General features: G+C 35.7%; 5 protein-coding genes across 6 annotated transcripts; 1 reads left to right on the top strand and 4 right to left on the bottom strand.

The window, feature by feature from the left end:
- The first annotated feature begins 3,886 nt into the window (after positions 1-3,886).
- On the top strand, positions 3,887-7,047 carry LOC117911312 (cysteine protease RD19A). Its single transcript, XM_034825632.1, has 4 exons — positions 3,887-4,407; positions 4,623-4,742; positions 6,101-6,347; positions 6,557-7,047. The coding sequence occupies exons 1-4, from the start codon at positions 3,910-3,912 to the stop codon at positions 6,832-6,834; spliced, it is 1,143 nt and encodes a 380-aa protein (XP_034681523.1). The 5' UTR covers positions 3,887-3,909; the 3' UTR covers positions 6,835-7,047.
- A 1,018-nt stretch (positions 7,048-8,065) lies between these two features.
- Positions 8,066-22,783, bottom strand: LOC117911086 (V-type proton ATPase subunit a3). Its single transcript, XM_034825269.1, has 18 exons — positions 22,506-22,783; positions 21,963-22,007; positions 20,618-20,740; positions 20,437-20,544; positions 19,488-19,598; positions 19,217-19,390; positions 17,351-17,488; positions 14,945-15,052; positions 14,666-14,773; positions 14,436-14,584; positions 12,517-12,670; positions 11,220-11,380; positions 10,916-11,122; positions 10,321-10,504; positions 10,133-10,216; positions 9,853-10,046; positions 9,316-9,375; positions 8,066-8,648 (listed from the first exon to the last, which is right to left on the bottom strand). Exons 1-18 carry the CDS (start codon positions 22,659-22,661, stop codon positions 8,444-8,446), a joined length of 2,469 nt encoding a protein of 822 aa, XP_034681160.1. The 5' UTR covers positions 22,662-22,783; the 3' UTR covers positions 8,066-8,443.
- Positions 22,784-23,804: 1,021 nt separating this feature from the next.
- Positions 23,805-31,178, bottom strand: LOC117908717 (DNA replication licensing factor MCM4). Its single transcript, XM_034822404.1, has 18 exons — positions 30,941-31,178; positions 29,993-30,664; positions 29,750-29,878; positions 29,526-29,607; positions 27,938-28,070; positions 27,781-27,852; positions 27,571-27,696; positions 27,371-27,484; positions 27,038-27,250; positions 26,834-26,932; positions 26,270-26,430; positions 26,078-26,174; positions 25,826-25,987; positions 25,237-25,317; positions 25,073-25,151; positions 24,303-24,439; positions 24,170-24,223; positions 23,805-24,078 (listed from the first exon to the last, which is right to left on the bottom strand). The coding sequence occupies exons 1-18, from the start codon at positions 31,161-31,163 to the stop codon at positions 24,004-24,006; spliced, it is 2,709 nt and encodes a 902-aa protein (XP_034678295.1). The 5' UTR covers positions 31,164-31,178; the 3' UTR covers positions 23,805-24,003.
- A 3,570-nt stretch (positions 31,179-34,748) lies between these two features.
- LOC117911548 (protein SHORT INTERNODES) lies at positions 34,749-36,299 on the bottom strand. Of its 2 annotated transcripts, XM_034825954.1 has the most exons (3): positions 35,855-36,299; positions 35,283-35,597; positions 34,749-34,832 (listed from the first exon to the last, which is right to left on the bottom strand). In XM_034825954.1, the coding sequence occupies exons 1-3, from the start codon at positions 36,102-36,104 to the stop codon at positions 34,813-34,815; spliced, it is 585 nt and encodes a 194-aa protein (XP_034681845.1). In that variant the 5' UTR covers positions 36,105-36,299; the 3' UTR covers positions 34,749-34,812. The 2 variants fall into 2 exon arrangements, with proteins under 2 accessions (XP_034681845.1, XP_034681844.1); XM_034825953.1 differs by lacking the exon at positions 34,749-34,832 and having other exon boundaries at positions 35,100-35,597.
- A 1,598-nt stretch (positions 36,300-37,897) lies between these two features.
- On the bottom strand, positions 37,898-48,882 carry LOC117911855. Its single transcript, XM_034826277.1, has 12 exons — positions 48,802-48,882; positions 48,003-48,085; positions 47,018-47,123; positions 46,828-46,926; positions 46,647-46,712; positions 46,363-46,479; positions 42,278-42,352; positions 41,650-41,752; positions 39,659-39,706; positions 39,251-39,372; positions 39,071-39,173; positions 37,898-38,321 (listed from the first exon to the last, which is right to left on the bottom strand). Exons 1-11 carry the CDS (start codon positions 48,871-48,873, stop codon positions 39,081-39,083), a joined length of 984 nt encoding a protein of 327 aa, XP_034682168.1. The 5' UTR covers positions 48,874-48,882; the 3' UTR covers positions 37,898-38,321; positions 39,071-39,080.
- Positions 48,883-56,653: the final 7,771 nt, after the last annotated feature.

Raw genomic sequence — 56,653 nt, forward strand, 5'->3', positions numbered from 1 at the left:
GCTTTTGAGATTGGAAATTAGATTTGGAAGTCGGATTCTGAAGAATTAAACTTTAACGATTAGAATAAATAAATAAATATGGAATAATAATGCTAATTAATGAAAATAACATTTTAAACGAATAGAAAATGAGTAGTGGAATTTTTGAAATTGAAAATTAAATTAGGACGTTGGATTTTGAAGAATTGGACCTTTAAATAAATAAATAAATATAGGATAATAATTCTAATTAACGAAAATAACATTTAGACGAATAATGGAATTTTTAGGATTGAACATTAAATTAGGATGTTGGATTTTTGAAGGATTGAACTTTAAATGAATAAATAAATGTGGGATAATAATTCTAATTTATGAAAATAACATTTAAACGAATTGTAGGATTTTTAGGATTGAAAAATTAAATTAGGACATGAGATTTTTGAAGGATTAGACTTTAGATAAATAGATAAGTATGAGATAATAATTCTAATTGATGAAAATAAGATTTAAACGAATTGTAGAATTTTTAAGATTGAAAAATTAAATTAGGACATGAGATTTTTGAAGGATTAGACTTTAAATAAATAGATAAGTATGGAATAATAATTCTAATTGATGAAGATAACATTTAAACGAATTATAAAATTTTTAGGATTGAAAAATTAAATTAGGACATGGGATTTTTGAAGGATTAGACTTTAAATAAATAAATAAGTATGGGATAATAATTCTAATTAATGAAAGTAGAATTTTTAGGATTGAAAAATTAAATTAGGACATGGAATTTTTGAAAAATTGCTTAAGGACCTAGGTTTTGAAAATAGGATTTAAAGTTTAGAATGTAGTAAATTCATCGAGACCAACATAAGTTAATTATATAAAAATTTTCATATATGGTGATTGGACATAACTAAAGAAAGGAAGATAAAATACGAATTATTTTAAGTTTTGAAAAGGATATTCAACCTTAAGGATTTGTCTTTTAATTATCTTTAAGTTGAGCTAACTAAATTGGTAAAAATAAAATAAGATAAAAAATAAAAAGGAATGAATAAATTAATAAATTACTAAGATTAGAGGTTTAAAACTTATTTAAAAATGAAGTAGTCAAATGGGCTAACTCAACATGGACTTGGGCCATAAGGGTGGCTAGCATGGGGAGCATGAGGCCCCCCACCAACATGCTTGGGCCTGGGCTCTTACTCAAGCCCAATATCCTTACCATGGGTAAGCCCAAGACACTCATCTTCATCACAAACTTGGGCCTGGTGCTCCAACTCAAACCCTTATCCAATGCCATCGTGGGCAAGCCCAAAACCCATCTCCATCACAAACTTGAGCCTGGTGCTCCAACTCAAGCCCAAATCCATTTCCATCATGGGCAAGCCCAAGGCGCCCATTCCCCTCACAGCCCACTTATTTGAGAAGACATGGTTCTCCATCAACATGCTTGGGCTGGGCTCTAACTCAAGCCCAAGCTCGTCGCCATGAGCAGGCCCAAGCCTCCATCTCCATCACAGCCTGCCTGAACTCATCCACGTTCTCTTCATTCGAATTCACCAGAAACGACAACGGAGCTTCAATGACTTGGCCACCGGCGCGGCGGACATAGGCGTGGGTGGACTTCTTGACGGCGCCGTAGGTGCAGTGGAGCATGACGTCGCCGTCGCCCCTCTGACATCGGCCTTCCGCGAAGGTCCAAGCGGCTTGCTGGAGGGCGACCACGGCGGCAGTGGCAGCGTTGCCAACGAGGGAGATTTCATCGTCGTGGTTGGCATTGACAGGTCCTTGAACGAAGAATGGTTGGCTGGAGATGGTTGAGGTAATGGTGGTCGGACTGGCTGGGAAGTAGGGGCTACCGATGGTGTTGATGAACGACAACCATGGAGGGGGCTTGCATGCATGGTTCCCATGCATGTAGGTGGGTGGCTTTAGAGTTTCTATGGTGATGAACAAGGCGTGGGCATGGTGGGCAGCCGAGTATGCAAGGTTCCACACATGTGAGTATGAAATGGGTATGGAGGTTAGAGAGAGAAAAGGTGATGGGAAAGATAGTGGGTGAGTTGGGTATAAGGAGGTGGGCATGAGATATGGATACGTACGCATGGTGATGGACGGAAGAGGTGGGTGACGAGGTGGTGAGGTGCAAGATGGGCATGATGGGTATGATGGAATGGTTGTGGTGTAGAGGGAGAAAGGTAGAGGAGGGTGTGTGGGGGTGACGGCCATGCATAGAACGCGGAATGGTGATGAAATGGAGCGGTTTTGAGGGATCCAGTGAGCATGAGGCAGGACGAATGATGCATGGAGCTGGACATATTGGAGCATGATAGATAGAAAGGCTAAAACAAAGCTCCATTGCTCTCAAAACAACCCAAAAATATGAAAGAGATGGCAGTAATCAACCCATAAATATGAACCATGAAACTAAACGTATGATCAGATGATCTACTGAAACTATTGAGACAAAAATAAGGAGATTATATACATAAAGTGGGTCCAGAGAATCATGGTAACCGTACATATCTCTTCTCCTCCTTCGAGCTCCCCTTTCTTTTTGGATCCCCCACCTCTACTCCTGTCCAGCTCCCTTCTTCCCCTCTCTCTCTTTTTCAAAAATCTCTGTTTCTTTCTTCCTTCACAAGCCACTACTTGCTTTCCTGTTCATCCCTTAGCAAGCATGGCGTTTTTCAACCACCAACATGGCTGCCATTCTCCCTTTGCTACACGTCCAATGTAGCTTCCTCCTAGCAGAAAAGGGGCCCCCCTTATTTAAAAAAGAAATGAAAAAAAAAAAACTCTCCCCCGGGTCCCCCACAAAAGGGGTCTACATGATGATATTTAAAATGCTTATCCAAAAAAAATATATAATTTTTTTTTAAAATGATCTAAATCTTTAAATTTTTAAAAGTGATTAACTTTTTTAATTATTCACAAACAAACTCTAAATTGAGATAGGCATAAAAGGGGAAAAGATTAAAATATTTTTTGTAATTTATCCATTACATAATCACTCGTTTATTAATTTAAAAACAACTCTTGGACCATTCTAAATACAAGTCTTTATTATTAGCTACAACTACGCCTGTGGACGGAATCTCTAAATCATTTTCAATAATTTATGCTATCATTATATTTGTGGGCTCATGATTGGAACCACCCAAATATTATCTCAACAGTTCTTGAGATGTGCGACTCACGCTCTTTCAACGAGCGTGGATCTGTTCCATGACCAGAGGAAAGAGGAGGCCATTGACGTCGACCGCTGGCTCAGCCTCACCCGCCTTCCTCCGCTGCCATGAGCGACAATAGCGCTCCACTTTCTGTTCCGCTTTTCTCTTTTCATCTTCCCTGCCTCGTCGTTTTCTCACGGTTCCTTGAATTCAAATTATTCAATATTTCTTGCTATATCCCTAACTAATAATACGTATCATTAAGAAAAGAAAAGAACTTTTTATTTATATTTAAGTTAAATTATGAAAACCATCCCGGATTTCTATTAAAAATAATTCTATCAGAAATCCAATAGGCCTTTAAAAAAAGTTTGGAAATGGGGAATGATTTTGATACAAATTATTGTAGTATTTGTGGTTAAATGAAATGTTAATTTAAAAATTTTGTGAATTAACAAAAAGAGAATCTCCTTTGAGTAAATGCCAAAGGGAGAATGGCAAAGCCCCTAAAAGCGAAGGAGTTACGATTCGGTAGAAACAATGCCAAAGCTGTGACTTTAACCGATGAAAATAACTTCCCGGAGTCCAAACCCAGCAAGCAAACTACCATTCCTTCAACGCATCACTCTCTGCCACGTGTTCTATCTTCATTGGCTCCCCCCTTACCCTCTCTTCCAAGCAACCAATCAGTTATGAGACCTGCGGATACAAAAGAGAACGACCAGCCCCACCCATCATTCGCACCCCTCATCTCATGGCTCGCTCTTTCTCTCTCCTCTTCTTTCTCCTCTTCTCTCTGTTCTTCGTCGCTTTGACTTCATCGGAGCTTCACTCCGGCGGATCCGATGACGATATCATCATCCGACAGGTAGTGCCGGAGCTCGGCGACGTTGAGGGCAGCGAGGGCGGCGAGGAGGAGAATCTTTTGACCGCCGATCACCATCATTTCTCGATCTTCAAGAGGAGGTTTGGGAAATCGTACGCCTCGCAGGAGGAGCACGATTACAGGTTCAAGGTCTTCAAGGCAAACCTGCGCCGGGCGCGGAGGCACCAGCAGCTCGATCCATCGGCGACTCACGGCGTGACTCAGTTCTCTGATTTGACGCCTGCGGAGTTTCGCGGGACTTACTTAGGGTTGAGGCCTCTCAAGCTTCCTCATGATGCTCAAAAGGCTCCGATCCTTCCAACCAATGATCTTCCAGAGGATTTTGATTGGAGAGATCATGGTGCAGTTACAGCTGTCAAAAATCAGGTGTTCTTTTTCTGTGAAAGCGCTTTATTGAAAACTTTTTCTCTTCAAAATAAATTCTATTTTTTTTATATTAATTTCTGTGTCTGTAATTTTTGGAATTTGAATTTGAAGTTGGATAATTTTTTCGGTGAACTGTCGATCAGTAACCATTGGCTTTTACCCTTGATTAATATGCAGTATCAAGTTAGATTTATTGTTGTTTGTCCTGTCATTAGGGTTCGTGTGGGTCTTGCTGGTCTTTCAGTACTACTGGAGCGCTGGAAGGTGCTAACTTCCTTGCAACTGGGAACCTTGTTAGCCTTAGCGAGCAACAGCTTGTGGAGTGTGATCACGAGGTTTGATATTTCGCTCCTTCTACTATATTTAGAAGTTTACGCTTCAGGACATTTGTTAGTAGATGCAAGTATTTGTTTGTAACAGCGATAGTAGAATTTCATAATTTTGATTTGATTAGTTTTGCTATGAACTGAACAAAATATTTGGGTTGGTATTCTACATCTTGCTTTAGATGATGGGAAAAACTTGCACTAGTTGGGCAAGGGGTTGGGGTGGGGATGTGGGAGGTTCGGAGTACGCATTGCAGCCGGGACCAAAACTTCTAAAAGGAAATTATGATGGTGTGCTTTAGCTGTGAGAATAATGTTAGAAAGTTAATTAGCAAAATGCACATCAACATAATGGCAAGTTTCTAATAGTTTATTTTCCAAGAAACAGATATTGTGAGACACCTATCTCTGAGGCTGGAAGTTACTTTGAGGTTGAATCATGATTTGATTTTATTATTAAGGGTGGGGATTGGTTGTGAATGAGTAATACTTCTATATATGTTGCTATTTTTATATTTGTAATAGTGTTCCAACCTGGATTTTGTTAACTTATGAGTTAATTAGAAAGAACTACGAAGTTTTGATGAGCTTATATCTTTAGGAGACGAGTATAACATAGTATTGATGGAGTTTGAATTTAGGAACGTTGTGATGGTTAGGTACAGGATTGTTATGTGTATTAATGGAGCTTATATTTCTTTTTTTTGGCTGTATATTTTTCTGGGGCTAGTACCATAACCTTCTGTTGCTTCTGAGCTAATGGACATGGAAGGTGAACCATGGTAAAAATGAAAGATATTCTAAAGTTATAAGTATATTATTATTGTAAAACCATGATTGAACTCTATGATCTTATATGAGGTTCCAGTGTTCTCTCTCATGGAAATGTATTATGTTTTGAGCACTTGACCTTAGAAACGAACATGTTGTGGGTGCTTATTTTATGACCAATCTTTGGTCATAAGGTCTGGAAATCAGGCATAGCCCAATGACTTTGACTGTTGGCAAGAGTTTACCTATTCCCTGTGAGATCTTCTGTTTTTGGGACATAATTTACACTAACTGCAAGTAATACTTTTGACACATGTTCCATTGCAAAGTTTGAAATGAATTAGGCATTGTGGAGTATCTTTGACGTCTGGCAACATATACCTAATCTCTTGAGCTTCTTTGTATTGTTGTAATTTGTGGACTGAACATTTTGATACATAAGTTCTGTCTGCGGAGGATATCATGGGAACGTATGACATAAATTTCACTCTCATCTAGGTTTCCATTTTTGGATGAAAAATTCATGTATGGAAATGGGTTGGGATGCAATTTGTTGGATTAGCGTTCATTATCTAAATAGTCTTTCTTATGCGCAGTGTGATCCAGAGGAAATGGGTTCATGTGACTCTGGATGCAATGGTGGGCTGATGAACACTGCTTTTGAGTACACACTCAAAGCTGGTGGTCTCATGAAAGAGGAGGACTATCCTTATACTGGCACTGATCGTGGGAGCTGCAAATTTGACAAGACCAAAATTGCAGCATCAGTTTCCAACTTCAGTGTTATCTCCCTTGATGAAGATCAGATTGCTGCCAATCTTGTGAAAAATGGTCCACTTGCAGGTAAATGAATTTAATTTCATGCTGCTGTTTGTTTTCCTTCACTTCATTTTTTTCTTCCTTTTTTTGAGGAATTATTGTGGTGTTTTCAAAATGTGCTTTCCGATTAACCTTTTGAGGAAGAACTCAGGTTGCTATACAACACATTGAAAAAAAAAAATCTTCAAGGCAAAGCTAGTTGACTAATTTGTTTTTGCTTGGGTTGGATGCAGTGGCCATCAATGCAGTGTTCATGCAGACATATGTTGGGGGAGTGTCATGCCCGTACATATGCTCAAAGAGGTTGGACCATGGAGTGTTACTGGTGGGGTATGGTTCAGCAGGCTATGCTCCCATCCGGATGAAGGACAAGCCTTACTGGATTATAAAGAACTCATGGGGTGAGAACTGGGGAGAGAATGGATTCTACAAAATCTGCAGGGGTCGCAATGTGTGTGGTGTGGACTCCATGGTCTCAACCGTGGCTGCTGTGCATACCACCTCAAATTAGGTGAAAGGTAGGGTTTGAACTCTGAACTGTATTTTAATTGTTGAATCAGACGGTGATTATTGTATATAAGCTCAAGGAGCGTGGGCATAATTCCATATCATCCTTCCCAAGTACTCTAAGACAGGAACTTAAATTTGTTTTTGGCTTTGCCAGAACAATGAAATGTTATTATCTTATCTTATATTTAACTGTAAGTTGGATTATGCTTGATTAGTTGGATTGGTTTTTTTGAGAATTTGGAATTGATTAATGCTTCCTTTCAATAACTTGAATTGGTTTGACGGGTGGTTAGTCTACCATGTATATGCAAAGATAGCAGTGATATCTGGCCAAATCGAGTCGGTATCTGTCATTCCCCGAGTAAACAGGGTTAGGTCAAGGGCTGTGAATGGCAATCATTCCAAGATTTATAGATTTTGAGCTGTGGACCCCTGAGAGCAGGTTGAAGCCAAATCCAACCCCACCGTTCTTTCATTTACCCCAAAACTGAAGCCCAAGCTTGGACCATGTTTTAATTTTATTTACATTTTCCAGCTCAATTAGGCCCTAAAGGAAATGTTCCTGGCCCAAGCAATCATATGGCCATCACAAAATGGGCCTGGACCAGATACAATCCTGGCCTATCACCCACTTGAGAAATCCAATTCTCAAACCAAGCTCATTCCAAGCTTAAAGTTGATTTCCTCTCTCACCCCAGTTGAGGTCCAAACTCCAAAGTCCAAGTACAAGGCCAGTGAAAATTCGTGCTTAAGTAAGGATGCCTGGATGAGTGCGGGTTCATCCAGCTCAACCTTGATCTAAACCCGTGTTTAGCCAAATCAGTTTGGCCTATATGAATTGGGCTTCACTTTGTCCCATTCAAATTTAGGACGCTTCTGACCTATCTTAACTTAAGCCCTTTTTGGCCCATAGAAATTTGAGTTTAAGAAATGAGCGGCCAAAACTTTTTATCTTGACCATCAAAAATAATTATATCATGTAATTTTTTTAACAAAAATAAATACTTTATGGTATATTTTCTATTTTTTTTTTCCCCAAAGTTCAACCCGTCATTACGAAAGGAGGTTTAACTGAAATGGGTCGCAAACTCAAATGAAACCCAATCCACCAAAATTGTAGGCCTAGTGGTATCTTGCTGCATAAGTAGGAGCACCATGCTCGATAAACAATGCCCTATTTTCAGTCACTGATGCCCTCCTGCTTGTCCCACAAAGTTTGCATAGCGCACCAATAAACCGAAGTGTTTTTAACACTCAAAATAGTTTGTACAGCATTTGACATCAGGTCCAAGGATTTTTTTTCACCTTTTAAATTATCAAATAATTCAAGATTATTACACAAGGGAGAAGCCACCAAGCCACTGGCTTACCATGGAACTGCTCTTATTCCTTCCAAAACATAACGAAATAAACAATAATTGGAAGGGGAAGGGGCACAGTGCATGGTGGTGGTAACTACTCCCTCATCTCCATGCAACACCAGCTACTATCAATTCCCTTCTCTACTCAAATACCCTGTTGTCCAAATCAAAAGAATCAGCATAGATCCATCCCTATGCCCATACAACTCCACGCCTCTTAAAAATATAAGTAAACTTGGACCCACCAAATCAATCATCTTCCTCACTGAGCAATGCGAATGAGAAAGGACAAAACTTATAACCATCTCCCTCGTAGAACTTGTTCTGGAACTCCACCCAGTGAAGTCGCAACGCATGTAAGAATGCACTCAGAGTTTCCATCACAAGCAACACACCAATAGTGGCGCAAATGAACACGATGATGCCAACTATAAGGATTATTACATTGTTGAACCTGCAATCATGTTTAAATTAAGTCATGATCTGTCCATTTCCATTAGATATCCAGGCATCTGCTTAGCTGCATAATTCACACCACTTAAAGTCCTAGAGTCCAACTTCATTAGGTGCAGACAAAAACCCAACCCAATCCATCCCAAAGCATAATTCTTATCCTAGAGTCCAATTCCTATCCTGTAGAGTAAGAGAACCGGGAATGGTACTATTGAACATACTGCTGATGAGATGATGTCAACTCAGAAGGTGGATAAGAATCAGTAGACCAGTAGCAGCGGAGTTGGGATCCCACCCAAGGGAACGAAGGCAGAAGCTGGCTCTACTATTGCTGGCCAAGATCTTCTTTCCTGAACTAATAGCTCTAATGTCTCAGAGGTAGGCTCCTTACTACGTCTTTATTTTGGGGTGTCTAACTTAGTTGATAGAGCATTGGGCTTTTAATCTAATGGTTGCAGGTTCGATGGGGAGCAGAGAATAACCTCACCCAATAGAGTCCAATTCCTATCCTGTAGAGTGGCTACAGGCACATGAAGAGGAAAGAGAGATGTTATCAAAAAAAGATGAATTGACTATGCAGCTAAAACCAGAATACCCCTCACTGGAAATGTGCTTAAGGCTCATCAATAATTCAGAGCAAAGTGGTAGCATAAAAAATATTAACTTACCCCCAAGCGAGGAGGAGGACCTTCTCATAGAATACACTTGATAACTCAGAGTGAGCAAGACTGTACAAAGTTAAAGAGCAAAAGACAGGATTAGCTCTACTGACGAAATCAGACAAACAGCATATATAAAAGGGACACTGACCACAGAGATAAAGAAATTAAATGAAGCTTAACATGTAGCAAATTATAAAATGGGGTGAGTTGGGTCGATTCAAGAAGATCACTTAGCTAAGTGGAAAAAGAAAATTCCAAAATAGAGGCCACATGTGGGAGAAGGAACTTTCATATGGATGACTATTCTTAATATACATGTATATGCAAATGGGAGGTCCAACATCTAGAGCATAACTTCAATGTCAGATAAATCATTCCCAGATGCAAAGCTTCAACATCTTCAAAATAAACCAAGCTTTGAAGTTTCAACTGATTTCCACACTTGCCAACATAAAAACTCAGGATATATATTATGGGAGATACATACATATATATAACCTCACAATCACGATGGAACAGAAATTCAAATTTCTAGCTATGTACCTGAGGGCCCATAATCGAAGGTATGATGCGGTATTGGAGACTGCTCCAAGTACAAATTCAATCGTATGTATAAGTTGATGTACAAAAACTTCACCGAATTCAAATTCTTCATGATCATGGGAATCATGACTTGTATCCAACTGGAAGGAATCCTCTGTGCTCTGAAGTGGTACGTACAGCTGGCTTTGGTGCCTCTGAAGAAACAAAACAGTCAGAACTGGTGGAAACAAAATTAATGTTTGAAACATATCAAGGGAAGGATTTAGCAAGCAGAAACTACTTCTTCATGTTGCTTCTTCATAAGAAAAGGCTTTGGAAGCAGCATCCATGGTACAGCAACAAGAGCCAGCAATAATAGCACGATCTGGTAACAGAACAGATAAAATGAGTAAGTGGAGTGGTTACATCTTATATGCATAGAAAAGAAACCAAAAATGAAAAGACCATTCAATAGAAGCAAGAGTCCACCTGACCAGTTTTCTGACCAATGAAAAGCTGGTTTTCTCCCAGATCATCAGTGGGACTCAAGAACATGTATATCATTACGTGATATAAATCAGCTTGTGAACCAGTGCACCACTTCACAATGATGAGGACAGAAAGGTAACCAAACAAACTGTTTAAAAATATCATCTGGGGAACAAATTGGAACCTGGAACATACATATGATTAACAGCCTATATTAGACAAACAATTTAATGCATGCCAAAAGGATTCTAATAATACATCTGCAGAAAGAAGTTAAGAATGCATATAAACATGTGTAAGTATACATGTTTATAAACATCGGTTTAAATATATTAGTAACTATAATGCACCTCTTACCCTCCCAAATGGGCATTATCTCAATGACAGGTATTCTTGCTTAGGAATAGGAGGTCCCAGTTTTGAGTCCTGGGCTTACCAGATACACAGTTCGGGGGAGCATCCACACATGGTTTTCTGGCTTGTGGATCTTTTGTGTTATAAAAAAATGACTAACTACTATTTTCTATGATAGCTTTGCAATGGCTTGAAAAATGCTCTAATAAAATTTTAAAAAAAATTATTATATCTGACTCACCATATATTTAGGCTATTCTGAAAGAATTTGGCATTGAAATAGCTCAATATGATTCCAAGATTCATTTGGGCCACCCCTATAAGGATTGACATTTTCATCTTCAAAGAGTTAAGGAATGGCAGTTCGCTGCGGGAACCATGCCATACAGGGTCCACACCAAATGGGTAAGTGCGACGCACCTTAATTAAGCCCGCTGTTGAAGCATCCCTGCAAAAGAGTATGAAGAATACTAAGAATGGAATTTAAGAGGATGTATAATAGGCAAAAAAATCCAATATGATGTAACTAGGCTTTTGTCAAATACCTGCAAGAAAGATCACGGCATGCATAGGCCGAGGGACCAAATAGTTCAAACGGGACTGAGAAGAACTCATTATAAATCAAACCAGTATAAATTGAGAAGAGTGCCATCATCAGTATAACATAACGGCCACCAAAGGTCATTTCTGTGATGTCTCCGAGCTTCTGATTGGATAGTTTAATAGAATGGTGAGAAATTAGTTTCTGATATTAAAGATAAGAGAACTTCAAAGGAAATCATGCTGAGAAAAAAAATGACAACTAATAGGAGAGAATTTGAAATACAATGACCAAGATTTTAACAAATAATGGGAAAAAAAACTTGTAAGGAATTTTTTGGATGGAAAATTCATCAAACAATAAAATATAGAATCATGATAAATGAATTTGCATACTGAGGCAAAAATTTCAGCCAACAGTACAATCATATCAGCTACACAGGAAAAAGGATTTAAGGCAATTCATCTGACCAAATCCAATGGCAACATATTTCATGCTCTTTCCTTTTTTAATCAATAATTCCTTAAAAACCTATGGGACAATATTATATATCCCAAACAACTATCTAAACTTGACTCATGGCGATTGTTAACAAAATATTCAAATAACCGTGTCTAAAATACTAACATTAGTGTCCCAAAAATGTTTCAAAGAAGTTCCCAAACTGGATGAATATAAGTTTTCATGTCCATTGACCAATGGGAAAGACTTTGATTGATGTACAAGCCTAACTCATTCAGCAGGTTCAGAATCAATGATAATGTTCACAAAAAGTCAGCTGCATACAGAGAGAGAGAGAGAGAGAGAGAGAGAGAGAGAGAGAGAGAGAGAGAGATCTTCTCAAAGAAGGACAATGACAGCTTTGTCAAAGGCAACAACAACAATTATAGTGATCATAAAAGCATGTAAAACAACCAAGCATTGATGTAAGGTTACAAAGGCTTCCTCTTTAGGAACCTAGACTCCTCTTTACTAAGCAGGTCTGCAACAAATTTTCAACTTCAACAAACACAAATAAAGGTCATAAAATCAACAGGTTTCCATAATGCCAACCAGGGCAATAAATAACATACAGAGATTAGCATTTAGCTCCCTTCCATTGTAAATTTTGTTTTTTTTGATAAGTACCATTGTAAATTATTTTAAGTATACAGTGAAATGCTTCAAGGAGTGTCCTACAGAATGAAGCAATAAATCAAGATAGAGATATATTTAGCTGCAATAGATGTGATTCAAGGAGTTGTTCTGCATTGAAAATCTGAATGTTAATGAGAAATTCAACTAACTCATGCGCTGGTTACCTGATTGGAGAGTTTCTTTTCCCTGATTATAAAAAACAATGTAGCGAGTAACAAGCATAATCCATGTCCCCAATCACCAAACATGACAGCGAAAAGAAATGGAAATGTAACAATAGTGAATACACCAGGATTTGCCTCTTGATACTTGGCCACCCTGCAATTAAATGGAATCACATAATTTTAATATGGGGCAAACAATTCTGTTAATTTGATATCATCAGCAAAATGAAAATCAAATAGGTTAAAGTAAAATATATTTATATAAAGACAGGAGAAGTTCGTGCACATGGACACAGACACAAAGTCTGCTCTTACTAGAAACAAGATATTAGGTGAATATGCCTATCAAAAAGATTTGACTTGGCAAATCAAGGTCAAACATCTACAACTCAATTGGATTGGGGTTTGCGTTTCAAGAGTTTGAAGATTGATGGGGTTTCTCTTTGTTTTTAGAGTTCTATTGTTGGGAGTTTTTCCTTGGTATTTGTGTAGGAAGGACCTCTCATCCTTCCCTTGGTTTTTTTCTCTTTCTATTGTCTCTTTTTTCTCTCCTGTATTTGTTCTTTTATTAATATAATCTTCTTCGTTTCTGATCAAAAAAAAAAAAAAAATCAAGGTCAAACAGTTAAGTTACATAAGAATGCACAGAACTGGATGTGACACATTCTGGAAATTTTGTCATTCAGAATTCTGACCTACATTTAAAATTAACATTGCAAGACATACATTAAAATAAACAATAAAAAAAAATCAGACTTTCATGTAAATTTGCAGGAGCTCTTTTCGTCAGTTAGAACAATGATGATCCATTTGATGCCAACTTCACTTCAGTCTCATCTGGTCAGTGATAGAAAAGTCTCATTTATCGCTAATACACTAAGGTTAATTTGGAATCACCATGCTTCTCCTTCACCATGCTCCATGGCTAATTTTGTAGACACTTGTCTATATTCCACACCTCATACTCCACAGGGTTAACTGAGTCAGGTGTTTCAGATACAATACTTAACCATGCACCATGTCTAGTACTCTTATTGGCTAGCAAACGAGAGTCGACAACTAATTTTTAATATACTACTGATCAACTGAAACTCAATCTCCTTTATGTTCAGTGTTGCATGCCCCAAGTATAAAGGCATTTCTTAGTAAAAAGGATTTTCCCAAAGGATGGGCCCAGATGGAAACTCTAGAAGCAGATTATGTTTTGGTGCCTTTTGTATACTTCTGATGTACATTGGGTGCACTCTTCTTTGCTAGGTTTTGTTTAATATGCTGTCCATTTGCCTATTAAAAAGAAAAAAAGAATTTTATAAAGGCCTATACAAACCACATCTATCTCCGATGTGGAGTTAAATTGCATTGATTTCTGTCATAAAATGCTGGTTTATGTGATATTATGACATATTTTTGTCAGGTAAAAAATTCAATTTTTTTTCCTTTTTTTTTTTTCAGTTCAAAAGATGTCATCTTGACAAGTACAACTAACACGTATTCTGGTCACACATTGATTATTTTAGACAACAAATAGGCTTATAAGGACCTTCTCCATGCCAGCTTAACCTGTTATGTACACTACAATCAGTCTTGTATGCCATTTACGTGGTTAATTGGAAAATTAAAAACTAATATAATTCCTCAGAAGGCTCCCCAGCCTGCTCCATCGCCTTCTCTATTCTAATACCATATTGGCGTAGCAGTTTAAAAACAGGTTATGATTAGGCTGCCCAGTCCCCAAACCCACTCTGATTGTCATCCTTAAATGTAATGGAAAAACAGGATCATGGAGACAATCCCAAAGGGTTAGGACAGGGTTTGCTTGGTAGTAGTACTCCTGATATTCTCATGCACATGCATTATTAATGCATAATTGTTACCTTCACTAATAAAGAAGCAGTAAAAACAATCTGAGTGGAACTAACCCATATGCATCAACAATTTCCTGAAAAGCAGAAGTAAATTTGTTTGTGCGGAAATAAGTTGGTGGCGACTCTATCGTATGCAAAACCTGGAAAATGGCTCCAACTTGTGAGTTGGAGTCAAATGTTGCCCGCTGCAATGCATCCTGAATCTGCACAAATCAGGTCCAGAATATGTTCATGTTGGATCACAACCATCCCATCAAAACATCCATGCAATGAAGGCAAACTACCTGTTTTGTTGCAAAAGTGGGACTCCACCCCTCTGCTACAAGACATTTTTTTGTTACATCAATGCTAAGCATGTTTAGAGTATGGTAGATGGATTTCTCCTTCCTCACCTTAAAGGTTAAAAAGAACCATATCAATGACTGAACATAATTTCAATAAATCGCAATCCTGCATCTATGAATTTAAGATGAAGTATTTGACTTTTAGATAAGCACAGAAATACATTTGTCCATGCTACATCAACTACAAAATTAAAATTCCATCAAGTAAAATAGACCAACCAAAAGGTTCCACTGCTCAAATTGATCGCCTATGGTCTGTAACAAATTGCCACGGTGCAACAGTCCAACATCTATTGTGGTCTTTAGCTCTGACAGTCTTCCTGAAACCTAAAATTTGAAGTGGATACAGATATCATTTCAAATCATAAAGGTCGAAATGTTACACAAGAAACACAGAAAGATACAAGGAATGTAATAAGGCAATCTCCAAAGAACTGCAATGTAATATGAAAAGAGACAAATATTGATGAATAATACAAGGAAAAAGGAGTTTGTAGTGTAGCATGAATGAAATTGATGTGGCATGCCTGATTGACAAGAAAAGAGATGTCATTGCACATAATTCAACTATTTTGACTGAAGAAAAGAGATCTCAATGCACAGAATAGATACCTGAGAAAAGAGAATGAACTCATGATAGTAAGAATATCATGAGAATGCACAAAGAGAAAGCAACATATTCTTAATCATAGGCAAGCTTGCCTATGCATGATACTTTTCAAGGGAATATGATGTGCATTTGAATTCCACTATTCCAGTAAAGACCATCCTTTCTTACTCATCCTTGAGTAAAAAAAAACCAGGAAAACCCATGAACCACAAATTAATTTATGTCCTTGTGCCCATATCAATAAAATGTCATAATATCTACATGGGTGTTCAGTAGTACAGCTTCACCTTTCTAGGCTGATACTTGATAGTAGCGACCAACTGCCATCAGATGATCATCCTGAATTTAAATGAGGTGAGGATCATGCGAAGACCATATCATGTGGTACATGCTATGATTTTTACCATAATACTGCATCATTATTGTAGGTTTGAAAGTGTCAGGACCACCTGCTATGAAATGATTGTCCTGAATTTTCTGAGAATGATGCTATGGGAAGAGTACATCACTCCAAAAGTCAAACAGATAATTAAGTGGGTGTTTGGTAAAACTTAACAATTATTGCTTAATGACTTAAGTTAACTTTAGATTAAATTGTTTTTAAGCTGTTAATTTAAAACTTGTTACTTATTTTTTATTTTAAGTATTAAGTTGTTTGGTAAAATTAACTTAAAATTTATTTTAAGTTATTGACTTGACATATTTACCCCATTAGTTGTAATTAATGTTTATAATTAAAAATTTTAACTAATATTTATTTTCATTAATTTTAAGCAATAAATTTGTTTATTAAACATCTATACTTAAAAATATTATAGATTTGTAAGATAAGCTTAAAATATTTACTAGAAAAAGTGAATTATGAATTTGGAGTCATAGATGTGGGCAAATAAGACAAAAAAAAAAAAAAAAAAAAAAAATTGGGATTAAGAATAAGTTAACTATTTTGAATTAATACTTAAAATCATTTTTAACTTTTAAGTTGTGATATTAAGTTATTTTACCAAATGTGTTTAATCTACTTAATAACTTAAAATTAAGTTATTAAGTCACTTTAAGTCATTAAGTTGATCTACCAATAACCCTCTAACCCACAGTCAAACCAGCTCACTCGCTCCTTATTTTTAATCATCCCCCAGTTAGTTAGAACTTAGAAGTGTCTCTACAGCAATTATTATTGACTAAATGAGCAATATTAACTCCAACCAGCACTAACAGCCACTGCATAAAAATGGTGGAAATTCGTCTACAACTGGACCATCGAGTCCTTTAATCTTCTAGCAAGACTAAGTTTTAAACCTAACTAGAAATAAAACCACTTTTAGTGTAAACTGGTCCTTTGTCAGTTGATTTACTATTCTTGTTGATCTGAAGTTAGAATATCAAATTAAAGGAATAATTCTCAATGTCATACACAGATATGTAATCTACATAACCTCTCAGAGTTTACAGTAGGCTTATTAAACAGGTGATCCTGAAGCAACCACAATTCAGAGCTTGGATGCATACTGCATAAATGCCTGATCACCTTATAGGGTGGACCATTGCCCAACTATCATCACATGAATATAATGTTAACCATCCAAAACTACCTGATTTGAGAGAAAGCTGAAATTTTATGTAAATATTCGAAAATTTTCTAATTAAATAAGATGGTCAGAGAACTTGCGGTGTTGGGGCTATAGCCCATAGTACAGGAGGTGTTTGATCAATCAAAGAGCTGAAATTGAAGACTGGAATCCTCATTCAATGATAAAAGGGCTAATTTATATCATTAATATTCATCTATGAATTTGAATCACACGAGGAAACATACTTATCATAGTAAGTGCATCATCTAACTAGACAAAAGAATCAACAAGGTTCTTAAGAAAAGCACAAACATAAAAAATTGACACCCCAAAGCAAATAAAAAGCAAAATTAATGAGCAATCAAGTTGCAGTATGGTCAAAGCTTCCCAAAAGAAATCATAGAGATGATGGTCAGAAAGTTCAACCAAAAGAATAATGCATACCTCAGTGATCATTTGAGCTTGTTTTCCAAGGTCTTCAGGAAAAGAGTAGCGATTTGCTCCAAAAGCATCACATATCTTAAGAATTTTGTTCTTCACTTTTTCTCCAGAGTAGAAAACCACAAATACATTTTTCTCAATCTGCATGTTGGGATTTACAACTCAGAGATTAAGAACCAAGTATATAAAGAAAATACATTGAAAGAAGAATGGATTGTGAGTGTTAAGTGCATGTTCATTAATTGGTATTAGAATAGGATGATACCAACAGACTATACAAATCATGTATAAAGCTACAACAATAGCACTCCAATTTAAACTAGAAAAGTAGTCTAAGAGAATCTCATTAAGATATATGCAGCACCTATTTAGATTGAATTGTCAAGCATTACAATAGTGGTAGAAAATGAATCATTCTTGTTTCAATATTCTAAAAAAAACCTGGAGTAACTGCTATAAAGCCTACTGAAAAATTGGAAACTTAATTGTATACTTGAATTCATCAGTATCACCTTACTTTATCACAGCTTCCCCTTGTTGGAATGAGAATAGCCTACCTAGGCTAGGCATAAGCAATTGAGATTGCAGAATTATCCATGTGATATTTTTTTGATAAATAAGGGAATGTATTAAAAGTCCAATTAAGCACACAAGAGTACACAAGACGTGTACAATGTGCAACAAAAACAAAACAAAAAGGACGGAAAACAAAGTACTACTCCTTCCCTCAACAAGAACCCATCCAATCTACAATAACAGTGCCCCTCCCTCTCAATCTGGCCAAATAGGGCTTGACACGTGCCTTGCTCCTCCCTCTCAATCTGGCTAAATAGAGCTTGACACAGGCATAATCTACCACCCACTTGGCGAACTTCCAATCTAATCACCAAACCAACATCTTTAACTAATTCCAAGCACTCAATCATGAGGACCATGCCCACCACTAACATCCAATAAGTTATATTGGACCGGTGAAGCTCTATTCTCCCAAATTGAGCAGGTGCATAAAACAAGCCCCTTCAAGGGAGGTTTACAAGATTTGCCTCTTTTCTTGGGAGACTGCATAAAAGAAAAAGATTCCCCTCCCTTGGAGAAGCAATAGGAAGCCCCTTTTAGAGGATAGGTGGCAGTACAGGGGTGCCTTTTAAGGAGGGATGGTGGGATAAGTCCCAACACCTTGACAATGGGTGTCGCACTTTCCCCTTTACTTGGCCAAATTTGAAGAACAATTTTAACCACTCTTCATGGGGCACATTCACAAAGCCATTCCCGAATGCCAGGGATGGAGTTTCTCTTCAGCATCCATAAGGAATGGCAAACCATGCTTCAGAGGCAGCTGTGCTGAGGTGTCACAATGCCTTAGCACAAGAGAAGATATGAAGAAAGTGACATGGTGCATTAGTGGAGATATAAGGCTAGTGGCTTCATATTAGTGGAGAGCTTGCCCAATTCACATCGGTGCAGTCCCCAACAGCAAAACAACATCAGATAGGTGATATTGGCATAGAGTATAGTGGTCATATCTAGATATGCATTGCACACTTGACAGAGCTATGTCACACACACAAACGTGGACACTAAAAAACCATTAAGACAAGTAAATATCATCTGGTAGCACCTTCTCATACCAATAACTAGCACTCTTGACAGTTTCTTAGAAAGAAAGGAGACAGTGACAAAGTCAGAAACAAGATAACAGATGAGATAAAAAACTAAAAAAAATACCATATTAGTGAAAACATGCTTCAGTTGTGGTAATTCACCAACATTAGACAGACTACAATACAAATACAATAATAGTGTATAAGAACCACTCTTCATTTTTGCTGAGAATTAAAACAATTAGTATAAAAAAAAAATAGTACAAACCTTCTCTCCTGAAACAGGATCAGTCACAGGATCTTCAACAGCAGATTGCCGCAGAAACACATTACCCCTGGTAGCACGAAATAGAATCCTTTCAAATGCCATAGATTTCACCCTAGGAACAAGGCCAGCAAGAAACCCCAACTTTACTTGCTTTGACAGATCAGTTGACATTTCCTATACAATAGCCAGGAAGAAGTGTTCTGAGGTCAAATAAAAGGTTTCAGATGATAGTATGATACTAAGAATACAAAACAGTGGCTGCAGTCTGTACTTGCTCCAGTAGTAAAGGAGTGTCTACTGATTCTTCACTAATAGAATGTGCTTCAATTTCTCTCTGCTGAGCTGTAGCACTGCTTCGAATGGAATAAAAAAACTCACCAGCCTGGAAGGAAGAAAATAACACTTTACTCATTTCACATATATCATGTTTTACAGCTTGACAGATGATAGAAAATTTGATAAGATAAAAATACTAGTTAGGTAAAGGAACAAAGATTCTTTAAAAAAGTTATTCCACTTATATCATGTTTTACAGCTTGACAGATAATAGAAAATTTGAAAGGATAAGAATACTAGTTAGGTAAAGGAACAAAGATTCTTTAAAAGAGTTATTCCACTGCATAAGAAAGTCATCATACTCATCAAGCAACACCTAATTCAATCCTTTTTCACAAAGCAATAAAATGGTTACAACTTACAAGTTCTTCAGACATACTAGAAGAGATGCTGCTTAATAAAATATATTCCAGAAAACTAATCATAACTCAAGCAATACACATTCCAACAAGTGCCTTGGTTGTAACCTATCTAAGCATTATTATTTTAGATTGATAGTTTCCCAATAGATGTGGAACTAATAACACCAAACAAGTTCATTTGTCCATATGTGGTGCTTAAGAGGGAATCATGTTCCACTTAAATAAGTTGCTCAACAATTTATTAGTAAAGCATTAAACAAATTTTCCTGCTGATTCCAAAAAACACATTAATCTTGTTGGTCTTTTCGTTTTCTGTTATCTTGAGGAGATCTCTCCTACTATCTCATACCCTCTTCCTTCCTTGTAATGATATCTTTTATCTTTTTTATGGTTCCTCACAAAAAATGGCTCTTATCAGGAGGTTAAAGTAGCCTTAAAACCAATTATAGCAGACCTACATCAGAAAATGTCGGATATTCAAATTGCCACAGCACATGTAATGTGAACCAAAAGAAGCAATACCTTGTGCAGAACAAGCTTATACTCTGCAAGCTCACTATAAGCACGTTGCAACTTTTCGCCATTTGCATTTATTTCAACCAGCTCTGCTTCAAGCTCTCCAAGTTTTACCTAGCATATGCATGCACAAGGTTAACATACAGCAAATAACATTTTTAATCAAGGGATAAATTTCTTGATATACCTCTAAGTCATCCATATCAATATCACCCCGCATCATAATCTTTGCTGAAGGTGATAATCCAGCTTTAGACATTTGCTCCTTGAAAAAACGTAACTTCCGTGCCATCTCTGCACATTTTTTTATCTTCAAAAGAAAAATGGATCAATGCGTAAAATGACCAAACAATGATCTGTAAAAAGATATAATCAGCATTGCACTTTTTTTTTTTTTTTTTGATAGGCAATCAGCATAGTACAACAACAATAAACTATCTATTATACAAACTCAGAAGCAGAACATTATGTGTACTCGAGAGGCTTGTGTTGTCACATATAGATGCACCATTTATTATCAAGGACAGAAATAAACTACTGCTGCTGCTACTACTGCTATTATCCTTTTCTTCTATAACCAAGGAACCTTCTATGGCTGAGCCCTTCGGGCACTCCATCAGGACCCAAACCTTGAGGTGTTGACTATGCTCGCCACAACCAGCATTGGATAATTCAGAGCATTCGATCAATGGCAAGAGTTGAACCCAGAACTGTGCACCTCTTCCACACATCCTAGCATTCATCCCAACCAACTTGGCACCATGATGGGCAGCTACTACTACCATCTATATGATTGTCTTCCCACAATAACCTCTAGTGGAGACACTTTTGGACTCTAGAGAACCAGAAAAAGAGGTCAAAAATGATCTTGAATTTTTTTTGGTGAAGACCTTGCTCAATTCTGCGTGGAACTGTGGCCTTCAGAAACTCAAGTGTGACTAGGACCTTATTCAATTCCTTCAAAAGGAACAGCAGCCTTTTGCTAAAACTACTATCACTTTACAGTAACACCCTCAAGGCTACTGTTGTCATATATAAATGCACCATTTATTATGAAGGAAAGAAACATGCTACTGCTATAGGATGATCCATGTCAAAGAAGCAGAACAATGAAAGTGGCATTCCTTCAGCACAGCAGCTGCTGCTATTATTGTGGTATATACATGTGAGGCGGGGTGATCATGGGGCATTCAGCCATTGAGCTTCTTACATACATCTATCTGCATATCCATTATTTTAAATGGTTCCATTTCAAACTTCTAGTAAAAGATTAATTAGTGACATTTCATGAAACCTACAAGAGAAGGGAAGCCGGAGGGGGAGAGAAACTTCAATATAATGTATGGTATAAAAGAAAGGAAGTATACAAGCCGTATTCCTAGAACTTCAATATTATTTTTGGTATTAGCAAACAGTTTCTATTCAAATGCACTGTAAGATGTTCAGATGGAGCAAAACAAGGATAGCAACTCTGATGTGAATCTGTGATGACGTTATAAATAGAATGGATATATTAAACTCGGAGAAGTTACCTGAGCAGCATAAGTGCGCTGAAATGGGCTCTTCTCCACATTCAGCTGAAGAAACAATGCAACAAACACATTAGGTGTGGAAAAAAATTCAGATGCAAACAAATCCACATATCAATTCACAAATAAATTGCAATATGATCCTGATTTTCAGAGCAAATCATTGCCGATCAAATCAAGCTAAGCTCCGTTGCTTCTCCGCAATCACACCTCAATCCACAACTACTGCCAATTACAAGTCAAGACCACATACAGTTACCAAAGCCCTAACCATCCGCCTAGTAGCTGAGAAAACGAAGCAAAAAAGTAGGCAAAAGAAAAGGAAACAAAGGGGAAAAAAAAAAATCTGCTCCTTATGCCTGCCGTTGCTTCGGTTGCTGAAGCAGTACCGAGGACACAGTTGAGAAGATGTTATTTATCCTCTTTAAAACTTCAATTTCCAGATATTTTCCTACATTTTCTCAGCATCGAAACAGATCCAATAACTAGGGTCTCTGCACATAATATCGCAACTTAGAGAGAAAGCGAAGAGAAAAGAGTTAATACGTCTTTGAATTGGATGAGACCGAGGTCTCCAAGGTAGGAGATGGTGTGGTGAGCGGACTCAATAGGAATGATGAGTTGAACAAGTTGCATCGGCTCCGACCGGAACAAATCCATCGGTGGACAGCAACCGCCGCGACCACCTCCGCCGTCCCCCATGATTTTCCGGCGTTAGATTGCTGCAACACACTGAGAGTTGGTCTCTCTCTATCACACAGAGGATCGTCGATCAATCTCAGACTCAAACCAGAGCGCTGAGATGCCCTTTCCCTACCGCCCAAGCTTCCACATCCTTCTTATTATTTTGGTTTTTTCTTCCTTCATTTTCTTTTTTTACAGTTTTGCCCCTGTATTTTGGTTTAATTTTTATTCTTTGCCTGTATGCTTCCTCCCTAAAATTTTAATGGTATTAGTAAATCTAATCCACTTGAATACCATTTGACATTTGTTCAATTCATATTCGATTCAATGTAATAATGGGTTAGACAACAACTGTGAGAAGAAATGAGAAATTATTTCCCCGTGAAAATTAAAAACAATTATATTCATTATGAAATTAATTTTGTTACAAAGTTTAGAATAATTATAAATAAATATTTATAAAATCTTACTTATTATGGATTAAGGCTACGTTTGGTTTCAATTTGGAGAGTAAAACCAAAATAAAAAAATTATCTTAGAAACTCTATTTTAGCTATTTTGTTATGGGTTTGGTCTCCGTTTATAACCAATTAACCCAAACAAAAAACGTAGAAGTTGTCCCACATGGCTCTCCGTTAAAGAAAAGAATTAATGGAAATTATAAACTTGAAATACCATAAAAATAAAAAACAATGAAATATTTATGGTCAATTGCTTACCTCCTTTTAATCAACATAAATTATATTGCTAATTTTGATTTTTTTTTTTAAATATGCATTTGTTGTAATAGCTGTCATTTTATGCTGTCAAATAAATGTTATCTTTATTTTAAGTTCATCAAAATGCATCAGTAATAGTTGAAGCAGAGAGATTTCATTGAAGTTGATAAGTGACCTTGCCATCAATCATGGTGCTTGATCTCATCTCCCCACATGTGAGTGCCCCACCAGAGAGTAGTTTTTTTTCACTGGAATGGGTAAAAGAAAGTGTAATGATGATTGGGCTTTTGGGTGAGGGAAAGTTCCCGGAAGCTGCAAGAAGAGTCTGGGGTTCTGGGTCCACTTGGGCGCTCTTGTCTGTACTTAATTCAGGAAAGCCTCTCACACATAGTCCTCACATGTAGCATTTGGATCTTGTTGGTCACCCATGGCTGAATTCTGATTCCAGGGAAGGTCTAAACAAAATTCATATAATGTAATGTAACAATATGCACATTCTCAGTCAATTCATGTAATAGTAGTACATTTGACCACTAAAATGTAATGTAAAGCTGCTACAGCGGTTGCTCCCGGGGACAGGAGCAGTTGAGTTAAAGGCTATCTCCATTGAAGTAGTTCTCTTCCCTCCCTCCCAGACCCACTCATATTCTCTTTACACTGTCACCATGGACCGACACAAATCCCTCACTAGCAAGAGTGGCAAGTGCATTTCTCAACTGATACAAAACAAATAATCAAACACATGAGTGTAAACTTGTACTGGAACAAGGGTGTGTGTGAGTTGGTGAATGATGAGTGAGAGCTTACATCATTAAGGTGCGCTTCGCTGCAAGAGCTTTGCTTCTTCAGCTCTTCAAGTAACTACAGAAAATGCAAAAGCACATTAGACTAATGAGAAATGTAATGGTGGTTTTAAACAGAGAGTAGTTGAGGAGAGCACCTCCAGCAACCGCATTGAGGGTCCTCCAAGTTGCATCTTCTCCATAATTATGTTGCGGGTTGTTGATACCAGATTCTCCCGTCTCATCCTTTCGCTTGCTGACACTCCAGTGGTAATGAGATCCATGTCAATCGTTCCTTTTGGAGGAAAAGAAAGCAAATCAGAACAAAGGATTAATACTAGTAATATTAGTAATAGCATACCACTCTAAATTATGAATTGTGCAATATGCGATGAGTGAGGCAAGGCAATCCTGTCTAAAACAATCCCCTCCCCACCCCACCTCCATGGAAAACAAGTTCATGGTTCCTGTCTTGTTACATTTGTCCACAATGCCATCTGTTTCCTAAGACAAAGCACATGATACAGAAGTTGCCCCAACAATGATACCGATCATGATGCATGTGCCTCTTTTCATGCCAAACAAAGTAGTGAATATGGATTACCACTTGAATAAAAAAAAATTCAGCTCAATTGTCATAGAATGCAAGATGAGGAAAAGATTTCCACATTGCGAATTTTAGTTGCTTATGCCCACTGGAACTCAGCATGATCAATGAGGCAACCAGTTAAAGTAACTATCAGAAACCTAAATTTTAGGTCAGGAAATAACTTCCAGTTCAACATGCAGCCATAGACAAGTATCATCTTATTGTCGTGATCCAGAAACAAAATGGGGAATCTAGATCTCCATATACAACTGCTAAAGTTGTGAACAACATGCTAAATGTAGAGAATGAAAACTAGGAAAAAAGAAGACACAAATTTACCGGTGGAGTGATCTGTGGCTGACTGTTGCAATGCAACTTCCAGAAGTCGAAATGCCTCCATTACGTCTCGCTTTTCAACCTGCTCACATCAGAAACCAATATGTTAATTCTGCTCATCATGAGACAATTTTACATCATTGGGACACAAAGAAAGTTTCACTAACCCATTCTGAGAAACGAATACGGGCCAGGGCTTCACCAAGGCGTATCAAACTCTCAATCTGTCTAGGTGTGGCTGTTATAACCTGTTGATGGTGTCAACAACAAGCATCCAAGGATAAATATGGTGACAAATTCAGGGTCAAGGTACACTATTTGGCATCAGCTTTGTTCAGAATTCAAGAATTTACATAAAGAATTGGTTGGGGAGAAAAAAGCTTTGCTTATTGGAAGGAAAAAACAAAGCCTGTCCTTCTGGATGTATTTATAAGAATTTAGGGATCATTGACATCTTCTGATGACCTTGGCTTAGGATTTGAACAACTTCACCAATTTCAAATCTTAAGTCCAAATATATATTATCTAAACCTAATTCTGGGTTTTTGATAAATATAACAGTGAAATTAAAAGATTTTATATCCAGTTATTAGTCAAATGCCATTATTTGTGTAGTGTAACCTGGAAATTGTCCAAGTTAGAAACAATTTCATCATTATCATATTATTCAACATTCTTCTTGATGATGTAAGGTGGCATCATTAGTATTTAGGGGAACCGAGTAGGTTCTTACGAAAACATATTGAAACCTTGTACCTTTTTGCTACTGCCGGGGAAGTTTCCTCTCCTCCTCATCTCAACATAACCTCGTGTCAGCTCTTCAGCAGCTTCATCAGATAACTTGGGATGGATATGCTTTCGGGCATAGCTCACATATGCAGTTAATGTAGGAAGGTCCAATACATCTTGCTCTGGACTCTGTAAGAAGAGAGACATGCAATATGGTTAATAAGAGAAATTGCAAAAGATAAATCCTAAAACAAGAAAGATTACAACAGTTCCATAGACCTCAGGATTCTCAAAGTGTAAAGCAACAATATGCTTGGCGAGACGCCTGTCTGTTTGTTCATCAGCCTTGTCAAGAATTAGGTAAATCAAATCAAACCTGAGGAAAGAAATCACAAAATCAGAGAGTTGTTCTAGTTCAGGTTCATACTAACATGATCTTACAGGATCAGTATACAAGTAGTATCTTCTTACCTGGACAATAAGGTAGGAGGAAGGTGTATGTTGTCTATGACTGACAAGCGAGGATTGTAACGTGAGCCACTTGGATTTGCACAAGCCAATACGGAAGTCCTAGCATTAAGAGAGGCAATAATTCCCGCTTTTGCAATTGAAACAGTTTGTTGTTCCATCACCTGGGTGACAAAATATGCAAGAGTATGGTTGTGAAGAGATGAAAGATTAAAATGTCTGAATGCAATTTTCTCATTGAATGTAAATTATACATGTAAATGCTGTTTAGTGCCCATTTATTTAGCTTTTTTCTACTAAAGATAAGTCAAAACATATTATTGGAAAAAAAGGGAACCATGAATCCTTTTTCTTGAATAGTCAAAAGTCATGAGAAAGAAATGAGTTTGACTATAAGTAACAAGCTGAAAATGCCTGTGTTGAATCCCCACACTGTCAGAATCATGCAGGTACAAGATAATTGTACAAATTGTCTAAGGCATTTACTTATAAATACATTAAGAAAAGGTACCATTGCATTAGCAGAACGTCCACAAAAATTAACAGAAGGATAAATATACAACCCACCTCATGCAACATGCTCCTAGCATTGTCAGACATTTTGTCAAATTCATCAATGCAGCAGATTCCTCTGTCACTGAGAACCAGGGCTCCACTCTCCAAAACCTAAAGTGTTTTTTGCAGATATCAAATTTTAAATAAGTTCCCTTGATTTCAATGAGCAAGCTTGGTGAAAAGATATAGAAAGATATCATAAAAAGATTATCTTACAGTTTCCCCTGTTTCAGGATCTTTCGTAACATAAGCAGTCAAGCCAACAGCAGAGCTCCCCCTTCCACTAGTGTAAATTCCACGAGGAGATAACTTGTGTATGTATTGGAGCAACTGGGATTTGCTCGTTCCAGGATCACCAACAAGAAGGATATTGATGTCACCACGGAAGCTAGCCCCAGATGGCAACTTCAAAGCACTCCCACCAAAAAGCTACAATTTGATGCCAATTAAGTGAAGATTCAATGTTTATGTACTAGATAGTGAGAGTCTAACTTTATCTTAAATCTATAAACAAAAGCATCAGAGATCACTAAGTCTGTCATATGGAACCTGGCAAAGAAGGCCTTTCTTCACATCATCCAGCTCCCAGATGTTTGGTGCCAAAGACCTGGTCAGTCGGTCATATATATCAGGCTGCTTTGACAGCTCCTTCAATTGTGCCACCTGCAATCCCAAACAAGGATGAGAAGAACGTAAAAGATAGAATCAAAATATTTTGGAAGTGAAGGAAAAAGAATGGATTCAAATACCTTGTCTTCATAGCCAAGCGGGGTGTCTTCTTCATTTCTACCTGAGCCATTTTCAACTTCCATGGGATCCTCTGCTTGCATTCTTGACTTGTCAGTCTTCTTTAAATGAAGACAGTCAATGTAAGTCTGCAATCAAATGAAAAATTATTAGGTTTGGATCCTGGCCATTGAGTGGATTCAAAATTAGTGGAGGAAATGATGAATGCATGCCTTGAATAAAGATTTAACGGTTCTCTGTGTTGGTCCGACTCTGACACTCATAGCCCTGTAAATTCCAGTCACCTGTTCAAAGATATGAATTGATCAAGTCAGCATAAATATAAGAACCATCTTTGTGACAAAAGAATGTGAAATTATATGGTCTCACCTCAACTCTGTCACCGGGCTTTCCAGCATCCACCAGCTTGTCATGCATCAACAAACTCACAGTGTGTGGTGTCCCTCCCTCAGGGATATCATCTGGTGTCTCTTGAAGCCTCACAATTTGCTTATCAGCAAACCTAATTTTGTGGCAGGACCAGTGAATCATGGATTCAAAATAAGAGATCAACAATACACAGGCTGATTGTTGAAGCGATATCTTTAATTATGTTTTGATGTTCTTATTTCTTCTCTCAAGTTAGTTGGATCATCTATAGCTATATAACTTAGTAAATAGGCTAGTAATTAAGTTATATCAAACAACAAAAAAGTCAAGTCCCTGAATTTGTTTGTGTAAATATTTTTTCATGTTGAAGCAATATCTTTAATTACGTTTTGATGTTCTTATTTCTTCTCTCAAGTTTGAGACTGCTATAGCTTTATTTCCCTTCTGAAAGCTTCTTTAAGATGTTTAAACCAATGGCCTTACTAAAACTTTAAAATTTTGATATTTCGACATTAAACTTTTTATGCTAAATTTCAGCACGACCAAAGTGAAATAGAAACAAGGACGTTCATGGAAGTTTTATGAAAGCTTAAAACCAAAACAATATTAGTTATTCAAGGGTTTTAAGCTGTGACTTCAATTGAACTTTCCATCCATAAGTAGAATTAGTTGGTGAAATTAAAAGGAAATATGGAAGTTGAAAAGCATAGTTTGGCGAAGAAGCCACTCAATCCAAACTGGTTGTGTAACGACTCAATCCCAACTAGGTAGATATCGTCCACTCTAAGCCCAAAGGGACCCTCATGGCTTTACGTTTACAAGGCTAAGAGGAGTTCATACTTATATAGTCCCAATAACTTTTTCCCTTATCCAGTGTGAAACATCACAATCACCCCCCATGTAGACACAACATCCTCATTGTATCTCGTGGGATTGCAGAGCCAAACAAGTAGACACCCCTCATTAAGCCTAACAAACTCCCACACAGGGGTCAGGATCAACTATGATACCATTTGTAACCACCCGCTCCCAACCAAGTAAATATCATTTGCTTTGAACCTAAAGGGACCTTCATGACTTTAAAACATGTCTACAAGGTTAAGAGAAGTTCATACTTATACAGTCCCAATAAATTTTTCCCCTATCTAGTGTGGGACATCCCAGGTTGCTAGATACTAACTTTCTCTATTTCTAAATATTGAAGTCTTATGCAATTAATTCAATGTTGGATGTGTGTGCTAGATAAGGACCTCAATGGAGACTGCATGAGAGTGGCCTCATGCTTTCGTCCTTATTGATCTTTATAACTGATATAAATGAATTTGTTTGTTTCTGATTCAAAATAAGAAAAGAAAGAAAGGTGTCGTTCTTTGATGTGGAAAGAAAATTTGAGGAGAATATGTACATTTGATGAATACAAACAATTTACATTAGTGACTGATGGAAACTTATGGAGATGGTAGGAAATGAGAGCTCAAGCAAATTTCAATTTAGTTATAATTTAGGTTATAGTCCTAAAACTACTGCATGTTAACTCAATTATTTTGGCTTCATGCTATACAAAATCTAACTTAACGCAACTGATTACCTGCATCGGTTGTGAATCAGTGTCATGGAGTTCTTGGCAAGACACTCAGGCCTCCCACAAGTTGTTGGTTCATTGATTCGCCCTGATAAAACTCAAGCATCAATAATCAGCTCCACTAATTAAAGCCTTCCCAACTACCCAATTGTCAACAATGAAGAATAAAGTTGATCTAAAACAAACATATACCAACAGAAACCAATAGACTATAACAGCCTGATAATTACCTCGATCCACAACAATGGGGTCAGAGTAGTGTCTACATACAAGGCATCTAAATACTGCTTCCCTGATTTCAGGTATAATTGAACTACACCGAATAATCATCCCTTTCAACGACACCATCTTCTCAATATCTAATCAAAGAATACTCAAAATCAGCTGTCTTTCATACAATCCAACTATCCAGATGAGTAGAGGTTGATATCGAATGCAATCATAATAATCGAACTGCAAAACAAGAAACTAACCAGATGGGTTGAGATTTCTCATCGATGTTGATGTCTTGAGATTAAAAATGCGAGCCTGGATATGCTTTTCAAACAGCGGATTGATTCTACTGACCATGTCCATCAAAACAATGTCAAATATCGCAAGAACCTCAAGTGGGTATCTAACCATCTTGGTGTAAAGGTCCGAGTCATAATCAAACACATCGTGGGCATCCACATCAAGTGATTCTCCCTCTATTTCAAGAACTCTGTGTATGGCTCTCATGTACTTCCCCTCTGTATGAGATGGGTGTTCACGAAAATGCCTTAAAAACCTAAGAATTGCAGCATTTACATCCTGCACGCTAATGTTCGTGCCCCACACGAACATCGGTGGAGCTTCATCCATGTCATCCCCTTCGCCTTCAGACGAAGGCGGTGCTTCATCGGTTGATGAAGGCGTGGCAATTGGAGTGGACACGGAAGCCCTTCTAGATCCCCTTCTCCGGCGTCCGCTAGAGGGTGTTGGGGTTGCCTCAGACGGAGTTGGCGTTGTCTCAGAGGCGGCGAATCGGGAGTGTGGATGTGGCGGAGTCGCAAATGCAGGAGACGCGGACGGCCGCCGCCCTCTTCTCCGGCGAGTGCCATCGCCTGGGGACGAGAAAGTGTTGCCGATCGGGCTCGAGTACGAGTCATCGGGAGAGGAAGGTCCTGTAATGTTTGATGCAAAATTAGGGCCAAAAGAGATAAATCCTCCGTTTGGATGCCGAGAAAAAATCCACGAAAACTTAAGAAAATTCCGAATCTTACATTTTGCACAATTTGAGAAACGAGAAAACCAAAACCAATGAACCTAATGCCTCAACGCAACATTTTTGCTTTATCAAAACTAAAAGGCAAGCAAAACATAAGATTCAAAATTTTCGTTTCTTCTCCAAAGTTTCCCGTCAAACAAACAGAAAGAGAAATGGAGATAGAGAGACTCACCGCCATTGATGTTGGCCGGAGAAGAATCGGAAGCCATGAGAAGAAAGAAAGAGCGAGAAGCTGGGGTTGGGCGAGTGTGGAGGTAGTGAGGTTTGTTGATGTGAGTTATTTTGGCGGGAACGGTTGAGCTTTCCCGCCAGAATATCTCGGCTACTGATGGGGCACCTTGGGGCTTTGTTTGAAATGGGCTGGGTTCAGAGGCGATGGGCTGCGCTGGGTTCATGATAATTAGTCGGCCTTAGAAATTCAATTGGAGTTATTTCTGGGCCTAAATTGATCCAATCTTCCAGGCCGAGTCCAAGTCTGGATTGTCTGATTGACCCAACAAATTGCCTTCATTGCTTTTTACAACCAGTGTTGGAATAGAAAATCATTTTTAATTTTGACAAATTTTTTATCTAAAACAGATGTTTGAGAATTCATTAAAGAGATTTTTTTTCAAGGCAAATTTGAGGTGTTTTTGGGTTTTTTTTTTTCTTCTTCATATAAAGCACACTGAAAAACAATTTAAAATATATATAATATTTTGGAAATTTTTATAGTGTTCATATACATACAATATGTATAGAGAATTAGTTTTTTTTTTTTTAAATTAATATTTGAGTTTCTAAACAAAAATTTATTCAATAAAATAATTAAAAACTATATTTACCAAACAGACCCTAGGATCTAACACTATCCAAATATTTATTTCATAGATTTTGTGATTTAAGTACTAATCTTCTACTCCAAAGTCCAAATGTTTTAAAATTCCCAGTTCACATTAGCCATTCATTTGGTTTATCTTTTTTAAATATTTTTCAAACAAATATTTAATGCATAAATATCCTTAATCAGATTTATAAAAAATTATTATTTACAAAGCAGTGCCATAAAAAAAATCTATAAAAATGAATTTTTAAAATTATATTGAAGATGTTACAAACTTACAACAAGCGTAGGTATATCACTTTGCTTCACTCTATTCTGTGAATTTCCGCATGAAGATGAGGTATGAAAATTAAGTATATATAGATTTATGCTCCAAGAAGAACCCTCTTATGATATCCACATTTGCAAATTTTTTTTTTCTCTTTTACCAAACACCTCAGATTTTAAATTGTGGATGATATAGGAGTATTTCCTGTGGGTTGAACTCAAATATCAGCAGCATATGTGCCGTATATATGAGTTTTGGTGACAAAAAACATGATCAGATATCCACCTGTTCTATCGTGAAGGAGAGTAGACAGTAGACAGTACCCTTGAGTTGTTGAGTTCCAAGATCCAAACGCGAGTTCCTTCTTTTTTTGGTCTTATTCTTCTTCATTTTTTTCTCAAGAGGCACAAATAATGATAGTACAGTGATGATCACGATTCATGAGCCAATGACAGCGACCAAAACTGTCTCCCATTGAGGATCCTGCTTACACTAATATCTCAGTTTCAACTATAATCAACACAAGACCATATCGATAAGGGCCAACGTTATTTTAAAGCATCTGCAGAGAACGCTTTATTTAAACAAAACTGATAGAAAGGTTCCTTTTGCGCTGGAGGACAAGGATGAAGGATGAAGGATCAAGAATTCTACCTTATGGGTAATTTCATCTCTATATCTATAGAAAAATAATGTACCCATCTCAAGTTGAAGGCATAACTACTGTGGAAGGATCAAACTCCATTTCCTCCCATGTACTACATACTTCCATGATCAGTTCATAATATGATCAAATCTACAGCTGATCACCATATAATGCAACTCAATAAACTCCACATCCTATATATATCACCCTTACATTTCATAGAAGCCATAAAATTAAGTAATCATCAATAGTAACCCAGCTGGTATGCATGTTCATATCTGAAAATTAAGCTTAACTAACTAATCCTACAACAAATTTCAATGGAGACTGCATAAGGATAAGTGATTTTTTATCTGAATAATTAAGAAAACCGAACATTAATTTGTTGATCGATCTGTCCCATTTCTTTGTTAAGCGCTACTCCATTGAGCTATATATCGATTCAAATGGCGAATATGTCATAGGATTTAGACTCATGTGGGAGGGGGGTTCTTCTAGACACATTAGCCAAATCTGAATATATTATTTAGGGTTAATAGATTCTTACATGATTCCCAAAAATCCTCTAAACACTTCAGTGCTGGCTCACATTGTAACAATGGATGGTTAACACATAACCACCATAGTGTTCTAGCTGGAAATTTAAAACAAATTACATGGGAAACAAGATATTATTAGCTAGAGAAAGAGACAAGTTTTGATTTCATCTTACACATGAGATGATTAAAAGTTGGCTTTGAAATGAAAAGCGAAAATTAATAATCAGCACACTGGTTCATGTATATATAGGATTTAATAACATTACTGAGATAGTGACAGACCTTTGTTTAATTTATCACCTAAGGAGTAAAGCTTTCTTTTTCCATATACTGTGAAGTCTTAAAAGGAATTAAACAGTGTCTTTTATCTTGTTATTAAATCTAAATGTGTTGATTAAGACTCTTATTGCTTTGTTAGTGCTTTTAATGTGGTGGTCCTAAAAGGGCTTAAACATCATATGAAGGAAACACACATGTTATAGTAGCTTATATAGTACACATATATAATACCAATGTTTTTTTGTATCAAACCAAGCCATATATATATATATATATATAAAGAGAGAGATTTTTAACTTAGGAAAGACATTTGACAAATTTTGATAGAAAACAGTTTTTTTATAATTTGTTCTAAAAACAAGTTATTTTTTAGAAAGAATTTGAGTTGTTTTCCATCGTCTTTCATGGAGTATTCAAAGTAACAATCAAAGCATTTTACATATAAGTGTCAAGTATACCTTTCATGAAGGATAGGCTAAGAAAGAACTATGTTTTTAGAATCATTATCGACGACGTTTCCAAACATGCTGTAGATCTCCCAAATCTTTGTCATTATAATTTAGGTGATATACTAAAAAAATTCTGGAATCTTCATTTTTTCCAATCCAAGCAGGAGATAACATTGGTGTTTTGCATCTCATTTGTTCCATAGAAAGCATTTATATAAGTTGGTGAGGTGTGCCAATGCAGGTCATACCTATATATGCTCAGTATGTATACCTAACAATTAAATCAATTTACCCTAGCTGGATCAAGTGCGCCCCATCTCATATATCTTTTTGGCATCCAAATTGCTTGGAATGATTGCCATGAAAAGTGTTTATTCGATCTGTCCCTCCCATGGAGGTGGGTTTGGTTGTGAGTATAAATAAAAAAAGAAAAAAAAATATCAGGCTGAAGCTCTAATTGTGAGTCAGAATCCACCCCCCAAGTATTTCTAAGGAAGTTTGATTGATTCTAGGCTTTGTAGGTAGATGCATCTGCACTGAATAGAACCATTCTCTCAAAAAAAACCTCTTTATCATGGCTTTCTCTCTTCTTAAGTACAAAGGATATATTCCAAGAGTTGTGTCATTGAGGGCATCAAACCCCTTTTCCCTTTGGTTACTGTCATGAATGTCTCTTTAGCATAGAAGATTAAACATCAAGGCTTATCAGATCCCCAAACAACAAGATGCCCACCTACTCTTTTCTTTCCCCTAACCATATAATATATATTCATCTAATGTCTCTAGGGGTACTCATACATCACCACTTCTCCTTTAATTTTCTTCAACTTCTCTACCTTTATTACCACACCTAGGTGTTTACATATATGTATACTATCATTTCAATCTATGAAACAAAAACCTATATATGATAATCAAGTGATAAAGAAAAAAGGAAAAGAAAAAAAAATAGAAACTTTATGAACTAGGTCGATAGACTATACACATTGGGGACACTTTCTCTCACCAGCTTCTTTACTTCACATGCATTTGCGGTTCAATCAAACAAAGGCAGCAGCAGCTGTCCAGCAACAAATTATTTTTATTATTATGTTTAACTTCTTTCCATAATATTAAAGTGTGTGCTAGTGAGGGAACAGTTCTTAATCTGCACATTATGCCATGCATGCACCAAACAAAAAATAATTAACCTGAAAAATCATTGTCCCTCCTCCCATTTTTCGAGCCGGCAAAGCAGCTTATAAACGGGGAAGAAAATTAAAAACCCAGAAGGGAAAAAGCAGGAGAGAAAAACCAATACACAACAAGACAAACTGCACACAGAGGATGCTCACAATTCAAGAAAGCAAAATTATATAAATCGGTCTCTCTTGTTAATTCTCCATTCTTTTAATTCTTTCTAGTTTAGTGGACAGTGGTAATATTAAATATTCTAGAGAGCAACATCAATGATGCAGAAAGAGAGCGAGACATTTTTTTCAAGATCTTCGATGTGGGATAACGTGCGTACCAGGCACAGGAGCAGTAGTAGTACTAGTGCTGTTAATTGGGTATGAAGAAGAAGGATGGAGAAGTTCCATGGCAGCAGTGAAGGTACTAGCAACTATGGTTGGCTGCTGCAGTTGAGGAAATAAGCTCTCACCGCCACCGATGAACTGAATTTCAGGGCCTTCATCATAGAGAATACCCTTGAAAACATGGCCTCCGATGATCACAGCCGTCTGATATGCATACTGATCAACTGCATTGTCGATGGAGTTCACCCTAACACGGCGAAACATCGCCGGAGAACTCACTTCAGCCGGAAAATTCCTCGCCTCCGACCCTACAAAATTACACCCACATTAGAGAAAGCGCTAAACTAAACAAGAACAGAAAGAGAAGAGTAAATTAAACTTGGAACAAGGGTGGGCTGTCACAATGACCTAGAAACAGTGGAAAAAAGAAGAAAGAAAGCTGCTAGGGTTGCTATACAAAATCCAATTCGCCTTACGCAAATGATACTCTCTTTGTTCGTTTCTGTTTCTCTGTCTCATCGTCGATTAACTTTATGAGGATCTGTAATGGGTGCAACAGTAGTACCTGATGATGCAGGTCTAGGGTTGTGTCCTTGGAGGAGCTGTTGAGGAACAGTAGTAGCGGGAAGGTGTTGTTGCCTCTGGCGCCTTCTATATACAGGAACCCAAGTGCTCTTGACATGGGTCTGGCACTGAAACCCTCGGCCTTTACAGCAGGTTCTGCATCTCATGTGAAGACAGTCCTTCTTTGCTTGGTTTCCACAGTCTTGGCAGCTCAAGCTTCGTGATCCTCCTTGCCTCATCATCAGCATCATCACAAAGCCTGCAATTGGCCACTCATTTTATGTTCTCTTTCTTTTTGTTTCCCTCCCCCAGTGCCAAAAAAAGCTCTGAGGAGTGCTTTCTTTATCTGGGTGTTGCTGTTTCTTTGTTGATAGTTTGTTACAGAATGAGGTACACTACTTTCTTTCTCTCCCCTCCCCCGCTTTTTTTTTTTTTTTTTTTTTTTTTTTTTTGTGTTTTCCTTTTTTCTTTTTTTGCTTTCTTTTGAAGATTCAAAACTGATCACTTCCTAATCTGGTCTTCCTTCGTCTTTTGAGTATATAGCTTCATGCCTCGTGCTGAGGACTTGGGGGTTTTGCCAGCTTTTTCAGGCACCAACACACAACAACAGTAGCCATTTTTAAAATACAAATATATTTGTTATACAAATTTGTTTCAGAGGCAAGTTTTTTTATATGCCTTTTGGACAAATTTAACGAGACATGAAAAAAGAGAGAGAAATTACATTTATTTCTTAGACAGCAAGAAAAGTCAAATCAGATCGAGAAACTAAAGTAATATATATATAGAAAGCACCACCACATAATAATATCATCAATTTGAGTGTTGAAATGTGGAGAAAGGGTCCTCTTTTTATCCCTTCATTATTTTTGTTTTTTTCTCGCCTGCAATCAATTGCTTTAATTGGGGTTGTGATATGTGGGTCATGTGAAGATATGAAGCGCCTGCATGCATCTCACCACTTGTACACGGGGATGAATATATATAAATATACATAGGCACATGAATCTCATCATCTTAATGTTTTGGGTTATTACTTGCAGCAAAAGAACCCCAACTCATGTTCCATCTCCAACCAACAGTGGGGTCAGAGACCAACTGCTTTTGCATATTCGTCCTTCCCCAGGGTTGTGACACTTCTTCCTCTTAATGTGGGTAGGGTTATCATTGGGTCTCTGCCTCTCCTCCATTTCTTTCACCTCATTTTCCACCCATTGATTTGTCCGTTTCTCCAAAAACAAAGATGAGATGGGAATTACTTCAATGCAACAATGGGTATTAATTTGATTGAAGGCTTGTTCAAGGCACTCGGGAGTGCTTCTTTTTACTTGTAGTATTTTACCATTTCTATTATAAATATATTTAAAAAGAATCGTTTAACTGTTGTTGATACATTTTCTACATTTTTATTTTTAAAAGTAGAAAAGAATAGTAACTTTTATATATATAAAAAAAAATATGCACTTTATATTTTTTTTAAATTATTTTTAAGAATTTTAAAATTTAATATTAAAAACTTTTTAACAACTCATTGTCCATTTTAGATAAATTTCTAAGAATTCTTATATTTTTTTTATAGGAATTACCATTATTTTAAATTTTTAAAAAAATAAAAACACATAGAAATATCTCCAATTAACACCTTAATATTTTAGAAATAAACCAAAAAAAAATGTTTTAATAGCATTTTTTTATAGTGTATTATATAACAAAAAAAAAAAATCTCTTTATTTATTTATTTATTATATTATTATTCGCTAAAAAAATGTTGGCTAGCATTAGAAAACGTTTCAATGGTTTTCTAATGCATACCATGTTTTCGACACTTCAAACATGGATGTTCGAAGAGCTTAGATAAAGCGAATGAAAAGTTAAAACGAAGAGAAGGAAATGGAGGCATGGGAAAATGCGCACTAGCTAAGCTAATGTGGAGGAGTGGGGCTATGGATTGAGCTCTGATGGACCTACGTTTGCTAGCTTGGTTCCAGACATATTGGGGTTGGGCTTTATTCCAGTGCCACATCTGAGTTGATCTTGGTCAAAGTTTCCGTCTTAAAAAGGTTGATTCCATTTCAAGCCTCAAGTAGAAGACTGATTTGATCATGGAAACTGAGTTTAAGACCATCCCCTCAGGGCCTCAGTCACTGATCAAAATGATGAGTCTTACCATACTCGGATTTATCGAGACAACTACGAACAAGGTAAGAATCCTGATTTATCGTTTGAAATGACAGTGCGAAAAAAACAAAAAGCAAATAAAACCTTGCCAGTACTCGGATTTGGCGCAGCAATTTAAGCTAAAAAAGTTCATTGCATGTAGAAGACTTCGGCTGGCTAGAAGCGACTGATTTAATAGTGAAACATTCCTCAAGTTTTGTCCGTTTATGCTGATGGGGCTGGCCTTCTTCTGTGCTTTTCTCTTCAGTACAGTTTAGATAACAACTTTAATCACTTCATAATGGATGAACCTGTTTGGACGCAGAGAAACTCTCAGAAATCAGACTAAAACTGCAGACACAAGGATAATGACATTACTTAGAGTTGAAAATGGTTGAAAGGTGGATATGAGAGGCTAGGGGGTGGGTCTGAAAATGACTTTGTAGCAAAGCTGCTGCTGGTGTGGTGGAAATGGCACATTGGGTTGACGTTGCAGTGATGATGACTATGGTGGAGCATGTGGTGGCTGTGGCAGTGGCAAGTGGCGACATGTCGGTGGTGGTAGTAATGGTAATTTGGTGGTATTGGTGGCGGTAAAGACGGCAATTTCTTTATTTTAGTAAATACATTTCGCTCAAACTGAAAAAGGCGGGTGTGAGGAGGGAAGGCCACGGAGATGCTGCTGCTGTTTACAAGGAGGAAGAGTGAACTAACAAGACTAAAAGATTGTTAGTATATTTATCCCTATACAGTATGTTAAAGAAATTAAAGCATATATCAATTTTGGTCAGAGGAATGGTGAAGACAATGAAGTGAAGTCCTAAACTTTCATAATTCATGCCGCCGATCCTGCCAGAAGTATGGAATATAAACCGCATACAACCAATTTTTTTTTGGGTGGGGCGGAGATTGGATTGTAAAGGAAAACTAGAGAAATTTGCTAACCCAAGAAGAGCAAAACCACACAAACACATAGCAAATAAGGTTCATATAGATATTTAGTGGAGGTAACATCGTGGAAATGCATCGTTTCTATATATATTTGAGCAAACTTTTGTACCTTTATGGGCTCAACTCTGAAGAACCTGGACAATTTCCTCCGCTCTTGATTGGATACCTTTCAGATACTCAGTAAGAATGCGCTGCTGGTAAGAACCTCCTTCCTGAGAAGAAGAACATAAGGAAAAATGCAACATTTTGAAGCTGAAACTGCTACAACCTGAATCTGAGACATGCTTACCGTTCGTATCAAAGTCCGTTCAATTCGTTTCTTAATGACAGCATAAAATACCTCTGGTGAAACATCCCCGTTACCAACTGTCATACCATTTATCAACAACTTATTCCATTCTTCCTCAGGAGCTGCAACCATGAAAAAGTATTTCAGTTGTTTGTACTTTGAGATTTTGGTTTGTCCTTTCCCTCTGCCCTCAACACAACCAAAATAATGAAACTAGTGACAATAATAGCAATAACAACAACAAAATTAAAACAGAAATAGTAAGGGAATTGAATTACACAATATCCACTAGAAGGGAAGAACATTGTATACCAAAGAAAACAAATGCGACAAGTTTCTTCAGAACTAGTTATCTACTAGTATGGAAAACTTTCATTGATTGCAATCTAGTGAGTGGACTTTAGGTACCTTTTATTACGGTCTCAAGAAAGTACTCAGCCTTTAAAATCTCATCCCCTGCACCAGAAACATAATTTATGACTAGCTGGATGATGTCTTGGAGAGTAGAGATCAAATTTCTAGTTGTAAGCAAAAAACATATAGATAAGAGATAAAGCAAGCACCAAGTATTGCAGCCAAGTGAGAGAGAGAGAGAGTATGAAGATGAAATTTACACACACACACACATATATATATAAGTAATTCAATAGTTGTTGTGACATATGTTACCAAAATGAGGGAAGAAAAAATATGACTAGTATTTATGAACAACTGAAGTAAAACTGAAACAAAAGAGACCAACCTTAACTCTATTAAGGCTGGGGCCAATTTCCCAACTTGCACAAGAACTTTTTTCCTTACCAAAAAATTGCTACAAAAACCTATATAACCATCAATATTTGCATATAAAGTCTATACCCTTGAAGCAAACCAAATTATCAATAATTCAGCACTTACTTCTATCTGCAGTTGATTTCAGTAATACCTCATAAATAAAATCCTGGCATTTCCCAAAGACAGAGACAACCTCTAAAATCACAAACCACTACAGGACTCCACATATATCCTTTTTTTCACTTCAAATGTATCATGAAGTCTGGTTTATACATATTCTCCCAACAGATGAGAGGAAGTTCAAAAACTTCAAAAAATGTGGAGGTTAGACACTTCAAGGCTTAAACGTGCCACAAAAAATCTAGTTCCCATAATTGTTTTCAATATCATCAAGCCTGGTTCAAGTGGTAAAGGGTTGGGAGGGTTTGTAGGAGACTCCATGTTTAAGTCCCAATGAGAATAAAAGTTTACCTATAAAAAAAAATATCTTGTAATAAAGATTGGACACACCATCGACCACACAGATGGCACTAAAAGGAGAAGAAAAGGAGTATCAACTCAAATACCTCCTCTTCTACTTCATGTCACGCACATCTCTTCTCCAATATCGAAACTGTACCTCAGATCACAGAAAAATAACCATGTCTTAATCAGCTTAACATCAGTTTCTTTACTAGTCACCCTCACTTTGCCACGTTACCCAAAAGAAAAAAAAAAATTAATTTGCATGCATACTACAATGAATGGCATGTTGCATGCGTATTAAGCAAGGTGATGATGCCACTATGTTTCACCAAGCGTTTGACAAAACTTGACCCATAATCTAAACAACAGACAAGTGAAGCATCAAAACCTTGAGATATATCCATTCGACTCCCTGGGACAAAGCATGAAACTGTTTTTCTAAGGAAACTAGTAATTTATTACTAGATCCGTGAAACCAAAGTAGTTCAAGGTAATCTTTTTGTGCGTATGTTCAGGTGTCATTTCCCTATTTTGGATGCTGGTGATCTAAAAAGGGCCCAAGAGGGGTACAAAAGCAAAAGGAACAATCAAACCAAAAAACAACAAACATAAGATGTAAAAGTTTCAATAAAACTGGCATCTGAAGGGTCTTTTTGGGTCCCTAGTAGGAGATGACTTCCACATAGGAAGAGGAAGCATTCCCAATCTCCGACGACTTTTAGCAGACATTTCCTCATCATTGAAGGGTGAAGTTCCATTTGTGACATAGTATAAAAACCTCCAAATCACAATTGACAATTACCTTTTTCAGATGCCATCAAATCTTTTATCTTTTCTCAATAGGGATTTACACGTAGTTTCTGCACATTTTAAAGTCTTCCCTTTTGTAAATTATAAATTTACTAAACCATTAACTTTTGAAGACAAGATCAGAGCATTCGACAGAAAATTCCAAGTAATAGCCATGTGACATATAAAGCCAAACAAGCTTATCTTCATGCTAACATGATCCGCATGCAAAACCAAGAGTACATATATAACACACTGTTGGTGGGCTATCCACAGTTTATCACAGAATGAATGACAAAGATCTTGTGAGAACTTCCATATCTAACAAAATCTTAGTGATACAACATGAAAATTCAGTATAATAATAATACCTTTCTTTGCATAACTACGTTTAGAGAGGACTCTAGAAGCATAAAGTTGCAAAACCTTTTGCAGCATAGCCTCAAGCCCTGGCTTATCTCTATCTTCTTTTGCCTGTAAATGACTAAGATGAACTCAGTAACAAAATCATACATAGATTCTCTAGGTATTCAGTGTTTAGGCAGTGGTCTTGGTAGTCTTCCTCTATATTGAAAAATGAAAACTCAACACAACTTAACAAAGCCTTAATTACAACTACATGGGATCATCAACTGAAAAAACAACCAACTTCGTAATTTTCTGGAGTTGTCCAGGTATCAGATAAATATTATGCTGTTCAGGAGTAACACCCAAACCATGAAACTTGTCAAGTCATACCATGTGACCTTACCTATATAGCTCAGAGTATTTAAGATTGTCATATACAGCTAGACCACCTCACTTACATTAATGTCATTGAGAAAGCTCTTTTATGTAGAATTAACCATTATTGAATTTTAAAAGCCAGTGAGAATTGTCTTTGTATAAATAAAACCATAGCACAATGTAGCATGACAGTTATTCTAGTACAATAATCTCATGTTAACAACATAAGAAAAACCAGGCAGTTTAAATTAAGATCAATAGCAAAGGACGCACTTGCCGTAGTTGTGCACTAACTTCTGCAAGGAAACCTTCGTCAAGCTGCCCTTCTTGCTCCCTTTGGATTATTTCCTGATTACAAGGAGAAAAATGCATAAAGTGGGAAGGGAGAGGAACAGATGTAACAATTTCTCTCTGGCATTCCAGACCAAAAAAAACAAAAGAATCGACAACTTCCAAGCAAATCTGTTGTTAGCACCTGCACACCTAAGTCACCTTGGAAAACTTGCTAAATCGCCATAACAGCTTTGTTAAGAGAAAGAAGGAATCTGAAGGGCAACAACTCTAGTCACAACAACCTTTTTTGTCACTTTTGTATTTCCATGCAAGATTAGGTGGCATCAAATCTGATACCCTTATATTGGTCAACAAGGTCAAGAAATCTATTAAATAATCAAGATATATAAAATTGCATGTCAAGACAAGTTTGCAATGCACGGAAAACATCTATTAGTGATGGACAATGAGAAGAGGTGGATAAAGAAGAATCTTATCTGCATATACAAAGAGAATAAGCTAAGGGGGCACATGGAAATAATATACATGTATAAGACATCTCTAACAGGGACAGATTTTTTCCGGTGTTTATGGGCCAGTCCATTATTCTGAGAGAGAATTCATGAGGTCTGAACTTGGGGATATTAGGGATTTGTGGAGTGATCCTTGGTGCATCGGTGGTGATTTCAATGTGGTTAGACTGCCCAGCGAAAGGAGAAATTGCCTGAATTTGTCTTCGGCAATGAGGCGTTTTTAAGAGGTAATTGATGAGTTGCAGTTGAGGGATCTGCCTCTAGCTGGGGGCTCTTACACTTGGTGTGGCAGTTTAAATAACAGATCAACTTCTAGATTCGATCGTTTTTTAGTCTCAAAGGACTAGGAGAGTCACTTTTCCAACTTTTCTCAAAGCTTGTTGCCTAAACCCACTTTTGATCATGCTCTTATTTTGTTGGATGGAGGAGGAATTAGAGGCAAAAAAACCCCTTTTCGCTTCGAAAATATGTGGTTGAAAGTGGAGTGGTTCAAAGACTTGGTCAGGAAATGGTGGACTTGCTACAATTTCAGTGGATACTATAGTCACATTCTTGCTTGTAAGTTAAAGGCTCTGAAGCAGGATCTGAAAGTGTGGAATAGAGAGGTGTTTGGAAATGTCCCTTTGAATAAAAACATCGCTCTTAGTCAAATTGGTTTCTGGGACGCCAAGGAAAGAGACTATGGTCTCTCTTTAGAGGATTGTGAGGCCTGAAGACGGGCAGTGGAGGAGTTCAGCAAGTGGGCAGTCTTGGAAGAGATCTCTTGAAGGCAAAAGTCAAGAGAATTGTGGTTGAGAGAAGGTGATAAAAATTCAAAGTTTTTTCACAAGATGGCTAATGCTCGAAGAAGAAAGAATTTTCTATCTTCTATTACAATGGATGGTAGGAAGTTGACTGAGGAAGCTGAGATAAAGGAGGGGGTGGTTAATGTGTTTCAGAATATTTTGTCAGAAAAAGGGGATTGGAGACCAAGTATTTCGGGGCTGCCTTTTTCTTTCTTCGATAGTGTTGAGGCGGGGCTCCTTGAGGAGGCTTTTCCTGTGGAAGAGGTCCAGACTGCAGTCTTTGGTTTGAATGGGGATAAACCCCCTGGACTGGATGAGTTTACATTGGCTTTTTGGAAATTTTGTTGGGACATAGTCAAACACGAAGTAATGGGTTTTTTTGCTGAATTTCACAGTTCTAACCGTTTTGAGAGAAGTTTAAATTCCACCTTTATTGTTCTCATTCCTAAGAAAGGGGGTACAGATAATTTGAAGGATTTTCGTCCTATAAGCCTGGTGGGGAATCTTTACAAGATTCTAGTTAAAGTTCTAGCTAATAGATTGAAGAGAGTGGTGGGAAATGTGATTTCGAACTCCCAACATGCCTTTGTGGAAGACAAGAGAAATTTTGGATGTTATCCTTATAGCAAATGAGGCCTTAGATTCAAGACTAAAAAGTGCAAAGGGTGGTATTATTTGCAAGATGGATATTGAAAAAGCGTATGATCATGTGAATTGGGGTTTTTTATTAGCAATCTTGGATAAGATGGGGTTTGGGATTAAATGGGTGAATTGGATGAGGTGGTGTATTTCTTCAACCCGTTTCTCAATCTTGCTTAATGGTTCTCCTGTAGGCTTTTTCCAAAGTTCTAGAGGCCTAAGACAAGGAGATTCTCTTTCTCCTTTCCTTTTCATTTTAGCAATGGAGGCGTTGTCTTCTATATTGAATAAGGCTTTACAAGGAGGCTTTCTTGAGGATTTCATGGATGGTGGGAGAGGAGGTGAGGGTGTGGTTGTTTCTCATATTTTATTTGCTGATGACACACTAGTTTTTTGTGATGCAAGCAAGGAGCATGTGGAGGTCTTAAGTTGGGCTTTTCTGTGATTTGAAGTGATTTTCGAGCTAAAAATCAATCTTCACAAAAGCGAGCTGATTCCAGTGGGGATGGTTCCTAATTTTGAGGACTTGGCTAGGGTGTTGGGCTGCAAAGTGGGTTCTCTTCCTCTTGTTATTTGGGTCTGCCTTTGGGAGCTGCTTTCAAATCATCTCGGGTTTGGGATGTAGTGGAGAAGAGATTTCAAAAACGGCTCGCTTTGTGGAAGCGACAATATTTGTCCAAAGGAGGAAGGTTGACTTTGGCAAAGAGCACTCTTTCTAGCCTCCCAATTTACTTTATGTCGTTATTTATCATTCCTCGCAAGGTGAGCCTAAGGTTGGAAAAGATTCAAAGAGACTTCCTTTGGGGGGGAGGAGCTTCTCAAAGTAAGCCGCATTTGGTGAATTGGTCTATTGTTTGCATGGAGAAAAAGGAAGGGGGCTTAGGTATCAGAAACCTTTCTAGGTTGAATAAGGCTCTTCTTGGAAAATGGTGTTGGAGATTTGCTTCGGAGCAAGATTCTTTATGGAACCAAGTGATTGTAAGGAAATTTGGAGAGGAAGAAGGACGTTGGTGTTCTGGCGCTTCAAGGGAGATCATGGAGTGGGGCTTTGGAAGGCGATTAGGAATGGGTGGATGGAGTTTAGCAAAAGGGTGGCTTTTAAGGTGGGGGATGGTAGAAGAGTGCGGCTTTGGAAGGATAGGTGGTGTGGAGAGGATTCTTTGGAAGAGGCTTTTCCAAGCTTGTACTCTCTGGCCTCCTCCAGGGATGCTTGGGTAACTCAGTTATGGGATCAGTCCGGGAATTTGGGTCATTCGAACCCTGTATTCACAAGACTTAACAATGATAGGGAGATGGAAGAGGTGGAAACTTTTTTCAATAGGTTACATGGTCATGCACTTAGAAGGGGTGATGAGGATGTCATGTCTTGGAGGGTTTCAAAGAAAGGTTTCTTTACAATTAAGTCTTTCTTCTCATCCCTAGTTCCATGCATCGGTAGAGAGTTCCCTTCAAGCTTAGTTTGGAATCCTTGGGTTCCAAAGAGAGTCAGCTTTTTTGCTTGGGAGGTTATTTGGGGAAGAATTCTAACTATAGATCAACTAAAAAGGAGGGGTTGGGTCTTACCAAGTAGGTGCTATTTGTGTAAAGCGGATGAAGAATCAGCAAATCATGTGCTTATTCATTGTCCCAAGGTAGCTATGATTTGGCACCTTATTTTTGCTCTTTTTGGTGTTCATTGGGTTTTGCCCAATTCTATCAAGGAAACCATTCTTGGTTGGAACAACACTTTTGTTGGAAAGAAAAGAAAAAAGGCATGGAATGCAGCCCCTTTATGTTTATTTTGGACTTTATGGAAGAAAAGAAATAGAAGAATCTTTGAAGATACTGAATTAGCGGATCAAGCTACTTTACGGTCTTTTTTGTACATGTTTTCGGATTGGATTAGGGTGCATGTAGATTGTAATTCATGGTCCGTTTTTTATTTCATTGATTGGTTGGGTTGTAAGTAAGGGATTTTTTTGCTTTTTTCTTCTCCCTTTGGCCTTGTTGCCTTGTATACTTCGTGTATACTTTCAGGAGTACTTCAGGCTTTCTAATACAATTGCTTTTACTTATCAAAAAAAAAAAGGGACAGACATTCGACAGGAAAATGCAAAATAGTTCAACCAAATTAAGAGAAAAGAGTTACTTTCTCCATTAGACTGAGAGCTTCAGGATCCCTAGGAGGCCATGAAATCTCTTCCTCTTCATCAACTACAGGCCTTAAAATTTCCTTCAAAACATCAGTAGCTGACTCTATTTTTTGCTGCAGATAACAAAAGAAATAACAATTCAAATATATATTAAGGAAGTGAAATAAAGAAAAAGGAAAAAGAAATACCAATGTAGATCTCAGGAATGACTTAAATTTCATTTTTGCCTGTGTGTCTGTGTGTCTGTGTGTCTATGTGTGAGAGAGAGAGAGAACAGCACCTTGGTCTTATGGACAAGGCGATCCACTATGCTCATTACAGATAAAGCCAATTCCTCATAATCTTTCTGCAGGCACATTAATAACAGACCAAGACATTTGTAAACAAAACAGGAGCAAGAAGAAGATTAACCTTGGAAAAATCATTGAAAAAGGTAAAATCAACCAAGTCAAAAACCATGCTTTATCATCCTCAGATTTGCAGGTATCAGTTCTCGCTGCAAGTCGTATCCAAAAGCTCTCATTGAAAGCAAGAACATTTTCAACCACAAGCTTCTGAAGCTGTTTACAAAAACAAAAAAAAAAAAAACACATAATTTCCAATTGGCTTTCGTGAAAATAATGCCAAAACAAACAGCGCAGAACTGCTTACTTCATTTGCATTTGCTTCTCGCAGCATATCTATCAGTCTATCCACTTCAACAGTCTTTTGGAACAATTTTTCCGCATCTTGATTGACTGCACATATCAAAGTTCTCCTGTTTATTAAATCCAAGCACATCATTTTACTATAAACAGCTCCATCAATCAGATAAAACAAATAACAGACCATATCAATATTAAGAGGCATTTTAATATATTTAAACATGAATGAATCATGTCATAAGGCCTTTATGGGTTTATTCTAGTTATCTTCCTGATAATTTCAGCCAACAAAATCAGGAAGAGAGAGAGAGAAGAAAAAACAAAAGACAGGTGAAAGAAGTTAGTCTAATTAGCCAGGTGAGAACTAGAGAACATGGAAAAATAAAAAATAATAATAATAAAAATAAATAAAAATAGAGTGTCTATGAATAGATGAGCAGAGGGGGAATCAAAGAGCACAAAAATTAGCCTATACTTCACCTCATTGATTGACATCTCAAATCCAACCTAAGAGTTTCCTCAGCTTCCAACCACTACTTGTTCTTAATTTTTAAGTGGCCTGAGTAACATGATAGAGGAAGCGTGCCAATGCCAACCCCAAATATGGAATTGCATTAGTAGCACAGCCAACATTGACATACAAACTAAGGAGACAATGATAAGGTGAGAGAGGAAAGCCACCCACTCAAAGAAGGCAATGAGTGTTGGCCAGTGGCAAAACTACAAATTATTTCTGACTGAACTCAGTTCAGTCATTACAAAAGGATATAGCAATGATATGGGTAACCCTGAAAATCTTTTAAATGACATGCATTTTTCACCTCTCAGATGATTTATGAAAAATTTTAAGATTGCTTACTCGGATTCATCAAGGTAAAACAACCAACATTCATAGCTAAGTATATGCAGAAAAAGAGTATGAGATGACATGAATGCTATAATAAGAAAACAAAAATTGTTCGTATAACAAAGTTGAACCAAAGAACTGATACCTCTTATTATATCCCATTAAAGCAGATGAAGAAAATGCCTTGAGCTTTTCCATCCCAATGGTCCATCTTGGAAGCAATGAACTCTACATTACAAAGAGCAATGCAACCTTGAAATTAAAATAAAGGGATCTTTCACCTAACAATCTTACATTTTATACTGTCATGGTTTCAAACTGTGAAAATGATTGGATTCAAAAATGTTAATTGTCTCCTCAGGAACCAAACTGACATAAAGGAATTAAAATATTGCAAACTTAAAAACAAAAACTTCATTCAGCTACACTTAATCAACTTTTTGGCTTATTTAAATAGAAAATATGAAAAACTCGAATTTTCTTTTTTGCTTTTCTTCCCCATTTTCTCAGCAACCAAGGGAAGGAAAGGGTTCAAACCCTGAAATTACAAATCCAAAAAACAAAAACTTCATTCAACTAAACTTAATACAATTTTTTTGCATTACTTGCATTGCAAATTACAATGAAAAATAAATAAAGCAACCTAAAATCCATTCTATATTATTTTCCTGAATTTTCTCCGGTAAGAAACGATTAAAAGCAGGAAATTCGAAATCCAAAAAATAAAATGGTCATTCAACTAAACCTAATACAACTGTTTTGCCTTACTCCAACTACACATTTTGAAAAAATAAAAAATAAAACAAAAAATCGTCCGAAATTGTAATTTATCTGCAGTTTCCAAGCAACCAAAAGGAAGGAAATAATTGAAAGCATGAAAATCTCAATTAGAGTTTGAGCGAAGCATAAGAATTTGGAATAAATAAAGCAAAAAAGAAAAATACCCGAAAATGGAGAGAACTGGAAGAACTGTACGCGGGAACCGGAGAAAGCGAAATGGCGAAGTGTGTGGCCATTTTGGGAGGTTGGGCTATGGCGGGAGAGGCCACAAATCATCTGCTTTAACCAGATATCCACCGCATGGGCCCCACTCTCAAAGCCCATCTTTTCGAATAATAGGCACAATCGGTTTGGGCTCACCCTGGGCCTTCCCATTGAGAATTAATATTGCCTCGAAAACACGGCATATGTTTGAATGCTGTCTTAGATAAAATCAATTAGTATCTGGTGAGGGTAAATAAAACCTTTTATGACATTTAATATCATTATCATCAAACTCATCTCCGAGCTTAATAACGACATTATTATATCCTAATATGCAGGTTCAATTACACTACCAAAAAGCACTTTTTGACACCTACTAGAAAATACATGTACAACACGGGTCTCATTACTTTATATTCAAGTATCATTATTTTATATCTCATATGCGATTTTATTATTTCATATCTTGATTTCATTTATTTATACTTTAACTTCTTATTTTTTTATCATCATTTAACGATTTGAATTTCATCATGCACTTTGAACAAGCCAAATTTGAAGTCTGTTAGGTGTTGATTTGATACCTTATATTTTTCCTATAAATTGCTAAGACGAGGATTGGAATGGAAAATTCAAACTAAATTACTTACTAAAAATGACAATATGAATCAAAAGTTACTTTTCATGAAAACCATAACCTTATTCTTATTAAGATTTTAATGTTTCTCTTTTTATATGATATTCTAATTTATCTTTATTTTCATTTTCATGATCATGGACCAAACAATTTAAATATTTTATTTGTCTTGTAAGGTATTAAATGATGTATTAGTGGTTATCAACGAAGATGGTATTTGATAAATTAACTTAATAACTTAATTTAAATGATTTGGTAGATTAAGTATGTTGCTTATTTATAGAAATAACTTAATATAATGAAACTTAGGTACTAAGCTAAAATAGTTAGTTTATTCTTAATCTTAAATCATTTTTATCTTATTTGCTTATACTAATGAAAGTATATTTTAGAATTACGATTTTACGTCTATGACTCATTCTTTATAATAAATATTTTATTATTATTTTTATCTATTTGCAATGCTTTAAATATGAATATCTTATATATAAATATGTTACTTAAAATTAATGAAAATAAAGATGAGTTAAAATCAATAAAGATAAATATTAGTTAAAATTAATGAGTGTAGATGTTTCAGTTTGATGATTTAGAATAAATTTTAAATTAATTTTATTAAACAAGTAAAGTAAATAATTAATAAGATTTAAGTTAACTTTAAATTAATTTAATTTAAAATCAACTTAAATGGTTAATTAATGAATATTATATTTTACAAAAAAACTCATAACTCAAATTAAAGTAAAAAAACTTTTAATTGATTTTATTTTCTTAAAATAAGAGGCTTTTGAGGGCGACAAATATTCTTTTTAATATTTTGCTCCATTAATCTTTTGATAAACCTAGTAGTATATGATATAAATATTATAAAATTAAGAATTTATATAGTTAAAAACCAGGGTGACAATTAGAACAAATTGATCTAATTCAACCTAGACCTATTCCGAAGTTGGTGAGGATTTGGATAAGTACTTAATACCGTTCAATTGCGGTTTATCTTTCGGAACTCAAAACTTAATTCTAGATTTGGGCAAAATGTGTTGGAAAAAATTTCCAATTATGGACCTACTTTAATTGTACATGTATGCTATCTATTATTAGCATATTAAAAGTTATCAATTATTTGTTAGGCCTTTAAGGCATGTCTTGAGGGGTATGGGCTTGCAAGACCACCTATAAATATATTTTATTTTATTTATTTATGATGAGTCAATAAATAAAATAAAATATAGAACTGGTATAAATAGAATTATAGTCCAGAGTCTAAATAAGAGGTACTGCTATTTTACTCACATTTCATTGTTGAGTGAAGTTCAAGTTTTTTACGATACATTGTTTTAGACATAGAAGACTCAAAACCTCAGTCTTGTACTCCAATTGATAAGTATGTCTTCCTAAACTTTTCTTAATGATTTACATGAGATTTTGGTACGATTAATTCAAATTTTGGTATAATTTTCTTACAAATTGAACCTAACCCAAACCCAATTTAAAATTTTATAACGTTTATAATTTATATAATCATATAAAAATATTTTGTTTATATTATTTTAAATAATATTTTATTATTATATCAAAGTAATGTGTTATTTATGATTTATTTATATAAATGTATAATAGATAGAGTTTGAATAAATAATTAAAAAAAACAATACAATTCCAAATTGATTCTCATCAAACTCAAGCTAGTGTAACACCCCATCCTTAAAAAATAAGGATAAATTGGGTTCAAATGGAGGATCTTTGATTAGAGATCTAATTAAACTAGGGTTTACAATAAATGTTTATTGATTTAATTTAGACTGGGGTTGGGTATAAAACCAACTTGAAGGGCACAAGTTAAAATTAAAACTCACTTAAACCTATGAATATGACAAATCCTCGAATCTATCAATTAGCTTTTAATTTCCAAGACAATTAGACGGTTATGAAATACAAAATTGTCCAATTTCATTGATGAGAATCGTGATTGATGATGATGACTCATATGGGATGTCGATGTCAACTCTATCCCTATCCCGTTCTAACATGTTCCTCACGTCCGACCACCTTAATTATATGAAAATGTCAATAACAAATAAAAATATTCAACAAATATTGTTATAAACTCATCTTTTATTATGATAAAGTTAACATTTTTAATATTTCAAAATTAAAGTTAAAGTTTTTAAAATTAGTATTATAAAAATTTTATTAAATTTAAAATAACTTCTATGAATATAAATAAAGCTTTTAATTCAAAACTTAAATTATAAAGGTTAATATTAAATGAATTCATAATTTTGGATAAAAATAAGATTTTATTTTATGTTAGGTTATCAATTAACCTAAAAATTTTAATTATTAAGTAGAGGTCACTCGACAATATAGATCAGACTCGAGAACGTAAGGATATCTTAGTCCACGTAGATCGTTTTTTTTTTTTTTTTTACATAAAGTTTTATTATTTTGTATCTCATGTATATAGTCTCATTGACTCTATTATTTTTGTAGTTGGTATATGATCCCAATACTTTATATCTTAACTCTATTATTTTGCACCACAATTCTATATCCTTGAAAATGTCGGATTTTGTTATGCTTATGAATAGTCTGCGTCACCGAATAAATGCAATAGATTTTTCCATGAGAGTAGAATTTTTAGAAGATGAGCTGTCACTTAGGAGTGATTTAAGGAGGAATGATTCATGGTACACCACAAAAAATCCCAAGGAAGTGGTGGCATCAAAATGTTGACCCAAATTATCTCATCCATGTGAAACACCGTGCAGCCCTCCGTTTACTTGAAAGGGTCATTTGATTAAAATGACCTCTTAAAACCTAAATTTTGAAATTTAATCCCATAAAAATATTCTCATTATTTTCTTATAAAAATAATAATAGTTTTTAAAACCTACATGTAAATACTTAAAATAAAAAAAACATTTATGTTAAAAATGGATTACTTAAAAAAAAAAAACATAGGAATGGTTAAATTTTCGATTTTAAGATTATTTCATCTCTTTTAATCAAATATTTCTACTTGAAATACATTTCTCGTTTCTTATCCACTTTCCCTCTTGAGTTCAATTCAGGATTTAGTGAGGATCGTTCATATTTTCGTATCAAAAAGTGTCATTTGTCATATAGTGTGTTGTTTTATTTAATTGCTTATTTTATAATTTTATTCGCCCATGAATTTAGTTAATGGATGGTGTGATGCCATCTGTGAAAATTTTACTCAAGAAAGAATTTTTTTTTTCTCTCAATTTTTCTAATGTCGGGTTTTCGGATAAAATAAATGCTTAAATAACTTTTAGTTTCTTAGAATCCAATCTAAACAGAGCATTTTTAATTTATTTTGTTGTAAAATGTAAGAAATTAATTATAATTAATAATAAGCATTATTTGATCGAAATTGGATAATTGAATGACTCCCAAGCACTTGATTTTAGCACAATTATTTTTATTGACAAGAGCATACATTAAAGGTCAAAAATGCAGGCTATAAAATACGGGAATGACTTGTACCGAAGGTAATAAATCCCTTTTGGGATCGCCCACAGATTTGAAAAACCTTGAGAATCAAGCAATTTTCTCTCAAAACACTCCAAAAACAGTTGCCAAATTATTGCAAGGACGTTGAGAAAATGAAGCTCTTTTGCCATAAAAAGTAACCCAAAAAAATAACGTGCCATCCCCTCAATCAAGATCTTGAAAAAGTACCATTCTATAATATCTCCTAATATTTTATATTGAATTGGCAGTACATCATGTTGAAAATAGATAATCTTAATTTCGTTTTTTTTTATGAGAAAACTCTAATTTAAGGCTCATTTTGGAGTAATCCCAATTAAACTACTTTTAGTTTATAACGTATTCATTACAAACGCTTTTTTAAAACAATCACTAGGTGTTTAGATATTTAAAAAAATGCACTTTTTATAATGTGTTATATAACAAGAAAAAAAAAAAGATTTTTAGAAAAATTGATAACTAAATGATTATCCAAAACTCACTTTTAATGATTTTCCAAGTTTCAAAATTAGTTTTGAAAAAATTGTCAAATATTTAGGTCTTATTTGTTAACTGTTTTTAAAAAATTAATTTTTAATAACAGTTTTTAAAAATTATTTTATAAAATATTATAGAACAAAAGTATGTTTGAAAATTTAAAATGTTTTTAACATATTTTTAATAATTTTAATTAAGATACTATTAAAAGAAAGTGTTACTACTAAAGATGCTTTAATCATAATTATTTTGAAATAAACTCTCATCATACTCATAATCACTATTATAATAGTGTATTTCTCACAAATAACTTGTTTAAAAGTCATACAACCTTAAGTCTTGGAGTGTGCTATAATTCTATTCTACACTTTCTCAAATCTTGCTTAGAGTTATAAGAAATACAATGTTTTGTATACATAAACTAGTAGTTAATAAAAAAAGAATATGAATCACTAAATCGATATTTAAATAGTAACTTTCAACTATTTAAAGTGCATGATGAAATATGAACCTACAAATATTTAAGATATAATAAGATTAAAATATAAAAAAATAAAATCAAAATACAAAATAATAAAATCCACATCCTTGGTTAGACCCAATTGTTTATTAGACATATGGGGAGTGGGGATTCAATATTTTTGACCAAAGTGGCTTTCATCAACCCCAAAAGCTCATAAATTAGACAATGTGTAGCACAATAATCAATAATGGAGCCTATATAATAAGAAAATGGTGGTTCTTGCGTGAGAGCTGACGCCTGTGATGCTTCAACCACTAAATAATTGAAAATGGTGTGATTTTAAACCCGGGTTTATAGGCTTTCCAGCATGGATAAAGCTCATTTTTGTTGCTTTGTGCCCTTGGAAAGAGGCTAATGATTCCCCCACAAACCTCAAGTTTTTGGATTCCTCACATGGGAAACACAACTTTCTCCAAGAACCCTAATTTTATTAATAGTATGAGTCCTTTGGACTTTTACCAAGTGCTTTGTGGCTAGTTGCAAGGTATTTGTACTATTGGAATTAAGTCAATGCAGCTAATAGGGTTTGTTCTTCACTTCTCTGTGAGTTAAATTCTAAAGTGGGGGAAGTAGCTTCCAATTTGCCATTTTGCCTTTTTGCCGACCTAAGTTAAAAAGGCAATTTTTGGAGACTTCATGTATTCATTTTCAACTCATCTCTTGATGCTCTGTCTAGTTCATTGAATTAAGCATTCTTTGTCCTATAAAGGTATGCAAATAAAGTGTAGAGGGAGGTTTCTAGCCTCTTTTTTTGGACTTTATTTGGGGTAGAAATACATTCTCAACCAATTCATTGTGGTGGGTAGAGCTACTATATTTTGTTTGGTTTTGTTTTTTTTTTATATTTCTCTAATGATTGTTGCAAATTGAGAATATTTCTAAGTATGGGTTGCATTTGTTTTTAACAAGTCAAAAACTTTGTTTTAAAAATTAAATAAAAATTGTTTTATGTGTTTAACTTATAACTTAAAATTTTTAATTTAATTCTATTTTTATTAAATTATTATTTAAAAAATATGTTTTGTGGTATGAAAAGTGTACACACAAATCCTAAAAAATTTAAAAATATAGTTTAAGAATAATTTTTCACTATTAACAACAACAATAATCAAAATAACAATGTTTTTAGAACCAAATTGATGATTGAATCGAAAAAGTTATTAATTCACGATTTATTGGTTGGACTGCGATCATCGGTTATAAATAATAATTTAGTAAACTCTTGTGATTTTAAACGATATATATACAAAAATGGCTGATTACATATCATATCCACTTAATAATCGTCTTATCTTATGGAATTAGGATACCACTCAAACAAACAAATGTAGCTTATGATATGAAATAAACATCAAACATTAGGGTCAAATATTGAATGTAATGACTCATTTTAACTCTTGTAAATATTATCTATCTTAAACCCATTATAATCCTTCCAATAGATAATTTAATGTGATGGATTTAACGACCTTTACAATTAGTTTATTTACAACACGTGCTAAAAATTATAATAAAGTAGTTTATAGGTGTCTTCTTGACAAATTTGATTTTACTGAAGATAATAAGAACTTTTACTCCCAACCATTTATGAATTAAGAAGACTCTTTTTATCATGAAATCATGAATTTTTGGTGATTTTTATGACTCGAAATCTATTATTATTATATCAAAATTATATTTTTTAAAATTATGAATTTTAATTTAGTTTCATTTTAAAACTAAAATAAAAATAAAATACCATTTTACTCAAGAATTTAGATGGAGAGTAACATGTTTGATTGATACTTTTAGTCAAACCTTCTCTCACGTTAAACACCATAAGATGGAATGGGCCCATGTGATAATCCAATTTATTGGCACTCAAGATTCACGTTGCAAAGAAGCTTCACCTCATATATCTTAAAAATAAAATTATATAAAAAAAAAACTTAATTCAAGTCCCACATCCATTATGCATTCGACTTTAGAAAAGCGGCCACAGTGCAGCAAAACTTCATTTCAAACCGCTTTAACCGACGGAAGGGGTGTGATGCTCCCATTTTCAAATTAAATGTGAAAAGACTTATGGCCCCTATTATCTACCCTACCAAAAGGTAGGCATTGGATTGATCTTGACGTTTTCAAAATCCGCCCCTCGTTTACAAGTTATTGAGCACCCATCGTTAATAACCCTTTTATAATCATTTTTAAAATCATTTAATATTTGAAAAATCTTTAACATTCAAATATTAAAAAAATTATAAATATTTTTTAAAATTACTATCAAATATATTCTTAAATGAAGTGATGGGATAATATTAATATAAGATCATAAATATATAATTATACAAGCAAAAAATAAAATTTTACTATTCAATTTCAATGATATTTTAACAACTATGCATATTTTATACTTCTACTATCTTAAACATTATTGCATTTCCTAATCTATATTATTTAAGATAAGTATGTTAAAGTTTTGAAATTTTTATTTAATTGAATATTTAACAAAAGGAAAACATCCCTTCAATCGGAGGACTCCAATATGCCCCGTTTTGATAAGAAAATAAGAAGAGTTGGCCTTGAAATGCATGACCGAATCAACCAAAGAACGGTTCAACCATTGGGTCAAGTGAATTAAATGGAAAAAGCCCTTTTGATGGTCCAATGTCAAGCCAAT

Source organism: Vitis riparia, chromosome 3 (assembly GCF_004353265.1).
Source record: "Vitis riparia cultivar Riparia Gloire de Montpellier isolate 1030 chromosome 3, EGFV_Vit.rip_1.0, whole genome shotgun sequence".
Classification (NCBI taxonomy): Eukaryota; Viridiplantae; Streptophyta; class Magnoliopsida; order Vitales; family Vitaceae; genus Vitis; species Vitis riparia.

Coding starts and splice junctions, on each gene's coding strand:
- LOC117911312 (XM_034825632.1), top strand. CDS start 3,910: ATGGCTCGCTCTTTCTCTCTCCTCTTCTTTCTCCTCTTCTCTCTGTTC. Junction 4,408..4,622: donor TTACAGCTGTCAAAAATCAG/GTGTTCTTTTTC, acceptor TCCTGTCATTAG/GGTTCGTGTGGGTCTTGCTG. Junction 6,348..6,556: donor GAAAAATGGTCCACTTGCAG/GTAAATGAATTT, acceptor GGTTGGATGCAG/TGGCCATCAATGCAGTGTTC.
- LOC117911086 (XM_034825269.1), bottom strand. CDS start 22,661: ATGGGGGACGGCGGAGGTGGTCGCGGCGGTTGCTGTCCACCGATGGAT. Junction 11,381..12,516: donor AAAAGAAACTCTCCAATCAG/GTAACCAGCGCA, acceptor CTATCCAATCAG/AAGCTCGGAGACATCACAGA. Junction 11,123..11,219: donor TGCCGTGATCTTTCTTGCAG/GTATTTGACAAA, acceptor ACTCTTTTGCAG/GGATGCTTCAACAGCGGGCT.
- LOC117908717 (XM_034822404.1), bottom strand. CDS start 31,163: ATGAACCCAGCGCAGCCCATCGCCTCTGAACCCAGCCCATTTCAAACA. Junction 26,933..27,037: donor ATCCTGAAACAGGGGAAACT/GTAAGATAATCT, acceptor AAAACACTTTAG/GTTTTGGAGAGTGGAGCCCT. Junction 24,440..25,072: donor AGCCACAGATCACTCCACCG/GTAAATTTGTGT, acceptor TTCCTCCAAAAG/GAACGATTGACATGGATCTC.
- LOC117911548 (XM_034825953.1), bottom strand. CDS start 36,104: ATGATGCTGATGATGAGGCAAGGAGGATCACGAAGCTTGAGCTGCCAA. Junction 35,598..35,854: donor CCCTAGACCTGCATCATCAG/GTACTACTGTTG, acceptor GTAATTTTGTAG/GGTCGGAGGCGAGGAATTTT.
- LOC117911855 (XM_034826277.1), bottom strand. CDS start 48,873: ATGGCCACACACTTCGCCATTTCGCTTTCTCCGGTTCCCGCGTACAGT. Junction 41,753..42,277: donor TTAGTGCACAACTACGGCAA/GTGCGTCCTTTG, acceptor AGTCATTTACAG/GCAAAAGAAGATAGAGATAA. Junction 39,707..41,649: donor ACGTAGTTATGCAAAGAAAG/GTATTATTATTA, acceptor TTTCTGGTGCAG/GGGATGAGATTTTAAAGGCT.